The 60,948-nt window shown below is 37.9% G+C and overlaps 1 protein-coding gene across 3 annotated transcripts; it reads right to left on the reverse strand.

Annotated features, from left to right (window-relative positions):
* Window positions 1–15,518: 15,518 nt before the first annotated feature.
* On the reverse strand, window positions 15,519–56,226 carry PCMTD1 (protein-L-isoaspartate (D-aspartate) O-methyltransferase domain containing 1). Of its 3 annotated transcripts, none has more exons than XM_030229843.2 (6): window positions 56,007–56,226; window positions 38,478–38,903; window positions 34,375–34,477; window positions 22,685–22,856; window positions 21,081–21,204; window positions 15,519–18,197 (listed from the first exon to the last, which is right to left on the reverse strand). In XM_030229843.2, exons 2-6 carry the CDS (start codon window positions 38,782–38,784, stop codon window positions 17,827–17,829), a joined length of 1,077 nt encoding a protein of 358 aa, XP_030085703.1. In that variant the 5' UTR covers window positions 38,785–38,903; window positions 56,007–56,226; the 3' UTR covers window positions 15,519–17,826. The 3 variants fall into 3 exon arrangements, with proteins under 3 accessions (XP_030085703.1, XP_018765584.1, XP_050826622.1); XM_018910039.3 differs by lacking the exon at window positions 56,007–56,226 and adding an exon at window positions 55,500–55,749; XM_050970665.1 differs by lacking the exons at window positions 34,375–34,477; window positions 38,478–38,903; window positions 56,007–56,226 and adding an exon at window positions 30,888–31,045.
* Window positions 56,227–60,948: the final 4,722 nt, after the last annotated feature.

Here is a 60,948-nt window from a genome sequence, read left to right on the forward strand (position 1 = left end):
GACATTTCAGCAGTACTTGACATGTTAGTCATGGCTGCTTTCAACGGAGGAAATATGAGAAAGATCTAAGAGCTCCTCAGCCATTGTGAATATTTTATTTTTTACATCCTGTTTGCTGGTGGGATTAGGTTTATGTAGAACAGATAAAAGCTTTCAGATTTATTTCTTTTTGGGATCCAGCATGACTTCTAGCCTCTGACAGCTTCCATTTGACAAAACAGAAGACACTTGTGTCTTATTAGTGGCTTTTTTTTTCCTTTACTTTTTTTCCTTTTGGTATAATAATGCGGCAATACTTTTAAATGTCTTTGGAGACTGTTTCTTTTTTCATAGGCTTATGCAAGAGAACTGATTTATCAAACTAGGTAGTAAGTCAGAGTTCTTCATCATTTTTATAAGAAAAAAATGAGTTGGAAAGAAAAGGATTTCCTCACCCTACACTAAATTAGAACTTTCTGTTAAGAAAATGGAAGTGAAATGTAACACTTTCTTGCATCACAGAAACCAAATTTTCTGTCGTAGGTCTGAAATATCTCTCTTGCCAAATGTGTAAGAGAGATATTTGTTGCTAGGCTTGTGCTGTGTACAAGGTGTTCCTAAATAATTCAAGAAAACAGTTCATGTTGAAGCCTTACAAATCTACTTTTTAATTCCCTGTCCATATTTCTTAACTCAGACCTGTAATTCACCTTCTCCCTGTTGGACTGCTGTTCAAAAAGAAAGCAAATATTGCAGCAGTGCTACTTTTATGAAGCCTTTGACTTTTCAACTCTTCAAATCCACAGATAGGACTGATACATTTTCTTCTGGCTTACTTTTTATATATCCAAATACTTCTTTCTGAAACTTAGGGAAACAAATTCTTTTGGTATTGCTTAAGACACAATTTTCCTAAGAGCGTTCAAGAAAACTGAACCTTCTATTTTTGTACACAATTATCATTAGGTATTTCCCATTGTTAGTCCAACCACAAATGACTGTCTACACTCATGGCTACTGAAAATACAGGCTTTGACTCCCAGAGATCTTCAAGTAAAATACTCCACAGTAAACTATCTAGTTTTGCTCCCATATTTCTCTCCTACAAATTTTTGGTGGAATTTGTTCTCAGAAGGTGAACCTGCAAAGCCTGATGAAATTAACTTCAGTTGCAGATGCAGAGGTGTTGCCCTCTGTGTTGTGTGCTCCTGCAAGCAGTCATTTGCTCTTTGGTAGGAAGATTTTAGAAGTCTGACATCATATTGGCTGTCCCAAAATTTGAATTGGACTCTAAAAGATCATTAAAAAGTTGCCAGGAATAAAAAAAAGGAAGAATGACAAAGGCATGATGCATTTGGCCTTGCTGAAAACCAATAGAGGCACAGCCAGTAAGAAAAGATTCCTTATTTCCAATGAAATAAGACCATGAACTGAAAAAAACCCAAAAGATCTGAAGCACAAGGCCACTTTGCACAGACCAGCATTAATGTGTTAGACCTTGAGACTCAACCCTTTACAGAAATCAAAGGAAACAGAACCATCTCTATCCTTTGCATTTCCTTCTTTGCTTTTTCTCTACATTGCACTTTTTACCTTATGAACTTCATTCAGAACCAGATTTTCTTCCAGACTGACTTACCCATTTGGGTTAAGTGATTCTGGACAAATACAGAAATTTGTAAATATAAACAAATATAAAGTAGTAGGAATGGCAGTCATTACAAATTCCAGCCTATCAGGATAAAATGCCTTAAAAATACTCACATTTTCTAAAAAAAAAAAAAAAGTAATTTGTAAGTAAATGTCAAACACAAGGCTGTGTTGGCAGCCTTATCTCAGGCTGTAAGCTGCACTGTTACTCAGAGCTAGAATTAGTTATTAGGAACTGACACTATTACAGCAGAATCCATTTATGAGATCTATACTAAATCTGTTTTGATCATCTCCCATTAAGAGAAAGATGAGAACCTAGGAAAATTTATAGATTATTTGTTTCATCATTATTCAACAAGAGAAAAATGCTGGAAATATTTTACAAGCTAGTGAACCAATTAAAAAATTTGAAAGCACACTCTTTTTGTAGTTTTGTGGTGCATTCTTTTTATTTTTTCCTAAATGACAGTCAACTTATTAATACTAGGAATAAGTTCTGATAAAAAAACCTCTGCTGATACCTGTTACACATGCTCAGAAATCTTGCCTTTAAATGAAAAAAAAATCTAAAAGCTTGTATTATATTAGAAAACCTTCAACATCCTTCTTCAACCTTTACAACTCCTATCCAGCTCCACACTGTTGTAATGAGCCAATTCTCAGGATAACTTCTTTAGTCTTCTGTTGAGCCTCAGAGGAGGACATGGCCCATGAAGCTGCTGGCAACCCCCTGGTGAATGTTCCCATCAGTCACCCCTGTGCCCGATGCAGCACCATTGACCCCAACTCCCCAACTCATCTGCAGCCACTAAGGCAGTGCCAAAACCTTCTATTGTGCCTCCCATTCAGTGAATTTCCATAAAAAAAAAGCTTTGAACTACAGCAGTTTTTCTTAGTTTTTCAGACAAAGAGGTTTGCAAATAATCATTCACTGTTGGCTGTACTGGGTGATGACTACCCAGGGATCAGCCAAGGGTTGCAGGTGGCTTAGAAACAGGAAATGGGAAGACCTGTAGGACCAGGCTGGCCATACAATCAGTATAGGATTTATCTACAATTGGACCAGTGTTATAAAAAAAAAAAAAAAAAAAAAAAAGAGAATAAAAAATCTAATAAAAGACCAGTGTGATAACCCATCTATAAATTTTTAGTAAATGGATAACACCCTGATGTAAAGTGTTTCCATGTTTTCACTCTTCTTATAGCAAAGAGCAACCAGCCCACAATCATTCCAAGAGCATTAATTTCATTTATATATTCCATAGACCTCCATTTCACCGCTACCCAGGAACAAACTAAGCATAAACAAAAGTTCTGACAAAGAGGAACTTATTAAACAGTTAGCTCATAACAACATACCATTGATACCCAGAAACTGAGAAGTTTATAATTTTATAGATTATTACCAGCTCACATTGTAACTGACAATTTTTGAATGGTGCTCTGAAACAACATTCTTTAAATAATTTCAGTGAATTGTATAAAAACTAAAATAAACTGCTCTTCTCCCTATTCTATACAATAAAATCTCAGTTTAGTACAAATAAAAGAAATGGAGTGTAAAAATGCAATATATTGCCCTACAAGCACAGTTAAATTGGAAAGTTTTGCTAAAATATTTTTCTTTATTCATTGAAAGTATTTTCTTGTGAAGTTCTGAGATTCCTCTGCTATCTGTCTCTCCCTTCATATTTACATGAAAGTTTTCTGGCTATATATTGCAAAAGGAAATGTGTCATTAAATGCTTTTCAAAGTGCCATTGCTGAGTGTGTTGGAAGTATTTTCTGTCTCTTTGTGAATGACAGGCTGCACATCCCAGGCATCAGCTGCAGTTCATTAGTGCTACCACGGCAGCAAACCAGATGACTGTTCCACAGGGCTCTTCAAAGGCAGAGATAATCAGCCAGCTCTCACTGACGAAGGAAAAGATTATTCCTTCAGCTTTTTTTCAGGAAAACGACTTGTCAGCCCAGGAAAAGTAGAGTGAAAAATAGATTTCTAAGAAACATGGAAGCACTTATAAGAAACTTCTCCAAAGTGAAGAGTGGGGAATTTTTAGCTGAAAATTGCTCTGGAAAAAAAATCCATATTTTTTTCCTTGATGCTTTGATTTATAATTGGTGGAGTTTTTTAGGGAAATCTAACATGAGCTCAGGGGCACACAATACCTGGATGGAGGCTTTTTGCTTGCAGGAAGTAATATATATATTCTTCAAGTATACTTCATGTTTCCTTATATACTTCAAGTATATAAGGAAATACTTCAAGTATATACATGAAGTATATACTTCAAATTTCCTCACAGGTATTCATGTTATGCAATTTATATTTGACTGGTCTGAGTGGGTTCATTATTATTAGAATCTCAATTTCCTCTAATGGTTTCCTGCTTGACTAGATTTTCATCAACAGAAATTGAAACAATAAAGTCTTGCATGCACCACAGTATTTTTAGGTAAGGATTGGGAAAGGTAGGAGCAGAAGCCTCTTAGGTCTTGTTCACCTAGAACCATTCTGGAGATTAGTTATCCTTACACGAAAGAATGGGATATTCCTTATGAAAAACCAAACAAACAAAATCAACAAACAAAAAAACCAAAAACCCCAAAAGAAACCCCAAACCAACCAACCAAAAACCCCAGAAAAAGGCATTTTTAAAAGGTGCAGGGGAATGTTTAACCAAATGCTCAATTTGTTCTTTAAAACAAACATAAAAGAAAATTGCTAATTTTAACCCTGACATCAAAAATACTTTCAGAAAGCCATAGAACTGGCATAGGATGATGGAGAGGAGAGAAAACTGCTCCTCTGCCAAATCTCACTGCTAAGAACTACAGAATGAGATGTGAACAGGTACCTACAGAAGAAATAAGCATAAACATGACTGGTTTCTGCATGCACTGCCATAGCATCCTGCATCTCCTGAGAGATGTCTGACAAGCTGTCCCACAGTCCAGGACACTGGCAGCACCAAAGCAAATTTGTGCAGCCACATGATACCATAAAACTAAATAGACATTGAAAGAACAGGAGCATGCCACTTCTGGTAGCATGCTCCATTGAAAAAACAATTAGAATCCAAACATCTCTTGATCTTCCTGAGGGAAGATTCCATTTCTTCAAGATGGAAAGCATTTTTTGACTATCCTTACTCTATTTTCACCTTGATTCATTGCTTCACAGGAGTAGGTAAACTCTTCATTTCTACAGCAAGCAAAACATGGCATGAGGAGATCAAACATGAGTTTGACACAATCCAAGTGAGAAGAATGCTTCCTACAATATATGAACAGAATCCTACAATAGAAAAACCCCAAACTTTTAAAAAAGGTATTTAAAATTTATATCTGACAAAGCACTGCCTGCATTCAAATGACAACCAAGTACTGATTTTTTTTTACCTTTTTCTTTTGTTGTTGTTTATCTTCTGTACAGATTCCCATACAGTTCACTAGAGAATTGAACAACATATTGCAACAATGCAGAGCACTCAGCTGAAACAGCTGAGACAATGTTAGACTCCCTGTTAACAAGCAGCTATTTTGCATCTAAAAATCCTGCTTATTACTAAGATTTTTTTTTTAGATCTTCCAGTGTTCTGATCCATTGCAAAAAGCAGAAGATTCATGCATCCTTTAGGTTTCTATGGGAGTTCATGGTCTTTGAGGGACTTTGCTGCCTGCAATGTGTGTGTGTAACCAAGTTAATACTGAAGATAAAGAAAAATTTTTTGAGTAAATGTAGTTTTGCATTTAATATTCATTTTTTGGCTTATATTTTGCCCTAGTATATTTATATTTATAGCCCTGGTTTTGTACATTTGAACAGAGTAAGGTTACAGCTTATATTAATGAATAAAGTAAACAGGGTCAATTACATGCCTACAAACCCTTAGCTAGTGTGCTGGTGGGTATGTTTGCAGGGCTTGGTGATGTTTTTTCTATTTATGGCAAGTAGATCTGTTCCAGGGCAGAGGTTTTACCACTTGTTTCTTCTTTTTCTCAGGTCACAGGCCTAAAATGGCACACTGTGGGAGTGCAACACATTTCTTATCATGCATCACAAACCTTTGTTACTGCTAAGTTAATTTAAATATTTTAAAATAAGTCTCTCTGTTCCCAGAGGTTTCCATTTTCTGTATGTGTTCCACCTTCTATGGAGAACACAGCCTTAATTATCTTTCAAGATCTCACATTAATACAATGTAAAGCACTGATTAATTGTACAGCCCCAACCACAAAGAGAAATGCCAAGGTAAAACTCTATTCCTCCATGTGGAAGGTATGAACCAATGATGATTTCTATGGTAGCTGATAGATCCCTCATGTGTAGCAGCCCAAAGGGGGCTGGTGCCCTCCCAAATGACAACTCTTGACCAAAAAAAGCACAGGCATCCACTGAAAACACATTTCAGTGATTTTCTCAACAGACTTTCCCCCCCTTCTCTTCCATACTGCAGCACATGTAGTGTCTTCCCAGTGCTATTCCACTCCCTGTCCTATCCATTTCCACATTTCTTTCAGCTGTGGACAGCACCTCACCAGGTCCCTGGCTCTGACAGGGCAAATTGCACTGCTCAGGACACAGGCAGGATTTCCACAGGAGATTTCCACAGAAGAGGCTCCCTCCTGCAGGAGTGCTGGGCAGGGTCTGACTTTAAGCTGTGAGTCAGTGCAGGGACTGTGCCATGTGCTTGGCATGTGGGCCCTTCATGAATGATCAGTGACTCAAACAGTACCCACAGTAACAATGGTTATGATAATCCCATTGTAATTCATCACTTAATGCCAATGTAATCCACAGATGGCTTAACTTTTTAACTGAGGCCTCCAGCATTCAGCTGTTGTGATTGTGAATTGCTCTTTTTCTTTTTCAGGAAAAGTAAGTGGGTGTGAGAGGGTGAAATTTTCATTGATCTGAACTTCAGGACAGAGAATTTGAAGGAACATCCCACAGTGTTGTGGTTATAAAACTTGCTGCTTAACAGCTTCACTCTTTGAGAAGATTAATTCAATTGTGATCAAATCCAACCCCAAATGCTTTCATTCTCCCATCATTTCCTGCCTTCCATTTTTCACCCTTCTAATAAACTACTGCTTGCTTCCCAGGCTAAAAAAAAAAAAAAAAATAAACCAAACCATCAGACAGATCCCTATCAAGGTTATAAAGGCAAGAGCAATGATTACAAAGTTCTCAGAGATGCTGTAGCTCTTTCCTGAAGACAAATATTTGACCATAATAATTTTAATCAGTTACAATCAAACTAATTTTGATTATAAACAGTTCACAAGAAAGTGTCAGTTTCAAAAGTCTAATTAATTACAAATACACAGTCTAAAATGATAGTAATTTGATAATCCCATGCTGCTGTAATCATTACCCAGTGTTCCTTGTTCATTTTACACTCCCACAAAACAAGCATTTCCAAGCATCCCCCTTCTAATGTACAAACATAAGGAGAACAAAAATTACATGTGGGAACCTTAACTAAATGACAGTAGAAGTAATCAAGCTGAAAACCATCTGCCATTACTGACTGTGCAGTGAAGTTTGCTCTGAATACTACAGTGTGGGAGGCTCATCTTGTGAGCAGAGGAAAAGGTATCCTGGCAAGGAGAGCCAGCAAATCCCAAACCTTCAAATGCACATCAGCTTCCTCCACCAGCAACTGCACTGTGTGGCCTAAATCCTGCCATCCCCTGTGCTTCAGCTTCCTCAGACATGAAGACATTACCCACTATTTATATCAGCACAGTACCCAGCAGCTTTTTTATTCAGCCACATGGAGCAGGGAACAAGCACTTCTCAGTTAAGCAGATGATTTTTTTGTCCTCTTGCTGTTGCTTTTTATGCTGCTCAGAAGTCCTGCCAGCACTAGGATCTTTGGAGCTGCTGCACTTTCACCTCTAATGTTTCCAGAAATTCAAGCATCTCAAGGTTCTGCTGTGACTTTTTAAAGGGAAAGAAAAAACAGAGGCAGAGCTTCTCCTCAACTGAGAAGTAATGAAAGCAACTCAGCTTTGCACATGCCTACAGGAAAAGGGGGCAAATATTACTGATGCCAAATTGTCTTGTAAGAGGAAATCTGCCAAATACTGTCTGCTTCCAAAATTCCTCAGAGCTAGTGTCAGTCTCAGCCTGAGATAAGCAAGAAGCTATCCAGATTCAGAGCCTAAAAGCTACTTCACATTCTCTGTAGAATGGGCAGGTAACACCCCTCTCTTTTGCTCTTTCATCTGGTTTTCACTGCTGCCTTTCTTTATTCCTTCCCAATAAGAAATCAGGAGGAAAGCAGATCACTGACTTGGTTTGTCCTGCATCAGGATCTATGGCCAGTTGGGTAAGGTCTCATTTAAATAACAAAATGCTTCTTATAGAGAAGTTCTCTTTGTAAAGGCATTTGTCAAGGGAGTTAGGTGACACAAAGCATGTTTTCCAAATGGGTAAACTGAGGCATGGGCTACTGACATGTATGGTAACCCATAGACCAGGAAAGGAATCTCCAACTTCCCTCAGATTTCTTGCCTCCCTCTTACAAAGATAGGCTGTTTTCTCAGATCTCCTGTCAGAATTCAAAATTCATGGTTAGATCCACTAAACAACTTAGATTTTACAGTTTTAGCATAAGCATTGCATAGCACTCCCTAACTTCTGGGCATCTCACCTAGAGATAAGAAATGCTCCCATTGCCAGGCAGCATTTAAAGGAAATGTTGGAGATGAGCTCTTTGTTTACAGCTTTGCATTTTCATGGAAATAGACTGGCATCTTCAGAGGAAATTAGTATTGTTCCCTTGGATTACACCACAGAGCATCTATATTTATTCACAGGCTCCTGTTGTGCCCCATACCAAAGAGTTGATCCAGTGCAGCACTTCTGCCACCTCCAGTCAGCTCTTTTAACAGCAGATTTTAGGGTATGCATGGCAAATGCATGCCCTAAAAACAGGCCCCTCTCCCTCTGTAGGGCCCCCAAATTGAGGCTGGGGCCAAGGGACAGGGGAACTGCAAAGGCTAGGGAGAATATTCAGCTAAAAGGAAATGCTGAAGAAAAGGTGGGACTGGAAGGCAAGTCTGAAATATTACAGTTCCAGGAACAGGGTATTTCATTGTGTCTGACCATTTATCTTCATTGAAACTGAAAGGGCTGAGCATTCACCTGCTAGAGGCTTGTACTGCTCCTTTCTCATGAAAAAAGTGCAAATGTCAGCACTTTCTTCCCTCAGTAGTTGAATTACTGCAGGAAAAATTTTCTAATGTTTTCTCTGCTCCCCTGAGGGAAATATGCTGTACTGGTGTGAGATGGTGTGGTCACTGTGAGACCCTGGCTAGAGAAGGGCTGGCCAAACCCCATAATAAAGCAGGAGCTGGTGGCCAAGTCAGCACTTGGTGACTGTGAGTTCATCCCAATCCTCTTTTGGGGGTATCCACAGCCCTTCCTTCCCCCTCATCCCTGCATTTTTTACCCCCCCCCCCATCTCTTACCCCCCTTCCCCCATCTGCTACCTCTTACCCGTTTGCAGTCAGGAGGCAATAGCAGAGTCCTTACTGACTTGAAGGGAACCAGGAATTCATCTTTTTCATCTTAAAGAGGCTGCTGCTTTTTGTTCTAGTATCATTGATGTTAGTAAAATCCAGTCAGAAATTTCTATTCTGTTCTACTCTGAAGGAAAGTTTCTAAAATATTTCCTTGCATGATGTTAGAGAACAATACAGTGAGAAGCTTACTATTCAGCTATTTTCATTAAAGATTTTATCATCTGTTCTTAGCCATACCCCCAAATTCTAATTAGGAAATGGCTTTGACACAGAGCTTTAAAAATTGTCAAAGCAGCAGAGTTGGTGCTTTTGCCATTCTTGTTTGTGACTAAATACTTTCAATAGCTTTTTCAATCTCTTTTAAATATTGATCCTGAAATCTCCAAAGAGCTTAGCAGCAAAGCAAGGCTGCATCATTAAAGGCAATTGACTTACTATAATCTCTGGAGAGAGGGGAGGAAAAAAAAAAGATAAAATTTGAACTTAACACAGCACATGCAAGCAAATGTAAGTTTTGCTCTGTGGTGCCAAGACCATAGTGGAGCTTCTTCTCCTCAGAAGGACTAAATAAATGAACTGAGACCTGGTGTCCTGCTATCCATCCACCACACATCCAAAATAATTTGTGGGGACAGCATGGGATTCACAACTGCCAGCACAACATCATGGGAACTAATAGAAACAGCCCCATATATTGAAGCCTAAGAGAGGAAAAGATAGTTGTCATTCACTTCCATAAATTCTCCTGGCATGGAATTTAGATTTCTTACCTGTCATGAGGGAACTTCCATTGAAAATCTTTTGTCTTCCTGGTTTTGTGAGAGCACTTGCACCAATACTTGTGTTGTTTACAACAGCTTCATTCACCTTCTCCAAGGCCTGTCCCAGCAGGAGTGTTTTGTGCTTTCAGGACAAAGCAAACCAGGTGACAGCTGCTCCATGATCCCTTGCTGGGACTTGGGTGACAATTAAGTTACATTAAACCCCAAAGCAGGAAGGTGGGAATTGGAGAAGATCTGGACATACAGTATTTTACTTCAGGTACCTCAAGAGGCAACTGGACACTTGAACACCATTGTGGGCCTTTCCCTATATGATTTATTTATTTTTAAATCTCAAGTTAGTATCACATCATTATCCCTACCTTACCCACAAAACCAGAAAAATATTTTAAGAAATGGAATATACTTTTGTGACCAAAGTGAAAATAACCTGCTTTATTTTTAAACCAAATTTCTTGAAGGGAGATAAGGTCCTGGATTTACATGTCATAATTAAAAAGATTTGGTCAGAATTAAACCTCGCCTAAAATCTTGGTTTTTCAATGTGGAGAAGTCACTTAGTGCAGGTACTTAAAATGGTGATGCTGTAACACCTTTCTACAACACATTCACACAATCCAAATTTTGGGGAGTAGAAAAGAAAAGCTGTGGGATGAAGCACTAGAGGTTTTCATAAGGAGATAACTCATTACCCATTTTCCACATCTCACATGTTGTTTACTGGCATTTTGTGTTATTTAACAAGCCTGACATTTGTGCCCATGCAAATTGCCACTTTGGCCTTTGAACATTCAGTATTCAGTGTGTCCTTCTTCTGCTATTACAATTGCTTAGAAATGTGCTCACTTTATTATTTTTTTCAAGAAAAGTTGAAACTGCATCTGAGGAAAATTGTTGCCAATGCTTATCTCAGCACTGACATCATTGGCAAAGCTGAAATCAAGCTGAGGAAACATAATGATAGATATGGTTTATGCCTAAAATATGACACTTGCTTTTTTGGCCACCATTTTATATTTCACCCAATTTTCTGAAAGCAAATCAACAACTGCCAGAGACTGTAAACTCTCAGGAATGAAAAGCTGCCAGTTTGCTAGATAGTGAGGTTGGCTGTTGCTGCAAAAGCTGAAGGTAGGGCTGGGATCTGCTTATGGCACAGCTTGAGTATCTGGAATGGACACAAAAAAGTCTTGCTGGGGCCCTAGGCAGCAGAGCAGCAAGCACGGCTCTGAGGCACTTTCCTTAACGTTACCCCTCTTTCTCTGGGAATGTCCTGCAGGGGCCAGGCTACAGTGCCACAGGCTTCAGCATATAGAATGTGGATTTGTTTCATAAGCCAGGTCTCCCAGCCTATGCCTCTGTTCCAGGCAAGAAAGGAGCAGCAGCACAGTGCAGCAGGGACAGCAGCTACTGCATCACACGTCTGTAAGTCAGGCACAGGCATGGGGCGTGTCAGCCACAGCAGCCTTCTGCACAGCTGTGCTTTCCTCACATGCCCACATGCCCAGTTCTCAATATAAGGTCTCAAGTAAGGATTAGGATGAAGTCCAAAGGAACTTTGGCAGTTGAAGACATCGAATGCCCAATTACACAGCTAGTCAAACCCCCACTGACCCTTTTACAGCATGGCACCTTGAAAGGTTATGAATGAAAAGCTTTATCCACACCATCAATTCTGGAAAGGTCTCAGATTGCATTAAAGCACAACATAGAAGAAAACCTCACACTATACACTTACACAGGAATGTCAGAAAATTATTTGGAAAAATCATACAGACTCTTCTGAGACTGACCCTACATTTTACAAAGGTGTTTGTAGCTAAGAAAGCTACTCAAAGAAATATTTGCCAATTAAAAAAATCAATGTAGATTTTTTTTTTTGTCTTTCCTAACAGTTGCCAGCACCTAGCCTTTGTTCCCAAAGACAATGCTGCCCTCTTCTGGCATCCTTGATTACACACAACGTTCTCGATAAAGTTCTTCAGCAAGGTAAAAAAGCATTTTTTAAGGATATGCTACTTTTGACTCTGTGAAAAATAGACACGTCAGGTTTTGCGAAAAAAAAACTAAAACAAGCAAAGTGCCACAAATAAGCTTTGGTTTTCAGGCTGTTGATCTAAAAAGGGTTCTACTGTTAAGAGAGTACTGAAAGCCAATCGTAGAGAACTTTTTAAACGGGGTGCAAAGAGTACAAAAGGAGTGCTTTACAATGTTGCTTTTATTGAATGCAGCAAAAAATCATACTGTGTCATTTAGTAAAGTGAAAAACTAAAGGCCGAGACAAACAATAAGGTTAGAAAGATTTAAACCAGGTATTTGAAGTGGTTAAAGAATCTCCTCACAAGCTAACATATACAAAGCCTATGGGTTTTACAGGGAAAAAAATGGTAAATGGCAGAAATAAAACATTTTTAAAGAGGAATCAAAATGTGCAGCTAATTTCATGATATAAGCAGCTCTGTTTATTTTTTATCACTGTTACTGTTTATTTATCAATAACTTTTCTATACAAATTATACTTGCTCCTGTTCCAACCCTGAAAAAATGCTTTTTGATCACTGAGTCAAGATATGAGAGCTTGTTTTCATGCTTGTGTAGTTCTGCCTCATATGTATAGTACTGACATAGCAGGACAAACATGTCAGTCTCTCTGGTTGACCTGTTGTCTATAGGTAAGCATGCACTCATTCATGCTCATGTGGCCTAAGCCTAGTTTTATATAGGTAAGACACCACTATTGTGGTGTAAAAAAAAAAAAAAAAAAAAAAAAGCTATTTATCATTCTCACATGATGCTGTAGTGCAGAAAATGGAGCCCTGGCCTGAGAGCAGAGAAATGGATACACAGGAAACAGCAAGGGGATCAAGGTGTGTACCACCCTTGGTACTGGAGATTCTAGAGCTATGCACAGCTCTCGGTCAGTTTTAAAAATATGCAGACCCAAAACTTGACACAAAATACAATATTTAACCTATGCAGATTATCACACAGAGATAATGAATATCCAGCTTGAATACAAGCTGGTGATACAGAACAACGAATGAAGATGCAAAAAGCACATTATCCAACATACAAATGACTCCCAAGGTGGTCCCAGGAGGGTAAGAAGGAACCATCAATGTGAACAAAACATTCTGTCCATGAAAGATGGCAGAGGTGCAGAATGCTGTGTTACCCTCTCTAGCTATGGATCTAAAACTCAATGGAAACAAAGGGAGACTGAGCATAACTCCAAGAGGAGAAAGAAAAATGAAGAGCATGTGCTACAGTCTTAATTGCATTACTGTAATATCAGGAACTGCAATTTAATCTTCATACCTATTTGCCTGCAAGGAACATTTTTATTTGCTGCATTTTCTGAGACCCCCAACAAAGGAGAGGAATGATGAATCTGACTCCATGTTCTTAGAGGGCTAATTTATAATTTTATTATCTGTATTATAGAAAAGAATACTATAGTAAACTATATGAAAGAATAGAGAAAGGATACGGACAGAAGGCTAAAAGATACTAATGAAAACTCGTGACTCTCTTCAGAGTCCAACACACCTTGGCCCCAACTGGCCATTAAGTCAAAACAATTCACAGCAGAAACCAATGGAACAATCACCTGTTGGGAAATAATGTCCAAACACATTCCAAAACAGCGAAACACAGCAGAAGCAAATCAGATAATTATTGTTTTCATTTTTCTCTGAGGATTCTCAACTTCCCAGGAGAAGAATCCTGGGAAAAGAGATTTTTCAGAAAATACAGTGGTGAGATTTGTTTGTAGAGATCATCCATAGAAGCAGTAGAGCAGCAGGAAACCCTAACGAATTATTTTTCAGCCAAGATAAAAAGGCTACTAAAAGGGAAAGGAAATGCATATAAAACAAAAAACACCAGCATCTAGTGTGCACTGATACCTATAGTTCTGCTATCTTCACTTTATGCTAAAATCATGGCAAGTCATGAATGCATGAAGATGTGACAGAAAACAGTGCAGTGACTTTGCTTCTTTCTATCATGCAAGTATTTTGCAAAACATCCTTGCAAGGTAATACATAATTTCCTTGCTCGCAGTAGAAGAAGACAGAGTTTAAAAAGGATGTGCAAGCTCCCTCTGCTCCCCTGACAATTCTCTTTAAAATATCACAGAAAACAAAGGATGACAGAAAACTCTAGCAAGAAAATTTTACCATCATGCTGATAAGCACTGAAATCAGAGTTAGATTCTTGCTTCCATACTTGCCATAAACGTGGTACAAGCCTTGTGGCTAAACAAGCCAGCTTTACTTGAAAAGAGTAATGCAACAAGTTGACAAGTACACTGTGAAGCCACAGAAGAGAGACAAGCACTGATCAAGTCAGTTATCTAAATTTTACTGAAGTTGTTTTACTGAAACATCACAGAACCCCACACCTGTAAAGCCTCACTGTTCCAGTTACACTCCAACGACCTTCTCAGAACAAGTTTATGGAAAATGCCTCATACATGATTCAAGTGTTGTCAAAGTAAGTAGCAGCTCATTAAAGTGAAGTTTAGTATATACACCTCTTGGAAGAACATAAAACACCACTCCTTTATCTTTTATAATTGAATAGTAAATCACAAAGCCTTCATTTTTACTCAATTACACGAATAATGGAAGGCAACACTTTTGAGGACATGGATAAATATTTAATGAGCTAAAAGAGCTTTAATCAGAACATAGCACATTTGATTACACTCCCTATTTGTTTTCAAACTGGCAGGCAAAGATGCATTTTAAAAAGTACTTTAGAGAAAAAGAATACAGGATTTAAAAAAAAAAAAAAAAAAAAAACCAAAAAACCTCCTGACTTAAGTTGCCTGCACCTGAACAAGCAACAGTGCTCAGCCAAGCACAGCTGTTTAGGCCCACGGCAATGAAAACTCCTCATTTCAAGTTTTTGGGAAGCAGCAGCTCAGTTTTTCCTGAATGACATGGGATTAAAAACTCACATCTTTTGAAAAGACTGCACTGGTCTTGGATCCTTGTCCAGACCAAAGAAGATAAACCCCCCTGAAGTCCCAATTCATCACACCTTTCCTTACAGTCATCACAATTATAGGCTGCTCGTCAGCCTGACTTACCTTGAATCTTTCCTCTAACTGGCAACAAAATAAAGCTGCATCAAGGAGTTGAAGTAGGAAGTGTGACTCACTGGTTGCTCACCGACCTTGCAGCTCTTATCTCCAAGTTTTCCTTATTTGTTTTGACCCAGATAGCTGCTCAGTTGAGGATTTTAAAAAAAAAATCAATATTTAGGAAAAAAAACTTGGAAATGTTCTTCAGTATATAGCTCAAGTTTAGCTTCTGGGCTCTCCTGAGGAAACTCTCCACATGAGTACTTCAAAAGTAGTGCTAGGACCAAAACAGCTTTCCCCATTTCATGAATAACATCTCATCTTTCAACCTTTGCAAAAATTCACAATGTAGTGAGAATATATACTTCTGAAATTCAAGAATAGGCTTTATTAAGAGATTACTGACCTAATAATGAAACAACTTGTACCTGAATTTCCAAATAACTGAATATACTTCCACAGAAACACAGAAATTCAAGCAAGCAGAAACCACAAAAAACCATTTTATTGCAACAATGTCCCCATCATCAAGTGAGATGGCAAAAATTAAATTTTAATTAATTTTGCATTTCTACCTTTTTATTTATGTAAATATAAATTCAAGAGTGTAAAATAAATCCACATATAAAACACAGAGGAAACATTCTCTTTCAGTGACTCCAAAAAAAAAACTTACATACTGAAGATTCATGACAAGTCATCATCCACTGTCCATTTTTCCAAGTATACAGGCATGAAAGAATGCAGAAATTTATTCTCAAAAAGCATCCTGTATAAAGTCCTTTAAGTACTTAAGTAATATTTAGTAATTTCATTCTTGAGCTCATGGATGTAGATTCCAAGAAAAGAGACAAACATCTCAAACTTCAGATTATTTAACCTCCATCTAAAATAACCCATTTAAAACAAGATTATGTTCAATTCTTATAGCTGAAGCATCACAATTACTTTATTAGTATCATTATTTTGGAAAACTATTTTTTATAAGGTTTTCCTGCTTTTAAAACAAAGTCAGAATATTTATTTCAAATAATTTTGCTTACTTATACAGTAAATATATTGCGGAAAGTAACTCCACATGCTGGTACAACAGGCCTTCATGAAATTCCATTTAAACATTACTATGATGTACCTTAAAAACAGGGACTACAGCATGAAATGCACCAAAGAGTCAGTGTCATGGGACTGTCTGACCTTCCTTCTCAGATGCAACAAAATGCGAATGTATTTTGAAGTAAATATTGGACTGCTAGACCATATGAATACAAGCTGGTTATAAATATTTGGAATAGGATCATTTACTGCTTTAGAAAGATGTGATTATTTTGTTCACTGTTTTACACAAAAAGAAGTGTCACCAGTATTATAAAATGTATCATGGGGGATATTTCAATGGGAATGTTTTTCATTGGGTCTAACAAGCATACATTTCCTATGATTGTGGTTTTTAATATGTATCTCATGCCAAGTTCTTAATAAACTTTTTACCCTCATGGTTAGGTTACAACAGAATGAAGAAATTAAGATGGTAAAAGCAAAGTTAAAAATGAGAACTGCAAATAACTTCACAACTAGAAGAGGAAAAAAAAAATCACTGAAGGATTTAAATCAGCACTATTGTGGGTCCCCACAGTTGCACTGCTACTCTTAGGTTTCCAAAAGACGCATATGATTTTATAAATATTTTTGTGCTAAGAGCCATGCTCAGAAACAAAATATAGGCTGGCACAAGTCTACCTTCTTGGAGATGCATGTTAAGTATAAAATTCACTTACTAAAGTGCATATGCTGAACAAATTCTAAGTTCTACTATTATAGCTATCTCAGTAAGCAATACAAACTAAACTTTGTTGAAATTCTACCTCTACTTAAAAGCAGTAAATATAGATGACTGAAATCTAAATTACAATCTGTAATTACCAAACTTTTTTGACTCAATGTTGTGAGCTCTAGAAATAAATGTAGTGTCCTATACTTCCCACAAATGAGGAATTGCCTCTAGTTAGAAATACTGACAGTGTAGAATGGAGTTAAGTACAAGCAGAGCTGAAGTAAGCATTGCTTTGCTTCTTATTCAATACGGTGTTTCTTTAAGGCTCTGAGAGAAGCTGTTAGTTGTCGCAAAATCTTTTGGCAAAAGATAAAACGCAGAAGTAGCAGGGTCATCTGACATTTCAGAACTTGTATTTTCGTATTTCACTAAAGCCAGCTCATTCAGTGTCTGTATACATTTATTGCACTTGTGTTGTTGGAATACTCTATACCAACATAGTAATAATGATTGCAACAAAGCCATAGTAAAATAAACTTTTAAAGGGTCTGATTTGGACATTAGAAGGTAAGTGTCTGCATGTTTAAAATGTTTCCCTAATAGTAATAAATACAGACAAATTGCCCATCAAGTCAGATGCACATGTTTAACCAATTATTTAGCATATATAAAATTTCACTCATCCTTTTATCAATACAAATCTGTTAGGGATCAAAAAAAGACTTACCATGCAAAATATTGATTAGTGCTGCATAATGGAATATATATTTCTATCAGAGTTAAAACAGCATTTTCAAAATTTAAAGAAAAATAGACTTTTAAAAAGGGATTCTACTGTCGAATGCAAGTCTTCCTTGTAGCAAAGACAAGATAGAGACAAGTTACCATTTATCGCTGTACTTCAGTCTTGATGAAAGACTAATAATAATTTGTCCACCTACTTCTTATTAAATGCTACATTTTCAAGAATAAAGGAACTATCAGTAGGCATTATTTCTACTTAAAACAAGTTATTTTTCTCTGTAATAGGTCAAGTATGCTTTTAAAGATTCGGGTAATGGTAGACTCATAATTTTCTCTCTCAACAGATTTCGAGGAGGCTCTTCCGGCTTCAAGGCCTCACTGTGATCTTTATCCTCCTCCTCTTTATTATCATCTTCCATTCTTTCATCTTCTTCACTATCTGGAGGCTGAGGAATGAGCTGATTACCAACAAACACATAGGTGTTAATCCTGCGTCTACGACATCTCCTGCGTTTGCGTTTCGGAGGAGCCTTCTGAGCAATACCCTTGGCTTTCATCTCCTCGTTTATGAAGTTTCTAAGAGTGCGTCTGATATATATCCGAGCTAGGTCCTGGAGGTTCCTAACAGCACATGGAGCTAAAATGAAAGAAAATTAAGTTGTACTAAGTGAAATTTCTTTCTAGGAAAGAAACCCCAAACTAGTTGCAAGGCAGTGAGACTAATTTTCAAAAACAATTCAATTGAAATTTTAGTAAATGATACAGTATGCAAATGATACAAGGTGAGATAGTATTACCTTGACCCTGTGGCACAGTCCAGGAAACAAAAGGTCTTTTAACAGATGTGCAAGAGAAGTAGTAAGCATGAACAGATCACTAATAAATTTTAAAAATTCTATAAGTACTGTCACTTTTTTCACCTGGCATGTCTTGGCACCTACTGCTACCACTGTTAAGATCCTGTTGTGGGAAAGCAATTTCTAGCCCTGTGCCATATTTGTTCAAGGCAAGTGTCTTTCTTCTGCCTCCTCCTTCTGCTCTCTTACTACTGAATCTAACTGATGAGGGAGGGACTTATCTAATTCACAGGTGACAAACCTGTGTATCTTTGTAGCAGAAGAATAATCAAATTATTCAAGTCCTAAACCGAGAAAAAACCAAACCAAGAAGTGGAAAAAAACCCCAAAACTTTGTTTTCCTTTGACAAGCAGGTGATGACAAAATATTGCTTGACTGCTGGACACCTGAGCTAGATGAGCTATGGATGGCCAATTCCAAGGAAAATGGAACCAAAAAAGCACACCAGCTGAAGCTTGTTCAGCTTTCTCGTCACTTCCTTCCTGTACAGGATACCATAAAATTAACAGGGATCACAGCAAAGAAGAAGTCACTGAAAAACTAACTTCAAAAATTACACTTCCAAAAAATGCATTCAGCTACAAAAGCTACTGATGTAGTTAAAGAAGCTCTGTGGTTACATACAATGACTTCAGTTGCAGACTAATTAATTTATCTGACACAGAAAGGATATTAACACTGACAATACTGATTTTGGATCATGACAAAGAGGGGGGAGGAGAAAAAAAACCTCACATTTCTTTAGTATATCAGCTCAAAATTCAAGAACAGAATCCTATCTAACCATCCAGAACATGTTTATAAGTTCAGGTGAAACAAACTGTGATTGCAGACTGTATGCCAATTATAACAAATGCATGCATTTTTTAATGAGAAGAACAGGATGCAAAATTTTAGATATTTACTGTCCATGTTTCCATTTGTCTACTACCAGTGAACTGCATTCTAACCTGTAACTACATTGATAAAATGAACTTTTTACACCACCTCTGTAGTTTTCTACAAAAAAAAAAAAAAAGACTCTACTCTGGGAATGGCTGACAGATATTTTACATACGTGAGTTATTTTAGTCTATTTATGTAACACTACGCATGTGTCAGAATGCATGTAAGGATTTTCCAAAGTGGCACAGACTCTATGTTTACTTAGTAATGACATCTACAAACTCTGGCTGAAGTTTATAGAAGAAGCATGTTGACTACTTTGAACTTTAAAGATAAATAAAATAAACCAGTCCTTTTTATACCCCCTGCCCCTTCCATGTACACCCAACACACCCACAAGAACACTTTTTCTTTATTTTTAACTTTTTAAATAAAACCAGATCCACCTGAACAGGGTAAAGAAGCCTATCTCACTAATCTCATTTTACAGTGCAACTTCAAGCCTCTAACTCTTTCTTCTTTTAAATGTGAACAATAATACATCTGGTTATTTTTTCCTCTTCTCACTGAAACCTCATTTTGAAATTATAACACAAGAAACACATTTCTCGTACTACCATTCAGCTCTGACTGCCTGTGGTCTGCAGTCCTCATTCTGAAAATTTAGGAATGTTGATAAAAAAATCCTCTTTTGTTCCAGGGAATTAGACTGTATAAAATCTTTGCAAAGTTAGACTAGCCACCTCTGTATTTCATTGTTAGATATAACACAACCTATGTATTATGGATGGAACAGAGGAAAAAATAATCTTGAATTAGCAAATTAATTTCAGAAAATGACTTCTGAGGGCTCAATCCAAGAAATAAAACAAAAATTAATTATTTATGCATAGGAATAGATTACATAAAGGAAGTGGTCTTTATACTTTGCATTAAAAAATTAAAAGTACCTATCATGGCAGGCTCACACTCAAAATTAATAGCCAGATCAGCAGCTACAGGCAATTCAAGCTGACATGACATCCTGGACTCCTGAAGGGCTTGTATCAGTTTCACAGTTAAAAAATGGTCTCTTTTGGGCTCTTTGTTTGGTTTATTGAATTTCCCACATGCTACCATAGCTCTCTGTCTTCTACTCCTAGCCCTGACAAGTCTGACAGAAAATTTCAACCCTACAATTTTCTTTGTCAGCTTTGTCTCCTTTCCTGTTATCATCCTATCTTACCATTTGGCAAGAGGTGTACTTCCAAAGACTTTCTAAATATCTTTAGTACCTCTGTTTAAAGCACTGCAGCTAGAAAGCCAATCCTGGCTACTAATAACAAACAGCTAGGTATGACTATATCCACTGCACACAGACATAAAGCACACTTGGGCTTATTAATATCCTATCATACCACAGTTTAGACCTCTTCCTTCCATTTCAGGGGGAAGAGAAAAAAAAATTTTTCTGGTAGACCACAAGAAAGTTAGCACTGTGAAGGACGTTAACATTAGCTGGCTATTTTATCTATACCACTGTAATAGAGAAGCTGAACTTAAAAGGAAAAGGTGGCTAGAAAAGAAGCTGGAAGTATTCTATCACTTAAATTATTTACTTAAAATCAGAATATTAACTGTGAAGCAACAGACAACACACCAGGAGCACAAAAACCTGTCAGTGAGCAATTGCTTTGCTAAATGGAATATTTCTACAGCATAGCCTCTCAGCTTCCAGACCTCCAGCATCAGACACTGTAACATCCCTTCAAGCCAAAGGGAGGGAGCACAAACTTACGCAGTCCTACAGTGTCATGTTTGCCGTTGTCATTTCTGTTTGGTTGCACTAGTGGAGCAAATGAAACAGCAAGAATATTCTTACTTTCCCATGTGTTCTGTCCTGTTCTCAAGATCTGTGTTAGCTGCAAAACAAAACCAAAATAAGTTAGAGGTTACACTTTTGTCATAGTCAATACTATTCAGGTTGGTTTCAAACACACTGCTATTTTGTTTTGCTTCAAAATTATGAATTAAGGCTGTATTATGAACATTAAGGACTTTGACAATCCTTGAAATATCACCTGGTCACTAGAGTACTAAATAAGGCTCTTTTGTAATGGGAAGAGATGCAGCTGGAAAACTAAGGCCCTAAGGTAAAAACTAAGGTAAGTTTTGTTTTTCTCATTTTTCCAAAAGATCAAAGAATACTTTAGATTGGAAGTAACCTCTGGAGTCCTACCCTCCTCCTTGAACAGGGCCAATTTCAAAGTTAAACCAGAAGCTTTTCCGCTTAAGTGAAAAAAGATGTAGGATGTAGGACTCAGATTGCCCACCTGCCTAGGTAACCTGCCGTAGTGTTCCACCATTCTTACTATGAAAAACTGTCTTCCGTATTTGCAAACACAAAGCTTCCTTGCTGCCAATTTGTAATGCTCTTTCAGTATGCTTTGCACCTGTGAGGAGAACTGGACTCCTGTCTACCAGGTAAATTCTCCACCCCTTCAGGAATGAAACATTTCCTTGGTGTCTTCCCCCAAGGTAAAAATAGTCACAGGTTTAGTTTCTCTCTTAATTTGTGACTACTAAAAGTAGTTGAATTCTATCAATTTCAACTGACAGCATCCTAGCTGAATAAATGATGGAATTATTTATAGAACAGAATCATGCAGGCTATGCTTAAATTCCTTTGGTATTTTAAGAAAGCAGATCAATAACGTGAGAATTCTTTTTTGAAAGTAACTAGCATGCTTATCAACAAGCATTTTAGTAATTATCTGTATTTAGGAGGACATCAACTTAAGTCACATGATGTGCCTTTTTCAATTTCCTTATTAGTAAAACAGGGAGAATAATACTTACCATTGAGAAGCCTTTTGAGGTCTAAGAATGAAAAGTGATAAAAGTGCGAAGTATTATTAAAATAATATGCCCCTGTCTGAAAAGCATTACATCTAACATGGAAAAGCAACACTGAAAACTGCTGTGAATACAAACATATTTTTCCTTTGGTTTTTCCCTCCCCTTGCAATGTCTCACTAGTCACAGTTATTCTGTATTCTTTGAAATCAATTCTCCTGGTTTAGAGATGGTTTCTTTGCTTTGAAGTACTGACTGAAAATGTCTGTGTAGCAGGGAGATTTCAAAGCAGTTCTGGTATAACACACAGGAAATAGCATGAATCAGACTGTTAAAAGCAGGATATTGATGCTTTCCTATACATTTAAGGGAAAAAAGTTCAAGACTTTATTAGAAGATTAGTATCTGCTAAACTGCAACAATACATTGAATCAAGGAATCATTTGTTGAACGTTAACTTAGTTAAATATATATTCAAAAGCATTCTTTAAATTACATATTTCTCATACTAAAAGATAAGAAAGGGGAAATTGTCACTAAAGTCACCTGATCTTCTATAGGCATTACTAAAATGCCTCCAACTTTCAATAAAATTTTCATGTAGTTTTCATGGTCTTTCTGGACTCCAGCTCCACAGTAAATCCGGTCATACTGATGACTGTCTGAGGCTATTTCCAAACAATTACCAACCACAAAGGCAGGTTCACAGAATTCAAATCTAAAGGGAAGAAAAAAAGAGGGGACACATTTCAAATCAGGATTTTTAAGAAAAGCCAGTCCAGATAAAAACAGAAAAATATATTTTGTATCTTCCCTTTTATCATGAAAAATGATTAGCATACATAATTTAAAAGTTTGTATTAAGACATTACTTTGAAAGTAATCTGTTTTTTTTCGGTCACGTCAGGGACCACTGAAGAAAAACTCTTGCAGTAACAGTTATGTATTATGCAAAACAGAGAAAGCTTCAAAACAACACCTTCCTTACTACAAGCAAGTAGATTCATCTGAAGAAATATTAAGCTATATGGTACAACTGCTACTAAAACAGTATGTTTATCAACAATGAGCAATATCCAGGCTGTTGAATCAACATTGAAAAGTTTCATTTCCTAGTAGCTCCCCTCCATCTTCTATCACTTAGGGTCTATTTAAAGGCTCTTTTTCCTCTGCCTCCCAGTTTTCCACCTTGAGCCCAATCCACTTTTCCCCAAAAAGTAATTCAATGGAAAAGTCTGACATTTTTTGACAACATGCAAAGCAAAAATTAAAAGTTTTTTTTTATCTCAGAAACATCTCATTTTCTTCAGTAAATGGAAATACTACAACTGCATTTTAGTGGGCCAAAATTTATAACACAAGTTGAAAGGACTGTAGGTGTTCGCTGTCACTGCATAAAATACCAAAGGAAAAATGTATCGGGCAGTACTTTATTGCTAAAGCTGCATATATTCACCACAACACTGTTATTTTCTGACATTTTTTAAATCTCTGAAGCATGTTACTGCTTTAGCTGTTAAGACCATAATAAAATCTACCATTTCGTAAAAAAATTCATTGAGCGAATAACTGTACCTCTTCCCCAAGCACTTTATATATAAGAGGAGAGGCTACAAAGTAGCTCATAGAAAGGATTTATGGTTTTCTTTGAAAAAAATATTACATAAAACCTAACACCCTTGTTGTTGCATGAAAAAGTTCATAAACTTCATCTGGCAGTATTAAAGTCCAATGCATCTCAAACAGCATCCAGAAGGAATGAATTTTTCTAGCGACTTCAAATACATGGAGCCATTTTATGAACTTTATGGCTGACTGTCAATGGAAAATATTTTTTCTTTTTGCTCAGCTAGCATTAGCGAATCCCAGTACAATACCTGACAACATTCAAATCAATATTTTTTCAGTTACAGTAAAGTTGGCAGCTTTCACTGCTTAGGGATGAAGCCTGTAAGGCTTGGCTGACTTTCTCATATGGAGCACTGCCATTAACAAATCAAGAAATTGAAATTTTTGCTGGAAGTATATTTTTCTCTCCAAGATGGGATGCATGATCTTGAAAATACTCCAATGCTTCTTTCTTTGACTAGTCCAGACTGACCCCAGACTCTTTTTGCAACTATTGCATGGTTCTCTGTCATGCACTTCTTGTGGTCAACAGTCCGTGTTTTCTCTTCCAAACCCATAGGGAGGGGGGAAAAAAAGAAAAGAAAGCTACAAACAACATTGTCCAATTGAAGACAAAAAAGGCAGATGGAAGTGGTGTAGGGATAAATTGCCTTGTTGCACAAACCGAGAAGGTGAAGCTAGACCGGCCAGAACCGTGGCTGAAATAATTCCAGATTAACACAGAAAGATCTAGAAATACATTAGACAAGGCAGAAATTGAAACCCAAGACACTGACCAATCTGCTGAAGAAGCAAATCTCATTCCGTAAGCACTTGGACTATCATGTTCCTTCCTACATTTTCTACATTCCACATACAGGTCAAACAGGCAGTTTATGCTATAGTTTTCATTTCAGATTGCCTACACTTTAAATCAAGCATTAACATATCAATTCAATTTGAAAGTTTGAGCAAAGTACTTTTGTGGGCTTAAAAATTGAGGAAGGGGGAGGGGGCAGGGAGAGAATGAATATGGTACTTTTCCAAAAGGCAGTTTTAAATCTTGACACAGTCCTTGGTTAGTTGTAGAAAAGTGAAGATGGCCTCCCTGCCTGCCTGCCCACCTCCACGACTTTCACAGCTTCTTACCTTACCAGAATGCTCTTTTAAAACCTACCAAATTTATTACCAGATAATCCTGTTTCCTCTACTAGAAACCACCCTAAAAGCTCATGAATACACTTATCACACCCTCTTAAAACAAGGAGGAACACCAAACTATCCAAGGAATACAAGACACAAAAAAACCCCATGAAACTTTCCCCAGACACAAAATATACATGAGCTGAGGACAAAATTCCACAGTAGTCTTTACTACTAGAAAAAGCTAGTCTTTACTACTAAAAGCTGAAGATAATTTGTCATTTAGCTCTGCAGCTTGCAATCAGAATGGCACAAAGTCCAAATCAAGACATAGAAGCAACTTAATACACTTATAAGAGTAAGATGGGTTAAGCACTAGAGACCAACTCTGTCTACAGGCACTTCAGATTGTCAGGACTGTGCTCCAGACAATAATAATAGCTCCTCCACACTATTAGCAGAGTTTTGTGAAGACACAAAGCTCATGACCACAACAGCTGCTCATTTGTTATTCCATTTACTTCAAAAAATACCTTCTTCCTCCACACAGTTTTTCAGTTAGTTTCAACCCAGTCTGTCAACAGGTTCTTCCTGACAGGCTCATTTCTTGCAGCAAAACTAAACACTTCAGGGACTAGGTTACATGTAACTTCTGAAGACAACCTTTTAAGCCGTGTCTGATGAAAAGTGAGATCTAATCAGCTCACCTGCTGTGCAATGCTCACCCCCAGCTGGCCTGAATTGGTGTGCTAGCTGCTGGTCTGCTGCTAGTTCATAAACTGCCACATAAAATTCCCTATTACCCAGAAAGGTAAAAATAGGTGGTAGAAGCAATGGGAGGAAAAGGTGATAAACTGTCTCTGGTAACAGCAACATGCCTGTTTAAAAGCCAATCCCTCTTCATTTGTGCTTCTCACAAAATTATTCTGAAATAACTGTTTCATATGTTAGGGTACTAACAGTGACTCATACCAGATATACCAGAAATACAAGAAAAGCAGACTGCTTTCCTGCTTAGTAGAGCACCACAGTCTTTTCATGGACTAGCTGAGTTGCAGAACAGTGACTCTTGCCCCTCCACACTCCCATGAAATGTAGAACTCTAGTGATACAGCAAGACTCTTTCCAAGATCTTAAGATGATTTTGATTATATGCACACCTCTGAATCAGAAAGAGCTGATAAAGATATGTACCATTTTCTGGTATTTCCAATCCAGTAATAAGACATGACCTTCGAACACAGACTGAAGTATAATTCTGAAAATTCTTTCTGCTAAGTTGCCTATGTAATTTTTTAAAAAAGTAAAATTTAAGTTGGTTATACTCAGGTATATGAGACCCCATCAATTGATCAGGAAATTATTTAAAACTTAAATACAAAGGTTCTACAAATACAAGGAAGTATCTGGTATTTAAAATATCTACCAGGCACATCACAAGTATGTGATAAGTACATCATCATAAGTAGTCTTACAGTGGGAAAGTAATATCAACCATGTTAGGTCAAGTTCCCTTTTATAACAATCCCCAATTGTTTTAGTGCTAACTGTCACTACATCCAGATAGTTTCTTTTATTCCTATTGCATCTGGGGTATCAATACAGACTGGATACTACACTTCATTCTGTGTTACATGGAGCTATCTTTTATTAATATTGATGAAAATAAAATTGTTTATTGTTCAATAAACAATTATATAATAAAATATATAATATAATATACAATAATAATTGTTTATTATTCAACATGCAGTATTGACAAGCATGTGCTATAATTATCAAGAAGAGCTAGTATTTCACTTAAACATTATGTTTATTTCCAAGCTGAAATGCAACTAACAATTGCCAAATGTTCTTTAATGTTTGCTCACCTCTACCATGTAACCAGGGTGGCTTTATTGAGATTATATTGGTAACATGCAAAAAAACTATTTCACACACCAGACAACAAAAAGAAGGGAAAAAGTGCTGGAGCTATGTGGAAAAGTTTAGTCATTTCAGGTTCTTCAGTTGAATCTGCTATCTTGATTGCAAGAGAACCAACAGCCAAACCCACAGAAATTAAGAGTTCCCATTACAGATAACATGGCAACAGAAAATCTCTGTTTAAATAAACACTTGCCACAAAATAAATTTAAGCACACACATATCACATGTAGCAATGGCCCAAGATAACCAAGCAGTTTCAAGCATGTAAGACTTTTGCATCCAATGGGCATTTCAAGTTCAAGGCAAAGGTACTTTAAAGAAAAAAAAAAAGCAAACCTGTAGAATTTAAAGTGAGTTTTTGCCTTTGCTGTAGAAAGTTAAAAAAATTATCAAGTAATAGATTGTAACTGCCCATGTTTTTAAGTTAGATTCCCTATAGTTTAGTTAGCAACACAGCAAAGTATTACTACTTTAATAAAATAAACAACCATTTAAAACCTTTACAGCAAAGATCTAAGGTAAAGTTTGTTGCTCTTGTATCCATATCCACCAATCTAGTATGTGTGTCATAGCAAAATACTAAATAATGAAGCTGGAGAGTGTAACACTTACCTACCACAGTAACCAGGATTTTTCACAAGGGGATTCACTGATTGGTCCTAATATGACACCCACCCATGAACCCTACCTTTAATTACTTCCAGCACTGAGTATGTACAGGACACTTCTTGGGCCAAGCTCTTCTACCTATATAACCTCCATGAATGCAGGATGTTATGCTGATGTCTTGTGAAGATGAAACTAGGGTGCAAGGAGCTATGGATTGTCTCCTTTTTTGGTGTTTTAAGTGGTAAACATACTTGACTTTTGTAAAAAAAAAAAAAAAAAACAAAACAAGGTCAATAACATTGGAGAAAAATATCAAATAGTTTGAAGGAAAAAAAAACCAAACCTGTCAGCATCCACAGATTTGTATCTGAAGGAAACAGTAAAATATATTATGAGATTTAAAAAAGCAATATGGGGGAACCACTTAAAACTATTTTTTCTACAAGAAGAATGATTTAGTTCTTAAAACTAGCACCACTCCATCTACATTTTACACCTCTCAACTACTACATCCACATCAAAATATCATCTGACAGTACACTTCTGCCTATCCCCATAATTGCTAACCACACTCACATCTCTCAGCTTACTGTTTACAGCCCTTATAGAAAAAAAATCCATGTCAGCATGATTTTACTATGCTTTTTTCCCATCCATACACATTTCCTTTAGATGGTCAACTCAAAGCTCTAAAAAGCCTGAATTCATATGCAGTACCATCAATCTGCTTTAAGTAATTCCCTTCCAATGTGAAATTTATTTAAATGTATTTAAATTTAGGGCACAAAGGACTACCATTCAGCTTTAATAATGTATAAGAAAAGGTTGGCAAATTGTTAACATTTGTCATGTGAACTACCGTGACACTACATTAGAAGAAAGAATTTCACTCAAGTCTTTGTGGGGAAAAAACCCCAAAACAACAACATATCTTAATAAATATTTCAAACAGAATAGACAATTCAGCGTAACAACTCATGGAATTAGCTTTATATCAAACTACCTTTAAACCATCAAAAACATTAATAACCAGTCATTGAAATGAATCTGCCAAATGCATAGAGTCTGAAAATGTGTGATAAAACATTAAACAATTTTCCTTACTGTGATGAGGAAGTAACACTTTTTCCCCATATACTAATACACTTTTGCCCTAGTTCCAATATACTGCTGACCATACTTTCAAAAAATGGGAAATGTGGAAAGAAGAAAACAAAATCTCCACCAGTTTTGGTACATCTGCTGGTGAAGAGAATCAAACCCAAAAACTGGTGTGTAAAGCTACACAACATTTAACCTAGAAAGGTGTGGCTTCTTTGTGCAGTTGCACTAAGAATACAATCTCAGAGCCTCCTTTATATGAAACAACAATTTTCTAAATCAGTACTCTTACTCCAAGCATTCCTAGAACCTAATGTTTAAACACTGATGTATTCACTGAAAGAAACTTTAAAGAAGTTTTCAGATAATTTAGTAATTTATTCAGGTTTCAAAACTTTTCTTCTTTGAAAACAAGAGATGAATAGTCACATGGCTTTATGTGATATAATATGCCACAAGAACATACAACAGATTAATGAAATACTTTTTGATTTCTATTAGTCTCTCTCATTTCATTTGACTGTAAAAGTGCTTTAGAGCTAACACCAGTCAGATATAAAGGTAAACAATTTTTAGAGAGTGTTAATTCTTTTCCTATGAAGTGGGGCAGAATCAGGCCAAGATGGCAAGCTCTTTCCACCTTTTCTCAAGCTTTTTCTCCATTGTTCATTCTATCTTATTTAAGTATTTTTCCAAGCTCTCTGAACTAGTCTTTGGTTCCTGCATAAATTCACATTCATGCATTTCTAGCATGTTTTGCTGAAAAGTTACACCCACCAGTATTGTGGATATCTTTTGCAAGAATACTAGAAATACTAGAAAACAAACAAATTAAAATATTAAATCTTAGAAAACCTCTCATTGTAGACTTCAATTTAAGTCCTTCACATCCAATTACAACAGTAACTTTAATCAGCATTACAGTAACAGCCAAAAGTGATGCTGGCTAAATTTCTATTAAATACTTTTGCCCTGGACATTATTTCTGCTTCCAGGCAATGCTCTAGGGATAGCGGGAAATCTGTATCTCTACCTCACTTACAATTGTCATTTTTCCATCTCTGAATAAAACTGTCTTGCTTCTTAGCTATTTTGTTCATAATTTCTGCTATTTTGATCAGTTTCATTGAGTGGACCAAAGCACATTCTTCAATTACTTCTGAAGTCAATCTTCTTAACGTCAAAGTTCTTAAAAATACTTATGACTCATGATACTCTTCCTTCAACACAGATTTACAAAATTTAACCTTAATATAACTTCATTATATTATATCTAAAATCTGGTAGTAAAATGAAAAGTAATACTGGAGGAATACTTTTCAGCAATTCCACAGAGAATATTAGGAAAAGTGAATGGGCATAAGGAAACAAGAAAAAATTTGTCAGTTCAGTTTATTGTAAAGGCCCTATGATACCCATGGAAAAAGTCTAGAGAAAGATCTGCCTGTTAAGAAAAAACAGAAAAGTATTTTCTTTCTATTTTTACTGAAGCAGAAAATTATTTTATAGGTTGAAAAAGTCGTAATTTCTACTGTGGGTTTTTGTGAAACAACAGCTTTTATAAGAGCCATATTCCAAAAATGTGTATTGTCATCACTTGTTTTAATGTAAGAAAAAATGTAAGTGCTATCAAAACTTGTAGACATAAGATATTTCCAAGGGCAGTGTCTACTATGGGATTTATTTTTTAAAGGTATTTCACTTCTTGTCAGGGCAAGAATACCTATTTTTGTTACTATCAAATACTTGGAAAATGTAGGTTTAGGTCCTTCCCAGGTAAGAGCAGATTCAATTGTCTTTGGAGCCTTCTGGTTTACAAGGTAAAGAACAAGAAGCAGTGTTTCCCTCATACCTCTAAATAAATAAAATGACTGTGTTTCAAGCCCCTATTTTCCGTCCCTTTTTGTTTAACATAACCTCTGGCATCAAAGAATCCCACTGCCTGTGTTTCTCTGATTAGATTAAATTTCAACAAGAATTCACTCACCACTAAAAAAAGCATTATTTACACTATCTGAAATTAAGTTAACAGTAAGATTTAAACTGAGAAAGTCATCAGTAAGTTTTGGAGACAGTTAGCTTTTTCCTGCTTAGATTTTTACTGCAATCACTAGCCAGCTGACTAGCAAGAAGAAGCTCTATTTTTCTTTGTGAGTAAACCAGGGAATCACCTTTCAAATTTAATTTAATTTAAAAAGTGAGCCTTTAGAGTCGTACCAGTAGCCTTACATTTCAATGAAGAAAAACATTCCACTGGAAGATGTTCTTTAATGCCAACACAATCTCCTACAGGACTTCAGGAAGAAGTTTCACCCATAACAGTTATCCCAGAATTAGTACTAGGGTTCTTGTCACTTACCATTGAAGTGGATTCTTTTGATCCTGAGAAGGGTTGGTGATTTTCTTTCACAGCAGGGACTTCACCAGCTTACCCAGGTTTGGGTTTTGATAGGGTGCTAGAAGATGGGCAACCTAGCCTTGCCCTGTGGCTCTCTCTCCAAGCTGGATATTCTAGGTCTAGAAGTTGAATGGGAGCAGAAAAGACAACACATTCCCCTTCAATAAACAGGTGAAGCGGGGCCTGGTACTTGAACATATGTGTTTTAGATAGAGCCTTCTTAAGGAATGATTCTTTTCCCCTTAACTAGCATGCATTCTCTGAAGGCTTAAAGAATGAAAGAGAGCCTTACATGTATTTCAGACACAAAGAATTTTCTTTATACCTAAGATCTTTGTACCTCAACCATCATGATACTTTCAGATGTTTTCAAGAAAGAACTTCTCCTTTGCTTTTACTGACAAACATACATCATCAAGTAAATCAAGGCAGCATTTTATCTTTCGGAATGCACAACTCCACCTCCATTTAGAGAAAAATTGTTTTTATAGATTGGTGGGATATGGATACAGATACAAGTAATTACTGAAATTATTTGAAACAGGTATCTGAGAACTCTTCTTCTGATGAATAATTCCAGAGGCCAAAACTGAGATAAGACCAGCTATCAGAGGCAGACAGCCCTCCCTTTAGGCTGTGTCTCAAATCCTTCTGGACATGCTAATTTTATATACCGTCAGGTTTCTGGTGAAGTACCTTACCTGAATAATAGAAATGTAAACTTATAATTGTACTTCAATAACATTATTATCAGATATCAAAAAAAACCAAGTTAAACTGTATCACACAGCACTGGAACATTCCCCCATACAAATGGCATAAAAGAAATATTCCACCTTGTTTTATTAGGCAAGAACCCACCTAAATCATCATGACCCAGCTCCACACAGAAGTCAGATGCAAAAACAACTACCTATTACTCCAAGCAAAGGAAGAAAGTTACAAAGAGCTTATTTAAGATCCAAGCTGAAGCTTTCCAAGTACCTACCCAAAAGTTCAAAGTTGTGGTTTGTGTTCCAAAAGTAGAATACTTAGAACATTCAAATCAGACTGCAGAACTTAATACACTAAAGAAAGAATCCAGGGAAGTGGCAAAACAAAGCTTAACTGAACTTCCCACTTGTGTAACTCCGTAATAGCCAGGAACACACACATCATAGTCTCTGTGCTCTTTATGTCCCCTGGGTACCTCGTTGGAGGCTGCTGGTCAAGTGAAAGTTATTTTTCACACACACATTCACCAAGACAAGTAACTTCATTCATACCAGTCTGCCATGTAATCTATTTTCAAACAGTGAGGACTCCTGCTTGGAATACACCAGTGTTCAGCAGCAGATACCACACACCTCTTCCCTGGGTGGTCTTTCAGCCAAATACTAAGCTGACCAAAGTAGAAGCTAAGTTGAGATGGTGCAGTCCCATAACTTTGGGTAAAAATCTTTCACTTATAAACGAAGATGCAGGAAAAAGTTACTGAAACAAGAAGCAAAACCAGACTTACTGAGTCAGAAAACACTACTGAGAGTCAGCTTAAAATTCAAGATATGGTATTAATACTTAAAAGTAAAAACAAATACAAAAGAACCCTTACAACAGAAAAAAAAGCCCATTCATCATCTTCATGAACTACATTAAAATACAGAATATTTACAAAGAAAGCAATCAGCCAGAATCAGATATGCAAACAACTTGGGAATTTTTCCCCCAAAACACAAAATGCAACCTGACAACCATTACTGTATCAGTTAAACTGCAGCTATTACAGGCAGATTACTATCAAAAAGCACTTTGATAGAAGTATAATTTCTGTTGTGTTCGTGAGGTGAGTCGTTTTCTTTGAAACACATACAACGCTGACATTTACTCACATCATGTTTAACAAATTTCTTTCGTCTCAAGTTCTTGCACGTTTTGAAGTTAACCAATCCCCGCAGTGTTCTGCTATTCATTTACTTAACTATCCTAATCGAATTTTGTTTCAATAATGACAACTTCATTGCTATCCCAATTTCCTTTAATTTCTGTACATAAACCTATCCTCTGATTGGTAAGACATTTCAATCAAAACCAGCTTTTGTATGTCTTGTACAGACACCTACAGTAATGCACAAGTATAGGTATGTGCCAGGATTCATTAGCGAGCAGGTACATCTAACTTACCAGAGCCATTAATGCAGTATTACTAGTGATCACAAATTACCATATTTCACAAACATTTTTTTAAGACACAAACTGCATCATAAAGCTGCTCACTGAATCAATTTTTATTTGTTCTAGCTTGTGTTATAGATTAACCTCAGCCAACATAAATGCTTGTATTAAAACTAAGACAATAGTAATGAAAGATTTGCATGTTCTCCTGTATGATTTTTATTTATATTACTGGGCTAACACAATACTAAAATAATGTACCCAGTATCAGAATTACAAAATTTACTTCAGATACAGGTAACACAAGGATGATACTCTTCTCTTACTCAGGAGCATGAAGAGAGAGGCTTGTGGTCAGACACGTGTTCCTGAAGTTTGGGGTATGGGAAAAAGTGGACTGAGCTCCAGCCAACATAAACGTGAATGTGGCAGTCATAAAGCACATTACACAGGTAAAAGGATAGCAAAAATTTTCTGTGCTGCCTACAGGGGAAGAAATAGATGTAGAATGTGCAATTTTTAGGTTACTCCTACAATTCAAAAGATCTTCTGCACTTCCAGAAGTTACCTTATATTTCCGTTTGGAGAATTTATTGCCTGCAAGGAAAGAAATCTTTACAAAGAACAGCCCTAGCCAGAACCTTGCTTTCCTTTCAACAGAGGCAGAGACTCCCAATACTCTTACAGGCCAACTTAAAATAATAAAAAAATTGCTCAGTACATAGAAGCAATAAGGTTCAAAGCCCTCGAATCCAGAGTTACGCCCTGAAGTAAAAATTAGTAGTGCTATAAGCATAGATGAATACCCTGAAATCCATCTCTTCGGGAAGTAAGCATGAAGGCAATCAGAAAAATTACTCATGTCAAGATCAATATGGGTAGATTAGAAAGAAAGTTAATACTGCACAGAGAGATGATATAAAACTACATAAAAACTGATTTAATGGATAAAAATTGCTCTATACATGCAAAGACACCCACATATCACATCACCCTCCTAAATGCATATATGCATGTACATACACATACACACATGTACCGGTGTATGTATACACATCGCCAAAATGCAGAGAAATCCACTTTGCTATGCACTGCACAGCAGAAATACTCCCATACTTCCAAAGAGTGTTTTCTTAAGCCTCAACTTACCTCATGAAGTAGAGCCACAAACTGGAAGTTTTAGGTTTTGATTCTGTGATGCCATTCTTTTCCCCTCCCTAAGCTCATAAGCAATGACACGCTGAGTTTAAAACCAAAAATGTTATTGCAAAGCAAGCTAGACAAATTAGATACTTACTTATCAAAGCTATCACTGTATTTTATGAAGCTCTCCAACTTTTCCTTGGCATATTCTACCACATCTGAATGAAGCTCTATTCCATGATTAATCCCAAAAGGTCCTGTAAATGAAAATAGCATGGTGTGTTTTTGCGATGTTTCCTTTCTAAGCACAGCAAAACTTCATGGAACAGCACTATAGTGTAGAAACATAAAAACCACATAAAATAGAAGTCCCCAAACACTGCTAGACAAAGTTATTTTTTGCATCTGCATTACTGGTGCTTAAAGAGGAAGGTAAAATGCCAAAGGTTTGATGAAAGAACAGAACAGGGACTGAACTACAACAAAACAATTACAGAACAAATTTTCTTTGTAAGCATGCAGAAAATAAATTGACTACACTGAAGTCTGAGCAAATTCTTTTTCAAAACACTACTTACTTGGAACACAACAAATAAAAATTATCTTTCAGTCTGTATTTTGATATTTAGATTTTAAAGCTTTCTTATGGCAAACCCTTCATCCTCTGACAATTTAGAGATTGGGAATTATACCCGTTAGCCACATATGTTCTTCTGTTTTGCAGACTGCAAAATCAGAAATTTGTTCTTAATTTAATACAATAATTAATTTCCACCAAGAACAGTGAAATTACCCACACATTATGTTCACTCATCACAATCCCATCTCAACTGCATTGCCTTCCTGTGATCAAATCCAAGTATAATTCCAAGTGAAACTATGTGCCAAAAGTTAATGCTATTATTTCAGGAACAAGAAGAAATCATGAGACAGTATTATGAGGATTATCCACATCAGGAAGGAATCTGAATCAGACAGTCACATTTGCTGTAAGGATTCTAAATTTAACATGCACTCATAGCCCAGAGTCCTTAGTCACTGGAGCATAGAATTGGAAAAGGGAGAGGGAAGGGAAAGAGGGAAAGTAAACATCAATAAGATTAGACAAAACTTATATTTATATCCTCTACAGCATTCTAAATCTTTGCTAAATATTTAGCTCCATGATGTTACTCCATAGAAACAGAATTCAATTTGTCTTTTCTACGACACAGATTAACAAAACAGACCTAGGGTTAGTAAGAGAGGTTTTGTTTTACTGCAACAAAAATATAGCATATAGCTATATACCATTAAGCTGATCAATAACTAACTCAACATAGTTTAGAATATTTTCTGCTGGGTGAAATAAAAGCAATCCACTAGGTTACCACTGACAGTGCTTTTAAGACCCCATTGATTGCAGGCAAGAGTTCCAAATCATTGCAGTCTTTGCTGGACAGCTGAGGTTCAAGCTATCATCCAAGGGATGTTCTTAGAACTTGTGAAAACATTTACCTTCTGCTGACATTCATTTTTACTGTAAAATCATGTTATTATTGGACACTTTAAGAAAAGCATTGGCATAGGCAACCCCTTTCTATCTGTTTAATATTCTCTTGTACCATAATATGCTATGATGTTTCTAACATCTCTACAGCATACAGCTGCATTCAAGGTAAGTTTTCTTTACCTAAAAATTAATAACAATTCCTTTAACCTCATAATTTAAAGTAAATTTAAAATGTATAAACATAATCAGTCCAAAATATCATATGTACATTCCTTCAAGTACCTAACTTTGAAAGCAACTAAAACATCCTGCAAGTGTCAGTTGGTCTAACAAGCTGAAAATAAAACTATGAATGCAGAACACTACCACATCATCATACACCACAGCGTCCGTAATTTAAATGGAAAGATGAGAAATGTGCTCTCTTCTCTGACTGGGAAAGTCACAGCTGGACATGTATGCAGAGTCAGCTATTCTAAAAATGTGAAACCAATGTCTCCACTACTCTCTGAAATCAACTGGCCTCTTTCAGCATAATGAGATAGCAATTCCTCCACCTAGTCTGACCTTTGTTTCTATTTTAACAGTTTCAGCAACAGTTAATTTAATCTCTGATTGGTGTGCAGTCTTTTTAGTATGTTGCTATACTTAGAAGTGATCACCAGTTTCAGATTATTTGATAATTTAACCTAATCATTTTGAAACTGCCGATGTGGCAGAAACATTACTCACTACATTGTCAAATGGAAAGATACCCAACTACTGTCAAAACCCACATGGTTCTGCTCCTCACTGCAGTGTATGCTGAAATTGGTTTCAAAAAAAAAAGTGAGCTTTTAAAAATGAATATGGTTTATTTGTCAGAAAATGGCATCTTTTTATTTTTCTTTGTTAAAGCAACTGTTCCCTGGTTTAAAAAAACACTTGGGTATAATTATTATACATAACTAGTTGTATCAGAAGGCGTATAGTAAGAAAATAAAGACACATAAATGGCATTTATACCTTCTATGCCTCAGCCTAGAACTCAAGACACATTACAACACTAAGACACTCCAAAACATGGAAAGTCTACCTCTCTAGGTAGCTGAGCAGTTGCTGCTCCAGGTGCTCAAGCCCTGGTAGGGACCGTCAGCACCTGAGCTGCCTTTTTGGGAACATCTGCAGGGTAACTGTGCTTCTCAGGGGCTGTCAGCCAACCTCACCTGCTGTAGAAGAGAAGTCTTTTCCTGTTTAATTCCCTCAACTCTGCATATGCTATTCTGAAGGATAGGAATTCTGCTTAATACACAGAGGCCAAACCCAGGAGTGGTCAACAGCCACTCTAAAATGGTTTAAGTACAGAGATACAAATGCAGTATACAGAATCAAGTGCAATAAACATAAACTTTTTTTTTTTTAAACGCAATAGCTAAGAAAGAATAATGAAGTAACAAAACTTTCCACAAGACAGAAATAAACAAGTACCATTGGTCACGACCCTGAAAAAACATTTCAGAGAAAAAATGCTGTAATATTTACTAATTGTTTAAATACTGCACTTAAAATATTAAAATCCAGTAAAAATATCTACTCTCAATTAGAAGCACTCCCAAACAGAGAAAAGCAACACTCTAAGAGAGTAGATTGCTTCACCTTATTTTTACCTGTGAATGACCATTCCTGTTTCCACAAAACAGTTTTTTATTTATTAGTATTAATAAATAACTCTTTTATTTATTAGTATTATTTAGAACAAAAGATGCTGCAAATACCAACAAATGATGTTTGTTATGCACTATTAGCCATAATTTCTTTCTTCCAATAAATAAGAACTGATGACAGACAGTAACTAAATTAATTGAAAATGAACAAACCGACCCTTAACACCTTAGTTTTATTTATAAATTAATGTAAGCAAAATCTGTGTATTAGCTGTCAGCAAGATTTCTGCAACCAAGGAAAAACTGCATGCAGTATGGTCAAGAAAACTGTATCTGTGAAAAATACACATCAAAATAACTACTGCTGTTTTATGTAATAAACTAATTTGTAAAAAAATTAGTTGTTGGTGCATGTGCTCTGTAATCTAAATGTTGGGCATTTTTCTCCCCAGGTTTTAAAATTTAATTTAGGCAACAATATTTAGTTCCATCTTTTTTCATATAGGAAATGTATTTAAATACAAGAAAAAACACAGCGCTAGTGTGTTAAAATTCTTTCAAAAACCTACACACCTGATTAAAAAGTCTTATGAGTCTACATCCCAAATTTTTTTCACTAAAAACTGTTTAAATATATTTTAAAATAACTGTTTACCTACGGACACAGATTTATTTTTCAGTTAAGTTTCTTCAGCCTTTTCAATTTAGATTTTCCCTTCCATAAACTGAAGATCAGAACAGTGACCTACAGTAAAGGCACAAAGAGAGTGCAAGTGCAGATGAAAATTTTAGCCTTAAAAAATTGTTCCACTATACCTTTCCCTTTTAAACAAAAAAAAAGGATGGTTTTCTTTCATATGAGAATTTTAGACTACAGAATGCAGGAAGAATTGCCTCTTCCAAAGCACCCAAGAAATGTCTCCAAATTAGAGAACCAGTGAACTGCTTGTAGATAACAGACAATATTTTAACAACACATCTCAAAGAGCCAGCCTTATGTATGGTACTGTCATTGTTAAAGAAGTAAAAGTAAGGTTTTACAGGGCTTGCATAATCTTCTAAAATATTCATACCCACTATATTTAAATAAAAAAGTTCAGGTTACCTAATATTAATAATTACCTAATATTAATCCCACCATTGTACTCAAGTATCCGGTTCCACTACCCAGATTTAGAAAAGACAATCCAGGCTGAAGTTTCAGTGCTTCCATGACTTCAGAATAAATGCAAGGTGCTGACAAGTGTATATTTCCATGCTTCCAGGCCAAGTCTTTGTAAGCATTGTCCCTGTACCCTTCCAGGTAATAATCACCACGATCGATCGCTCTGAAAGCTTGCTCCACACTCTCGGTACGAATGTACTGAGCTTCTTTCAAGTTATCAATTAAGTCATCGTTGTCTTCTCCAGCACTCACAGCTCCTCCCATGCTGAACTTCTGTGGCAATTCAATTAGTTTGCAAAATACATTAGGAGTAGAGTTTTCCCAAAAATATATGTTTGTAATGAAGTCTCAGCTGTTTTTCAGAGGGACATCACAAGTGAATCCTGCAAAACAAAGAAATTAACAACTATTAGCAAGTAGTGAAATAGTACTGGATAACTTTACCAAGCAGAACTAAGACGCAGGGCAGCTGGTACTCAATCAAAATTCTGCCCCTCAGATTTTTAACTCAGAGCTGAAAAACATAGGCTTAATACATCAGCATGGGCTGTACACATTATGCAAACCTTTATGCTGCATTGCTTGCTAGACAATGCAAACCTTACAGTGCTAAGAACTCTTCACCCATGTTACACATTTGAGGGAGCACCTACAGGACAGCAACTACCTTTGGGTGAGCTCTAGTCCATCCTGAGAGCTAAGTGTCCAACAGCAGCTGGAGCATATACCAACTCAGCTAATTTTGAAAGGAACTTGGTTTCCATGTGCTAAGATCACCCCATGGGGGAAACAAAGCCCTGTAAGGGAAGATGTCCAGGAGATACTTTTCAGATGTTCACTTTTGAGCTGAAACAGAATACTAGTGCAGATACAATGTCACATTGCTGTCTTCTGGAATCAAAACAGGAAAGCCCTCCAAGTATCTGAGCCCCTCCTAATGCTTGCCATATTCACTAGAGGAATAAAAACTCCTTAAGTACCTAGAAATTTTTAACAGCTTACCAGCTCGTGTGATTCCACAAAGCACACTGCAATAAGTCATATTTACTTCAAAATAATTCCTTCAGATTTGTATTTTAACTGCAGTTATTTCATTATGAATAACTAAACTCAAAATCCAGATATTAACATTTTTAATGTTACATGAATTACCAGTAAAACAGCAACAGAAGACTAGGAGACAGGAGAATAGGAAGTTTAACACCACACTTTTAGGTGAATAGAGTACACAGTGGATGACAGAATAACTTGATAACACACTGAAGTTTTAGCTGTTGTTCAGTAGTGTTTGCCCTAAACCAAAGAAGCATATTTCCTACATTCTGCAGTGTGCAGCACATAAAAAGCCAGGAGGGAGCACGGCCAGGAGAGCTGACCTGAACTGGCCAAAGGGATATTCCATACCATAGGGTGTCAGGACCAGTATATAAACTGGGGGGAGTTTACTGAGGTGGGGGTGGAACATCGAGGGCTTTTAAAGCTCTGGTCAAACAGACGAGAAATGATGGCTGTTCACACTTCAGCTGTGTGCTTCCCTCCAAAGCAAAACTAATTCCTACTGACATTCTGGAAAGGAAAGAGGTAAAAAGTTACCATGTGCAATTATCCAGCAAAAAAGTAGGAAAAAAGTAGAAAAAACAGATGTTGGAACACCCTAGTGCTCTACAGCAGAATAAGCAGGCCTGTGTATGCTCAACTACATAGGAATATTTCTTTCTACTTGTGAAAAAACTACAGGACAACTTAGACAGAAAATGTGAAACCTGAGAGATTTTTTTTTAACTGCAATTTATAAAAATATTTCAGCCCTATTTGTTTGTCTGCACCTACACCACACCTGAAGGTTCAATGAATCCAGTGATGATACTTCAGTTTAATAATCTACAGAGACTAAAGCAATAGTTTTTGCCATCTTTCATACTAAAAAGTTCATTATTATCTTGAGATATGTTTGGAAAGAAATTTAACTAAAAATACAAAGATAAGAACTGAGTTTTGTAAAGATTAAATTCAGCTGCTCCGTTTGAGAAATGGGAATGCTGCTTTCAGCTCTTCCTGCGGGGTGCATCCACCACCTCGCACCAGCAGATGGAGAACTCGGCTAGCCATCAGCACTTCGCCAGCAAACATGCAGAGCCCATGGATGGGAAAACCTAAAGCTTTAGCATTTCCATCAACAAGTGTCTTCATTGCTTTCATATACCATTTAGATTTAAATAACATTTTTCTCATTTTCAATACTCATGACACAGCAACAGACTTTTTTTAGGTATTTGGTAATTTTGTATTCTTGGCATTATATGATGGCTCAGGTTATTGCAGAATCACGAGACTTTCCACTGATGACACCAACCAAGTGCCTCAGCTTCAATAATGGTTATCACACAAAATCTCAAAGCCAAGAACAGAAAAAGTGTGGTCAACAGCATGACCTTGAGGGAAGTAGGGAAGAAGAGAAATAGTGTCTCCTCTCAAGAATGAGACACAGCAAAACAGCGTGGCTATTTGGCAGTGCAGCTGAAGGCTACATATCATTCTGGACACACTACCCCCGTCTGAAGGTGACATTAAGCAGATGACAGTGATGGTGTTTAGGCAAGATACCTAGCTTTTTAGGTATCTTGGTATGGTTCGCATTCATTACTCATCAACAGTGCTCTACTCTGTACTCTACAGCTACAGGTAGGCAAAAATGCTGCTCAATGGAAAGTTTTTTTGTTCAAAAAGAAAAAATGTCCTAGAAGTGAAAGAAATAGATCTTTTAATGAGAAGTGGCATCTTGTGCTGCAGAGAAATACTTTTTGATAGTTTACTTCCCCCCAGTGCTTTTGAACACACAAAAGAAAACATCTCAGAAGCCATTTTAGCACAGCTGGAAAAAAGGGGCAAGTTAGTAAAATCTTCCTCATCACAGTTAATCCAGGACCATAATAAAAACAGCAGAGCATACTATGATAAAACTTTCTACACAGCTGAATGCTTACCAAAAAAATCCTCTGAAGATCCCTGATATTAAAACTGAAACACATGCAGTTCACAAAGAGCACAAGCAGCATTCTGATGCCTATTACACCAAGAGGTATAGCACCTTCACAAGTAATATGAAGGTCTGTCAAGTTATGAAAAATGCAGCTATTGCTTTTAGCCTTAGGAATCTCTGGACTATACAAGCAAACAGAAATTATAGTGTAGGAGTTAAAATTTCAATATGGTATTGATAAAAAGTTAATTAACTTAGTAAAACCAACTGCAATTAAAACAATCTTCATTTTCCATTTTGTCCTATTCATGAATTAATTTTCAGAAGCTGGAACCCTATCTTGAATTTTCTTATATTCACAATAAAAATGAAATGGAAACACACTTTCCAATTTCTCTAGCAATCCACACAACTGTGTAACACCACCACCTCTGACCTGTTTCTGACCTAACTTGTAACCAATTTCAGTGAAATACATTAAAAAATTTGTGGGGGTTTTTTGATGGTTTTTTTCCTTTTTTTTTTTAAATGAGTGCATTTTAATTCTTCAATATTTTATAATATATGCAAAACTCTTAGCTGAAAAGTTAGTAATGAGGTATAAGGTTAGCTAAGCTTTTTGCCAGCTTTTAAAGGGACACAAGTTTTACATGTCAGAATTTCTACAAATGTATTTGCACTTCAAGTTAATTTTCTGGGCCACTAAGGACTTGCACACACTCTTAAAGATGGTTTAAGTACCATGGTAGCAAGGTATCCAGGTTTTAATTTACCAGACAAAACCTCTCTGACATTGCTAAATCCATATGATGCCAAGTATCTTAAAATTAACTATCTTGTAATACTGACACAAGGTGACTCCGTATAGACAATTACCTAGAAATATATGCTACTTGAGCTGACTTACTTGATCCTTACTTTGTTTCAAAGAAAACAGAATAACAAAATAATAAATTGAATCAGCCATATTTGAAGACTCCTCCTAACAACTTACACAATTCTTACTAACATATGAGCTTGGAGAAAGTTGACACTGAGTCAGGAATGCGATACACTACTTTAAACTCATACACAGAATACAACCTTGCTTGGTGAATCCTCCCTATTTCCTGGAAGAGGGAAAAGACACCAGTAAGTCACTGAGCTGCACATTAATATTAGGATTCAGCTGTTCAGTTTCCCAAAAAGGAATATTTTGTGACTGGCAATAGAAGGGAAATTAGCCATGAATGCACACACGGGCCTGAAATACTTCAGCCAAGTTAACAGTTTCAGTTTACTCATAGAAAAAATTCAGCAACATTGCTCTAATCAGCAGAGATTTAAAGTTCCCCAGGCTACTAATCAAGTATCAGACCTACTCCTTTCTGTCCAGACTCAATACATTATACCCTTGCAGCAGTTATGAACTCAAGATCATGTTTTGCCTGTCCTCATTCCATCCAATGACTCCTACAACCACAGGACTCCATTTAAGTTTAGCTTCTCTTTTTCTCCCAAGTATAATAGTGACTCACTCAAGGAAATTCAACCTCAGACTGCAGAGCTGAGCTAAGGATTTCAGCAGGAGCTTTCAAACAAACAGTATGATTGATTATGATCTGAAAGGAAAAGATTAATTCTAATATTACTTTCACCCAGCAAAGACCAGAGAAAACCAAAATATAAAGTATGTGCTGGCAGTAACTGTAATAGGTGACTACAAAATTAAGAATAAAATGTGGGACACAGAGGTATTTTACAATGAAGTCTTCATAAACATTTTTTAAAGATTTTTACACCTATACTTGCCACTAAATTGATACTAAAGGCAGCAAAAGGCTTAAGTGCTTTGGAAATCCAACCATTAGAACTACCTTCTGTTCCACAGCTATTTGTTTTGTCATTTCAAGCAGCTATGAAAGAAGAAAACCTATTGCTTTTAGGATATATGATGCTACTTGGTACATTAAGGAAAATGCCATAGAGACCACTGCACATTTTTTAAGTCTATATGTTAGACTAATCTTGCTTAAAGACATTCACTCCTAAACTGCTGTTCAGTGGGTCACTTCAAGAAGCACCTCAAGTTAAACAGAAACAAGTGCAAAACCAAGTAGAGTCAGCTCTACAGTGCAATGCACTCCACAGAGCATACTTCAAGGTTCTTTGCAATATGGCAATGGAACAAAAAATAGATCACAGGATTAGTGTTAAGTCAAATGAATGTAAACAGCTACAACTACTGACTTAACCTGAATTGCATTGACCTACTTGGGCAGAAAATGTTTTTCAAGTCTGATGTAAGCTTAAGCCCTGATCTTCCTGTTTGAGCTTTCAACAGCTGTTTATACAAGATTCCAGGTATATGCCTGCTTTCACTCTTACTCCACCTACAGTCACCTGAACACGCTGAACAGCAGACATGGTACTGCATTTCTCCCAAAAGAAGTACTGAAACTTATGGAACTGCACAAATGTATGAGCAGTGACAAGCATATAAGCACATGATCAAATGAATTTAACCTTGGCAGCTACACAAGGGCATAATTTTGGAGTAACTCGCTGAGTAGCTACTGAACTTTTATTTTTTTTTTTTTAATATTAAGACAGTTCACAGAAAATTCAGTAAAAAAAAAATAATAACAGAATTTTGTTAGTTGCTTTTATGTTTGTTTTTCACTGTTCTTTGAACTAGGAGACACTCCTTTCCTGGTGCATACTGTCACTTGTACTTAATTTGTTCTTTCATCTGAAATTCTATCTACTCCCTTCACACCATACCAATGGTATGAATGCTGAAAGGAACATTTTTTCTATACATGCCAGACCTGTTCTCAGGTATGCTGATAAAGGCTTGAAAATTCAGTACCTTTTATTACAAAGCAAAGCAAACAATCCTACACACTTCCTGGACTAAAACTGTAATGTTCAGCTTAACCCCACATCCTGACTTAGCTCTCTTTATTGCTTAAAATCTGGGCAACCAAAAACTCCTTGCAAAGCTAAGCCTCTCAGGCTTCAGGAGCAGTTTCTTCTTCAAATACAGACTTCAAATTCTTCAAATATAGACAACAGGTTGTAGGCATACCTTTATGACTGAATGAACACTACCTCTGCCCTGAGTACCATATAGTGTACCATCAATCGCAGACTTCAAAATAATTAATATTGCTTCTCTACCCACAACAGCCCAAAACAATTCCTGTTGCTTAGTTGTAAGACAATGCACCAAAATGCTCTTGCCTCTGGGGAGCCCAAGATGACTTAATGACCTTTTAAAGTTCCCCTGAAGATCTAAGCAAAAGATATCAGTTTAACCCAATGTCTAATATGCAGAAAGATCCCCTTTCCTTCCTCTGATACCAGTGTCTGTGACACAACCTGGCAGTCCTCTTCTAGCACATTTTGTAAAGGTCTCAGCTCCTGAGAGGTGTGCCCACAGCTCTGTCTATTCCCAGGCCACAACTATTTTTAGTTTGTCCAGTATAAACGAGCCAAAGAGCTTTATTACAGACTGGGTGAGAGAAAGGGGAAAGATGAAAAGCTTCTCTGGAGGGCCTAACAGACCCACAGAAACAGGAGGTACCAAGTAATAGCAGTTTGTTCACTGCCTAAAATATCAGGACTTCACTAGAGAGATGAATTGATGATGTTTAATACATACAGATGTCTGATTTTCACTGAGCCCATCTCATGCACCTGTTTTGCATATCAGACTGCTGTCTGTGCACAAATTTCACAAATTAGTGAGCTACAGTGACCAGGCTGCAAAACTCATTGCCACAATATGCAGCTTTGTAGAAGGATATTTAATAGAGAGTATTCATTTCAAGCAGGTTCATATAAGCCATAACAGGCAAATGTTAAGAATCAGAAGAGCTGTAGTGATGTGTAAAAAGAACTGGTTCTGGTACATCTAATTCTGTTTGGCCTGAAAAGGCAAAGGCATAAAAGTGACACAACATTTCAGCAAATTTTAATATTGTGATTGCTTTCCATCTAAGACACCTTGAGCCTTGAGATAGATATATATATATATATATATATAACAATAGTGAGAGACCCAACATTTTTAAAACAAAACTTGTTTCTTTTCCTAACAGATAGTTAATAATTTAGTTTGGTTGACCAGAACATAAAAAAATTGCTCCTTGGAGTGATCATCAGAGTCCCCAGAAACAACTGGGGGATGGGGTGGGAGAATCCTCTTTTATAATTAAATACAAAGCAGATTTTGTACAAGAACTGAAACATATTTTCCTAACCTTTCACCATAAAAGTTATAGTTCTTAGGCAGATCAAGTCACACTTCATATAACTTTGACTAGGCAAAACGTGGCCCATGACAAAATTTTCCCTATTTCAGCCAGTACTAAAGTTCAAAAACTTACTGCACATAAACATTTCAAGCTATTTAAATAACTCACTTCTAGCAGCAACAGAACAACATACGCCTGTTGCCTTTAGCAAAAGAAAACAGAAATGAGGTCAAGTGTAAAAATAGAAGATAGTTGCATTCCTGACACTTGAAACCTCATCTTGGAGCTATGCATTTACTTCAGTCTCTACCAAAAAAAAAAAAAAAAAAAAAAAAAAAAAAAAAAAAAGCCCCACAAACCAGGCCCAATTAAAAACAGAAATATCAATCAACTTTAGTAACCTCCAAGGACACTAAAATTTTTTTTTTTGTTTCTAGTCTTCAGAAATGTATCTAAAAGCTTCAAAATAGCACACAATAATCACAGCATAAACAACTTAAATACTGTATTATCATGATGTTTACTTTCACAGCCTGAGAATCTCAACTTTTATTTATTATGCACTCTCTTCTTACGAGATGCTAAACAAATAAAACTTAAGGAAAAAATAAATTGCAATTCTTCTGTGCTTAATTCTTAAAACAGTACAGTGCAATACAACTCTATCTTTTGAGAAGTTATTTTATTACTTAGTCCTGTAATTCTCAAGAGGGAAGAATGAGTAAAGCCTACTCCTGTTTCCTGCTTCTCTTCCTCAGAACCACAAAACAAAATTCTTTCACTGATGCAATCTTCCAGAAGCATCACACTGGAATCGCCATTTTTTTCAAATGTAACTTGTTTGCTAACACTTGCACACTGAGTTAGTTTTATCCTGTCAAAGAAAGCAATGGACATCTACCCCACTTTCTTCTTTTCAATCTAACCAAAAGCTTTAGACTTTAAGGATCTATATAATAATTTGTCTCAATCTCCACGCATACCATAAATCCATACACAGCACAACCTCTAATGATGTGACTTTGTCCATAAATCTTTACTAAAGATTTTCAATGCTTACTTTTTATATAAAACAGAGATCAACTTCCCTTTCATGGTTCTAACCAAAAGAAAGTGATCATTTATCCAAACTTTCAAAACCTACTAATCAAGTATGAACTAAATCTCTAGTCATCCAAGAAAAAAAAATCAACACTTTATTTTACAACGCAAAAGGCTACAGCATTAATACTGTGATCAGAATCTGTTTCACATAGGTTCATGGAAATACTTTATTGTTCTCCCTAGTTGGAGGTAACATTTTAAAGTATTGCTTTTGTAACAGTATAATTTTAATTTACACCTCTGTGGCTAGTCAGTACCTTCCACCTTAAATTTTCCACAGGGCTTGCAAATGATTAAACAGATTATCTGCCTCCACATATCAAAGTTAACTTTGTTGGGTTATGTGACAGAAACCTGTTCTGCACACAAAGGAGCAGGGGTGCATTTCAAGTGGGGAAACACACATGAATATCCCACCCAGCCTACCATCAGCTCTCTCCACACTTCCACCACCATCGTGCCTCTCCAAGGCACTTCCCATATCCAAAGGTGCGACTTCTACAGTGCTACAAAAGAAGCTTGGTAAAAGGTCCCATGGAGTGCAGGGATTTGGAGATAGCACAAGTCCTGTGAGTGGATGCCCAGCAGAGGAACCAGAGGTGGGGAAAAGGAAAAAATCACAGTGACTAGGAGAGAAAGAAGCATGCGAAAGCCACAGCTATAGTGACAAGAGAGACAGGTCATCTGTCAGCAGGCTGCAGGTCTGTATGTGTGTCCAGCTATGCCCTGCCTATCCTGCTGGACTGTCAATCTCCTTTTGCAACTCTCTCTTGAGCCGCTGTTTGGTGCCCATGTGCACCTCCAAGACATGGAGTCAGACCACAGGTCACAAGGGCTGGTGAGTCTCTGGTGCCAGCAAAGCAGGGCGTGAGCTTCTGCAGATCCAGGTGCAATCACACGGAGTACCAAGCTGGACTGGCCAGCAAACTGGAAGAGTGGCCTTGGGACTGGGACGGGACACACTGGCAGAGTGAGGCAGCTGAGGCAGCTGGCTTCTGCAAGAACAAAGAGGAGTCCAAGGTGAGCTGCTGGAGAATCTGTGGTGTTTGGGATTGGCAGCAGAGCATGTGTTTAAGAGGCAATGGGGCATAAACAGACCAAAGAGTTACAGGGTAGAATGAGTGACTAAACCCAGTAACTGGAAAGATTTGTAATACATACACATATATTTGCAGACATTAAGCTTGGCCATCCAGAAAAAGTAACAGGATGAGGCCATTTGTGCTGTTTGTGCTCGCCTTAGTGCCATCTCCTGTGTTAGTGCGGTGGCAAATTATAGATCTAGATGCTGAATACATGTGTTTGTTTGCCACTGAGAATACGTGCTTAGCCTCACAACTCACTGGACCTGAGGCCTTGGACACCTAAACTAAAAACTAGAAATACTTGAAAAAAACTCCTTACAGCCCTTCCTTAAAAGCACAAACCAAAATATAAACACATTATAAACTTGAAAATGTTTCTGAATTACTGGTTTTCTTTTTCTTCAGGTATGAATCAAGTACTACTGTAAATGTGGCTCCAAAGTTATAATTTACTTACAGTACCAACAATGGCAGATGTCATCTGGAAAGGATTTGAAGCATTTGTGAAAGCTCCAGTAACCATTCCAAGATATTCATGCAAACTCTTCAGCAAGAAATGGAAGTTGAGAACCTTTTATCATTGCCTATATAGCAGCTGTGCACTTGCACAGCTCACAATAATCATCATTCCCACAATCTTACTGTATCAGGTTTTTTGCAGTCATACAAAGCACATGGCTTTCACCTTACATAAGTGTAGTTTACAGATATAACACAAGAGGTTGCTACACTCACACAACCTGATGCATCATGGACAACTCCAGTTTATCCAGAGCATGCCAGAATGGAGAAGGCAAATTTTACACTGACTTTTTCTGACAACTGAATTACTTCAGAAAACATCACTGAATCTCAGGAAACTTGGCAGTAATGAGTCTTAGTCATGATGAATGCATAATTAACTGAAGCAAATAACAAGAGACTAAGGCCTATGGGATTTTATAATACTGCAGATGTCAGCTCAGCAGAACTTAAAGAAACTCAGCAGCTTGACTTTTCTGTGTCCTTCCAATTTCACTGACCTTCTGACTGCAATAATGACAAATTTAGAGTTTCTTGAAGGAAGAACACAGCAAAGCTTAACAAACTGGACTATGTGGAATGGAAGGAAAACCACAGTTCATTCTCAAAAGGGTAGAGGAAACAGTTTTGCAAATAAAGAGCAGGATCACATGCCCAGCAGAAGAAGAGCCAGCAAAACCCACCCACTGAATCCAACAAGAACTACAACAGTATACAAGAATTTCATGAGTCTCAAAGATTTTCAAATGACAATCAAATCCCATAATGGCAAACTGATGTACCAGTAGAAATACAGCATTCCTGATTACTTGAAGTTATTTATACTACAGAAATATTAACCATTTATCAAAATTCAGCATCTCCTTTAGCAACTGCTTTGCAGTTCAGTCTTTCAGCAATGCTGACTTGCATTCATTTCAGTCATACCTATCAAGCAAATACAACGGTTCTGAAAATATGATTAAGAGGATAGTAGCTCCCACAATTTCTTTTTTTAACTTTGATATACACACCACTATATACCAGCACAGTCATCCTGATTGGGTTCAATAGTATTACTTGCCTTTTTCTTTTATATGTCAAGAAAACCACACAGTTATTCCCAAATATCTGCTATAAACACTTCTTATAGAAATAAAAAAACCTCAAAATAGTAATCACTTCTCATTTTCTGCCAACCACATGGTCCTATTTCCTCTTTTAATGTTAAAACAACTACTTATAGGAATCAAGCCTTTCGTCTGGGATGGGGATGCCACAAGCATATCAACCGCCGACTGTGACTCACTACCTGACTATCACTAAAAACAATTCCAATTACTATCACTTCACATACAAACACCACACATTGATACAGAAATCTCCTTTCGGAGAGGCAGATTCATCTTTTTTTAAGTATGAACAAATAATTAGGACGTCACCTCTGAGATGATCTCTTTAAAATCTAGGTACCTTTAACTAGTGAAGACATCTAATAACAAATTATATTTGTTTTACTTGAAGGATAGTACCAATACATGATTTTAATAGTTACATTCCTTTTGTGTCTACAATATTACTACATACTGCGTTTCACCACATCTTAAACTAGTATTTTATAACAACTCTAATTTGACTCTAACTCTTACCACTAAATCTAAAATGACATTTGTAGACATCAGCTGGAAAAAAAAAATCTTCCCAGTGACAGATGCCTGCTGGAGGAACATTATCCAGGATTACAAAGCAATCACTGTTCGTCCTGAAAATAGTTTTCAAGATTGCTTAATTTGCTATTAGAAATATGCACCTATCGCTTAAAACTTTAACAAGACAGTTGTTAAAAAAAAGGAAGAAATAATTATGATTACTGACAGCTTTAATAAGACTTATGTGTTTAGAAATCATGCAAAGAAAAGGTTTTGTAATAAAAACAGCAAGCTTCTGGTACTTGAGATGTGACTCGAGTGCTCAAACACAGACCTCTAGTGCTATTTTAGGTGCTCATGCTAACTGTTGGCTACGTGGCTGGTGCAACAGCAACAATTAGTGCTAAACAACAAGAGAAAACTCTTTTGCCCACATCCTGTTCTTTGCTTCTCTGCAACTTAAGTCAGAGGAGCTGCCCTTTCTGTGTCACTTGAGACTGCTTTAAAAGGAACCTAACAGTTGGGACTGGAAAAGCAGCCAGATAAAAGGCATTACTGACAAAAGAGACTAGAAGAGCAAACCTGGAGACACTGACTTGCTACCAGTCTGTCATCACAAGGTTCTAAAAACATTCAGAACTGACATCCTATTTACAGTCTTTGCCACAGAACTGCTTGGTTGTCCATATATTCTCTGTGCACGTGTCTCTAAACATATACCATCTCCAGTAAAGCACACATGTCATCAATCAAGACAAGGGCTCTATTCTCTAACTGCTGACTTACCTCTAATTCAGATTTATCCTGCCATCTTTTTTGTTGTTGTTTTTAATACTTCAAATAATGTAGGCCTTCAGTAAATCCTCTCCTATCTAACAGTTCCATGCTGACAACTCTGATGCCCTGCAGCACCTCCATATAAATGTCTTTCATTCAGGATTAAAAACATCTCATGTCACTATCAAACCACTCAATGAAAGCCTGTTACCTTTTAACCTGATTTTAAGGTTTTGTCATCAAATTCTGAATTGTTTCCTCAAACAAGTTTTTCAACATTAATTATATTGTACTCTTTTACACCCTAGAAACACAGCACATCCAACTCTGCTTTGCAATTGTATACTGACCAAATACTACTGTGATAAAATCAAGTGAAATGCTATACTTGAGAAGCATTGCAAACCTCACCTGTTATACCACCTTAACAACACTCACAGTATCTTAAACTTCCAATTGCATGCTACTCATAGAGCTCAATACTCTGCACTTGTAAAAGCAAGACATTTACATCCTTTCTTCGCTAAACAAAACAAAGCTTAAGGTCCAAAACCAGCCTTATTAAAATGCATTTTCTAAGCAGCAGGCTCCAACTATTTTTCTGCCCCAGGACAGTTCCTCTAAGAAGAGAAGTTCCACAGTAATTCCCCACTCAAGAACTTCACTGTTTGAGAATACACAGAACCTGTAGCCTGTGAGATCCCATGGTGACTCCTGATGTCACACCTAACCTCTTTTAGGGCTGTGGAGTTAGTCTTTCTTTGCTTATTTTATTTGTTCAGTGATGACCTCTAAACCAGTGTCTTTTCCTCACAATAAAGGACAATTTATACTTTTGTGCTTCAATTTAAAGGACTGATAAAATTAATTGATAAGTATGTCACATATTAATTGCAGTCACAATGTATAAGTGATTAATACCCTAGCTGTTCTCCACACCCGTTTCCAACCCTATAGATTCAAATCCTTTTCTTCTTTTCAAAAATAAGTTTCTCTGGACTAACTGTCATTTTTCAAGACGTTTTTGCTTACAGTTTACTTTTACTTCCTACTTTCAACATTTCCAACAAGCTTCTGATCAGAAGTAGATTCAGCAAGAACTCACATACATACATTCCATCAGTATTTCAAGCTCCTTGAGTTAACATCAGTGTTGACTTTCCAACACTTTCTCTGAAACATGAAGTAGGCATGACATACCAGGACAAAAAGCACAGAAAACCAACACCTCTCTTCTGAATGCCAGCCAGCTATCTTTCAGTTCTACGAAATATTATCTTCAGCATCCTGAGCTACTATAAATTCTATCCTTTCTTCAAGGACCAGAAGTCCAGCCCAAATTTCTTAAGTAACACAGCAGCAGAAACTGCTTTAGGAGCTTGCAGGAAGGAGGCCTGAAGGCTTTCATTAACATCCAGTGCACACAAATAAGGCCCAACAGAATTGGAGCACAGTAGTTATTTCCTGATGCTCTCATGTAATTATACCCATAATATTTGATATAACTACCACACTTCAATCCCTATAACTCCATAAATGATGAAGCAGAACAGTGTGAATAGAGTTCTGCAAAGCAGATAGATTAAATAAATTCCCCATCCAAAAAATCCCCACTTGTTGGAGAGGATGAAGTATGCAGATCCACTTCCAACCCCACCAGAAGATTCCTGGAGTGCCTTAGGCCAGTCACATACCTGATTATTCATTTGCAAAACATAATTGCATCTACATTCTTCCCACTTTTGCTTTGAGGAGTTTACATTCTAAGTAGGTAAAACAAATGAGATTATATAAACGATGTCTGCATTCAAGAGTGCCAAGTGCTGGAGACTTTAAGGCACTTTTCTTACACAGAGAGCTAATTAATCATCAGCTACAGAACCTCACTTTCAGTTCAGCAGGGTAGAATAGCAGATCTCTGACATTCCTACTGAAAACAGGAACAAAGCAGGAAATTACAAGAACAGGTGCATGTAAAGACACCTCTAATCCATAAAAAAATGACTGTACTATCAGCTGTTTCTCTCCATGCACCTAAGACTGGGATGAGCACTACCATAATGGTTAGTATTTCAGAATTGCTTTTAATGTATCTGTTCTGGGGAACTTTTGAAACACTCAACATGAACCTTTCTGAGACACTGCTTGGGGAAATTTTATTTCCTGTTTCTGGGGGAGAAAAAACAAAAAAACAAAAAAAACAATGCGCTACAATGTCTCGCAGTAGGAATTTTGTGCTAATGTCGTCTAAGTTTGCCTTAAAACTTACACCTGCACTGATATCATGCCTAAGAACCCTATCTTTAGCTTCAGAATACACACTTCCATCTCAAAGTGCTTCAAGTTTACAGAAACACAGCCAAGTGACTGCTCTGGTACAGTCCACCACAGGCATGGAAAACTACAATACATGCCTGACACAGATGTCCTATTTTTAAGTCTCCTATTAGGCAGAAGCCTCTTCAAAAGGAGCTGTAGATTGGGGCAGTCACTGACAGGCAAACAGAAGACTAAACAATAAAAACCACCAAACTGCCAAGATTATGATTATAAAAATGGCAAGATTTTGTAATTTATCAATAGGATACTGCAAAATTTAAACTGGCCAGTCACATACCTAAAGCAAGTAATGACACAGATTAGATGAAGCAAATCCAGAAAGAAGGCCAATTAGGCAGGGAGATTTTCACAAAAATTCTGGAGTGAAGATCAGAGATGATACAGGGAAGGAACCTAACCCTGCACAGACAAAGTGATAAAATTTGGCCATCCAGGACTGTTCAGTATGACATACTTTTTTTCTGTTTCTGCAATTTCATTATATTCTCCTCACTGCAGACCTCCCAACAACATCCAATTGTATTTTCCAGCACTTCTGAGGGACACTGACTGTTGTAAAAGAACATCTGGCTAAGTGTCCATCTCCAAAGCCCTCATTGTGGCTCTCTGACCTCACTCACATACTTCTAACATTCCTACCATTATATTTATTCACCCAGAGTCAGCTAAAATACCAATCGATCTGTCACAGATTTTTCCACCTACAAATCCAAAACACTTTTCTAACTCTCCCAACAAATCAGGCAGGAGTTCTGCAGAAGACAGCTCCATTTTTTCAAGCCTGATCCCTTCCAGAGATGATCTGCCCAGAGTAAGGTAATGGTCCTGTTGAGGGGAAAAAAAGCGTATCACACATTTATAACTCATTACAAAGCAGTATGGATTAAGGTTAAAAACATTCTCATCACACATTATTGTAATTTACTAACTCTAAGCACTGGATTTTTTGTGCCTTCCATCTAGAAAAGCATTCTCTGTAACACAGAGGTCATATGGTCAAGAGGAATTGGGTATCTTCATTAATTTGCTGAAGAGCTGACTAGCCTTTTTCTGGGTATTTTTTGTGTGGATCTCAACATTTGCTGCTCTTTATGAAAAGAAACCTTACATTCTTGCTAAAGCCTGAAGTTCTACTGTGTTTGACTTATTACTTGACAGCAGTAAAAAAAAAAAAAAAAACTCCCCAGGACAACACCAACTATGTTGGCACTGGCAAGTACTGCAAGGACACAAGCATTTTCCACACACTGGAGCAGCTTAGTACTTTCATAAAGAATTTGTTTTCAAACAGACAACACCCCATCACCCTTCCACCTTAGGTGTTTGTTTCTATTTTTGGTTTTTTGGTGGTTTTTTTTGGTGGTTTTTTTTCTGGTTGGCTTTTTGTTTTGGTGGGTTTTTTTGTTTTTTGTTTTTTTTTTAATGACAGTGTTGTATAAGGGAGGCCCAGGCTGCTGACCGAGTATCAAATAAATGCCAAGATTCCTTCTCCCTCTGCCCCCCTTTTCCCTTCCTGCAACTTCAGAGCGAGCCGCGGACAACTGCCGAGGCAGGGGGGAGGAGGGCGCACGGAGGGCAGACGAGACCCGCACATGCACTGCAGAGGCGGCCCGAGGTTTCGGGGCCAAGAGGAATCCCATTAACACCGCAGACCGCAGCTCGGCTACAGGCGTGACCCCAGGACGCCTCCTCGAGCTGATAACAACAAAGAAAACAGACGGGAGGAGGTGGAAGCCCCGGAGCCAGTTCCTGCTCCTCCCCTTAGTCTTCTCCCAGCCAAAACAGAGACCACAATATAAACAGAGACAAAATGTGCGTTTATGGCAGAGCGGGGGACAGAGGCAGCCTTCTCCTTTTCCTCCGGCGGCTGCCGCCAGGAATGCTCACCGACCGACTCACCCTGGATTGCGGGAGAAAAGCGAAGTTATCGCGCATTTCACACACTTTATTTATGTAAACAAAGTATCTTACGCCAGCTCCAGCCGCACCACCTCCTCCACTCTCAGAAATACCCTGCGTTAGCCCACGAGTTTTTATTGAAACAAAACAAAATGTTGTCTCACGCACCCCTCAACGATGCCTCGGCCGGGAAGACGCCGTCCCCACAAGCCCATGAAGTCTTAAAGACTCGACAGTGAAAAAAACCCCAAAAAATAGAACAAACAAATCAAGCCAAAAGAAATCCCCAAAACCGCAGGCTTCCCTTCTCACCGCATTTCCTCAAAGGCAAAAAGCAAACGCACAGCCGTCACAGGGGGAGGCAAGGCGGTGAGCCGCAGCGGGGGACAAGCGCTGCCCTCACCTTGCCTGCACCATCACCACCCCCCCGCCGGGATCTCGAGGCTGGAACCTTCTCTCTTGTCCCCGTCCTCTCACAGCTCCCAGGCCCACGGCAGCTACACCAACCACCTCTCCTCCTCCCAACCCGTTTTGGGCCAGAGATTATACATTACGCAGACGCCGCGAGGGGTGGCAAGGGTCGGGCAAAGGAGGAGGAGGAGAAGAAGGGGCTGCCGAGGGCGTACGCACAGAGCCGGTCCTGTCCCTCCCTAGGGCGAGCCCTCGCCCTGTCCCGGCAGCGCGAAAACAACCGCCTCCCCCTCATCCCCCTTCCCCCGCGCCTGCGTGCGGGGGCCGCGGACAATGGGGAGCGGGGCACCCGGGGAGCCAGCGAAGGGCAGGGGCCGCAGGGCCGCAATCTCCCCTCCCCCGCCGAACCCACCGTCCCGGCCGTCCGACGGGGCCTCCGCGCCGCACAGCGCGGCCGGAGCGCAGTTCTGCCCACCCCCTCACAGTGCGGGACACTCACCCGTTCCGCAGCGGGCCCCGGACCCTGCGCTGGGCGGCACCGGCGACACCCGCCTGGGGGGGTGCGGGCGAGAATTGCAGGCAGGAGAGCGCTCCGGCAGGCCGCGGGCAAACGGCAGAGCGAGCGGAGGGCGGCGCTGGGCGGGGGTGCGCGGGTCGGTTCGGCGGCCGGTGCCGGTGCGAGGGACGGGACGGGACGGGACGGGACGGGGGAGGCGGGGCCCGACAGCTGAGAGGATGTAAACACAGCGTCACGTGACCCCGCCCCCCGCGCACGGGGCCGCCGGGCGGGGCGAGGCGAGGGCGAGCGCTGCGCCGCTCCGAGCCCGGCCCTGATTGGCTGATCGCCCCCCCGCGCCACAGCCAATGGGCGGCCGGCGCTCGCGGCGCTCGTCACCAGTCGCCCTGGGGTCGCGGGTCCCTGCGCTCTGCGTCCCCCCCCGCCCCCCGTGTCCCCTCCCCGCCAGCCGGGAAGCGCTGCTGGCAATCCCGTGTCCCTTCCCCGCCACCCGAAAAGCGCTCCTCGCAATCCCGTGTCCTCTCCGCGGCCCTCTGGTCTCCCGTGGGCCGCCGAGGATGGTCAGCAGCACCATGTTGTCGTGCGGAAGCGCCGAGCGGCGGCGGCACCGCGGGTGGGCTGCGGGGGTCAAGCAGCCGCCCCGCAGGCCCGGGTTTAAAAAGGTGACCCCGGTGCCCGCCGAAAGGGCTCCTCCACTTTGCCTTCTCATCTTCCTCAGGGGACGCGGCGGCTCTGCGGGACCCTTCCGTGGGGCCTCTCGCAAGGGCCGCCAGAAGGTTCCCCCCACGCCCCGAGATAAGGGCACTCGGGCTTTGTTGTCGAAGCTCCGAAAGGTAGTTTGAAAACCTACAGGAAGTAAGAGAGATCACGGGGAAAGCTCAGAGAAATCATTAGAAATGTCAGAAAGTGTCTAAAAGGGGGCTGTAGAGATGGTAAAAAGATCTAGAGAGGATGCTGCATGAAAAACAGCTGAGGTAATTTGGTTTGTTTTGTCTGGAGAAGAGACCGGGGTTGGGGGGGAGACCTCACGGCAGGCGGCAGCTTCCCTGGGAAGTGGAGGGGGGCACTTGGTTTCTTCCTGGTGACCAGCAAAGGGCCTGCGGGAAGGGCATGGAGATGTTGTGGAGGTTTTGGTTGGATATTAGGAAAAAGATTCTAAACCCTGAGGGTTGTTGAGAACTGGCACAGACTCCATGGAGAAGTGGTTAGGGCACCAAGTCTGACATAAGTGTTTGGACAACACTCTCAATGCCATGGTGTGATTCTTGGTGTGGTCCTTTTCAGGACCGGGAGTTTGACTTTGGTAATCCTTGTGTAACCCTTTCAACTGAGGGTAGTCTATGATCCTCTGAATTTGGGAAACGAAGGAAGGAATAAGACATAAAAAAGTAGAAAGTCAGGGAAGCCCGGGGCCACAGTGCAGACTTTGAAGCCCAAGGTGATGAAGAGTGCTGGGTCATTCTGAGCCCTGGTCTCAAGTGGTGTTTCTGAGGCCTTGTCTCACGTTTGATTTGGGAAGGAGGAATGACGTGGGATTTGGAGAGTCAGTGGAGAAAGTGGGCTTGGCTGGTGTTTGGGAAAATTAAGAGTTACACAGGTGTTAGGACTTGCAGCAACTTGGCTAGTCTGTTTTTGTTGCGGAAAGGAATGAGAAAAGCCTGAGGTCAGTATCAGAAAAGGGATGACTTCAGGAACAATAAGTTCATATTCACCAAACAATCAGGCAAAAGGTGTAGTATTTAAGGATTTCACGCTAATGGATATGAAAACCTGAAGTTGAGTGGGTGTTATAATAAAACTAATCTAGATAACTTGTAGACATTTACAATGATAATTTAATCTGGAGTGTTGTAAGCACTGAGTGCTTTGTGAAATGCAGCCAAAAGGCACAAAGATTTGCGCTTTAGCCAAAGTTTGAGTAGTGGTGGAACAGGATTTCTAGCTAAAAGTCCTGAGAATTGAAGGACATAAAAATGTAGCTGGTAAGAGGCCCGGAGTATTACTCTGTTGGGGGGCAGGATTAGTTAATAACTGGAGAACACAATGGTTATAGATGGCAACGACTGAGGTGAAGATAATTGGCAAAATAAGGGGGAGAATTTCTGTTAGGCCGGGACTCAGAAAGAAATAAGTCTCCTGTCAGTTGGACTGAGTGATTCAAATAGTGCTACAAATTGCCATCCTATTAGTGATGTAACTGATGGCTCCTTGAATGAGAAATAAAAGGGAGAATAAACACATAAATTCAGTTTTTACATTGAAATATGCCTTGCATCATTGCATCAGTAGATGAATAATTTTTGCTGCCTTTGAGTATTGTAAGTTTGTTTCTATTGAGAATTTTTACTTAGATGTAATAAGTGTTTATAATTTTCTGCCTGTTGTACGTTTGAAGGTTTCCTGGCTTTGATTCCTTCTTTTGCCATCACATCTTAGATATTCTTGTGCCTGAGCAGCATGTAGGCATTACCTGTCAGACAAGGTACACTTGATCAGTATTCAGAGAGGACAGAAGTAATGGCCATGTTTTGCCCATTGAGGTTTAAGAGAATTTTTAAGATAGCTGTTTTTCCACTGTATATTACCATACTTGACGTATTTTTTCCATTTGCGGTGAACATGGACATACAATTAGGAAGGCCATTCTGCCATCTTCTTTTCTGATGCAGTATGTAACTTCTGCATCTCGGTGTGAAAGATATTTATCGTGCCATTGTTTTAAATTCAAGATGTGCATCATTTGGGAAACCTTTGTTTTCATTTGAATATAAGTTAATAGTGTCAAAAAAAGCTAAAGTATTATGGGACAGGCCCATCAAAACTCTGTTTAAGCTTTCTGAGTTCAAAACCCTCATTTCTCACTTCTTAACTGAATGAAATAGAAATAACAAAACCCACTTCTTAATTGAAGTACAGTGAACATCCTTTCACCCTTATAAAACAATGAGCTAGGCTAAAGTGCCCCCCAACTTCATTATTCTGTGCAAGTTTAGGGTTGTTTTATTGCATGTGCAGATTAAGCATAATTTACTTTTTCAGTATTTTGTCCTGCTGCTTTGTTATTTTTTTCATGATCATGCAGATAAAGTCTGAACTATGTGGAAGACTCCACTTTATCTTCATCCTGTGCTTCTGGTGAAGGTTATAACATTCAGATACATAATAGAGAAGTACTCGAGACTGCTATTTTTTAGATAAATTGGAAATTTGTTACCAAATTTCCAATTTAGATAAATTGAAAATTTGTTACCAAATAAGGGGTCATTAAGGTTATGTATTTAGACTTAACTGTTATTATAATGAACAGAAAATTTGATATACACAGCAATTTATAATGAAGACTGTTTCAAATAAAGATCATGTCACAAATACTGAGTAGGTGTATTATTTGGCATATTTAATTTTTATTTATATAGAAAAAAGTTGTGTTTTAGATATCTTGGCCTTCCTAACAGTGGCAATAGCTTAAAAGTAGAGTAGTGCAAATTACATTGCCTGAATACAATCCTGTTGGCATAAAGCTGACAAGTAATGCATCATTTGCACCACTTATATTTTTTGCACATCTCTAAATAATGGAAACCATTTTTACATCATTGCATTTAAAGTACTTTGATTTCAATCAGTTTCAACTCTATGTTCTGTTACTGAATAAGCATTATAAAATATTTTTAAATGCTACAGAAAACATACAAAACAAGTATCAAAGTCTTTTTCTTTAACATGTGTTTTTAGACATATATGTCATTTTCTTAATCTAATAAAGCTTAAATTTTTAATTTTTTTGGTGGAGCTTAAGCTGATACTGTTTAAAATATTTTTTATATTCTGCAATGAAACCTAATTTAAATAAAGTTGTGACAGTATAATGTTTTGTAGGATTTCTTAAGGCTTGGATTATTCTTATCAAGTAAAGAACTTTTTTACTTTGTTATTTAGCTCTGGAAAGTCATTGCAAGGTTAAGGATATTAGAGACTTTAGCTCTCTTTGTAATTAGTTGTTTCTGCACACTGTTGTGCATACATGTTGACACTGCTTTTTAGAAAATATTTGTAATTCACTGTCATTTTGAAGCAAATGTTTTCTGATTCTCCTTTTTTTCCCTCATTCATTTTGCATGAACTATTTCTATAGTTCATGCAAAATGAATGAGAACTATAACTAACTAGAACTATAACTATTTGTTTTCTCTAGTTTCCACAATATTATTAGATTTCCTTTCCCCGGACAAATTTCATTCTGTACTTTTGTTTCATCTTTAATTACCAAGCATTTTAAAATTATAGTTGATTTCCTATATCTATTAAATATACTTTTCTCATATTGATAACTTCCTGAGACTTACCTTACATCCCTTGAGCTCTATCTTTGTCTTTTTATTTTTTCTTTTGGTTGCCTTCTTTCTTTTCCTTTATTTTTCATAGATTTTCTTTCCTGACAGACTTCGGCTGGTTGGTTTTACAGATGTAGAACAAGAAAGATATGCTACAGAAGTAGCAGCTCCAGTTTTCAGACGTTGTCCTCTTCTCTCTACCACAGATACCACTTCTGGCAATTGGATACAGTGAGCACGTACTTCATGCTGTGTCACACATTCCATTGGCATAGCTTGTTTCAGGAAGAGGCCCTGAAATGGAGACCTGGTGCAGTGGCTTCCCCTGTCCTGCAGTCTTGATCTTCCTGCATTACTGTATTGTCTCAGAGAGTAAAAGTACTGCATTAGTAAAAACAACACTAGTAATGCAAAGGAAAAAAAAGTGAAATAACTTCTAGAAAGCAGTTTAATTTGTCATGAATTTTTAGCCTACCTTTCATATTTTTAAAATGTTCTATTTTTTCATGCTTTGCTCCCAGATGTTTGAATGTACATTCTGTGGCTCTCATCTGATCCCAGCAGTCATCATGCCATTTCCAAAGGTTTGT

Source organism: Serinus canaria, chromosome 2 (genome assembly GCF_022539315.1).
Source record: "Serinus canaria isolate serCan28SL12 chromosome 2, serCan2020, whole genome shotgun sequence".
Lineage (NCBI taxonomy): Eukaryota > Metazoa > Chordata > Aves > Passeriformes > Fringillidae > Serinus > Serinus canaria.

What these genes read in the sequence shown, in the direction of transcription:
- PCMTD1 (XM_030229843.2), bottom strand. Translation starts at nt 38,784, where the DNA reads ATGGGAGGAGCTGTGAGTGCTGGAGAAGACAACGATGACTTAATTGAT. An exon ending in TACAGTGATAGCTTTGATAA is followed by an intron (nt 22,857 to 34,374) that starts GTAAGTATCTAA and finishes TCTTCCCTTTAG; the next exon opens with ATTTGAATTCTGTGAACCTG. An exon ending in ACATGACACTGTAGGACTGC is followed by an intron (nt 18,198 to 21,080) that starts GTAAGTTTGTGC and finishes CTTTCATTTTAG; the next exon opens with CTCCATGTGCTGTTAGGAAC.